General features: G+C 33.8%; 4 protein-coding genes and 3 pseudogenes across 4 annotated transcripts; 3 read left to right on the forward strand and 4 right to left on the reverse strand.

Moving 5' to 3' along the window:
• Nucleotides 1-17,143: 17,143 nt before the first annotated feature.
• LOC149061765 (uncharacterized) lies at nt 17,144-18,595 on the forward strand. The gene is made up of 5 exons (XM_089215107.1): nt 17,144-17,851; nt 17,918-17,968; nt 18,014-18,055; nt 18,116-18,205; nt 18,326-18,595. The coding sequence occupies exons 1-5, from the start codon at nt 17,144-17,146 to the stop codon at nt 18,593-18,595; spliced, it is 1,161 nt and encodes a 386-aa protein (XP_089071233.1).
• Nucleotides 18,596-18,761: 166 nt separating this feature from the next.
• LOC107170793 (uncharacterized) lies at nt 18,762-20,006 on the reverse strand. Its single transcript, XM_015520986.2, has one exon. The coding sequence runs from the start codon at nt 20,004-20,006 to the stop codon at nt 18,762-18,764; it is 1,245 nt and encodes a 414-aa protein (XP_015376472.2).
• A 4,100-nt stretch (nt 20,007-24,106) lies between these two features.
• LOC149061766 (uncharacterized) lies at nt 24,107-24,502 on the forward strand. The gene has a single exon (XM_089215108.1). It carries the CDS (start codon nt 24,107-24,109, stop codon nt 24,500-24,502), a length of 396 nt encoding a protein of 131 aa, XP_089071234.1.
• Nucleotides 24,503-25,927: 1,425 nt separating this feature from the next.
• On the reverse strand, nt 25,928-27,400 carry LOC107172854 (uncharacterized; annotated as a pseudogene).
• Nucleotides 27,400-32,885, reverse strand: LOC149061767 (uncharacterized; annotated as a pseudogene).
• Nucleotides 32,886-37,019: 4,134 nt separating this feature from the next.
• LOC149061768 (uncharacterized) lies at nt 37,020-40,296 on the forward strand. Its single transcript, XM_089217927.1, has 6 exons — nt 37,020-37,083; nt 37,159-37,598; nt 37,663-37,828; nt 38,170-38,360; nt 38,456-38,618; nt 39,833-40,296. The coding sequence occupies exons 1-6, from the start codon at nt 37,020-37,022 to the stop codon at nt 40,294-40,296; spliced, it is 1,488 nt and encodes a 495-aa protein (XP_089074053.1).
• A 6,553-nt stretch (nt 40,297-46,849) lies between these two features.
• On the reverse strand, nt 46,850-49,376 carry LOC149061769 (uncharacterized; annotated as a pseudogene).
• Nucleotides 49,377-56,248: the final 6,872 nt, after the last annotated feature.

Raw genomic sequence — 56,248 nt, forward strand, 5'->3', positions numbered from 1 at the left:
AGGCGGCCTTCGGTTTTTAATTTTTTTTTAAATGTTACGGGAGGTTGCGAAGCGATTCGATAGTATATTCGGAAAGCCAGAAAAATTTTCTACAAGTTAAATATGATTCTAGAGTGCACACGGGTTTAGATTACACAGTAAGTAGCGCGGGAACGGCCAGTGGACCGTATTTCAGACGATCGATCGGTACAGGCGACCTTCGGTTTTTAATTTTTTTGAAAATGTTTCGGGAGATAGCGAAGTGATTCGATAGTATATTCGGAAAGCCAGGAAAATTCATGCACACGGGTTTAGGTTACACAGCAAGAAGCGCGGGAACGGAAAGGGGACCGTATTTCAGACGATCGATCGGTACAGGCGGCCTTCGGTTTTTAATTTTTTTGACAATGTTCCGGGAGGTGGCCTAGAGATTCGATAGTATATTCGAAAGCCAGGAAAATTCTCTACAAGTTAAATATGAATCTAGAGTGCACACGGGTTTAGGTTACACAGCAAGTAGCGCGGGAACGGCCAGGGGACCGTATTTCAGACGATCAATCGGTACAGGTGGGCGTTCGGTTTAAAATTTTTTTTTAAATGTTCCGGGAGATAGCGAAGCGATTCGATAGTATATTCGGAAAGCCAGGAAAATTTTCTACAAGTTAAATATGATTCTAGAGTGCACACGGGTTTAGATTACACAGTAAGTAGCGCGGGAACGGCCAGTGGACCGTATTTCAGACGATCGATCGGTACAGGCGGCCTTCGGTTTTTAATTTTTTTGAAAATGTTTCGGGAGATAGCGAAGTGATTCGATAGTATATTCGGAAAGCCAGGAAAATTATCTACAAGTTAAATATGAATCTAGAGTGCACACGGTTTTAGGTTACACAGCAAGAAGCGCGGGAACGGACAGGGGACCGTATTTCAGACGATCGATCGGTACAGGCGACCTTCAATTTTTAATTTTTTTTAAAATGTTCCGGGAGGTGGCGAAGCGATTCGATAGTAATTTCGGAAAGCCAGGAAAATTCTCTACAAGTTAAATATGAATCTAGAGTGCACACGGGTTTAGGTTACACAGCAAGTAGCGCGGGAACGGCCAGGGGACCGTATTTCAGACGATCAATCGGTACAGGTGGGCGTTCGGTTTAAAAATTTTTTTTAAATGTTCCGGGAGATAGCGAAGCGATTCGATAATATATTCGGAAAGCCAGGAAAATTTTCTACAAGTTAAATATGATTCTAGAGTGCACACGGGTTTAGATTACACAGTAAGTAGCGCGGGAACGGCCAGTGGACCGTATTTCAGATGATCGATCGGTACAGGCGGCCTTCGGTTTTTAATTTTTTTGAAAATGTTTCGGGAGATAGTGAAGTGATTCGATAGTATATTCGGAAAGCCAGGAAAATTCTCTACAAGTTAAATATGAATCTAGAGTGCACACGAGTTTAGATTGAACAGCAAAAAGCTTGGGAACGGCCAGTGGACCGTATTTCAGACGATCATTCGGTACAGGCGGCCTTCGGTTTTTAATTATTTTTTAAATGTTCCGGGAGATAGCGAAGTGATTCAAAAGTATATTCGGAAAGCCAGGAAAATTCTCTACAAGTTAAATATGAATCTAGAGTGCACACGGTTTTAGGTTACACAGCAAGAAGCGCGGGCACGGACAGGGGACCGTATTTCAGACGATCGATCGGTACAGGCGGCCTTCAATTTTTAATTTTCTTTAAAATGTTCCGGAAGATAGCGAAGCGATTCGATAAGATATTCGGAAAGCCAGGAAAATTTTCTACAATTTAAATATGAATCTAGAGTGCACACGGGTTTAGGTTACACAGCAAGTAACGCGGGAACGGCCAGTGGACCGTATTTCAGACGATCGATCGGTACAGGCGGCCTTCGGTTTTTAATTTTTTTGAAAATGTTTCGGGAGATAGCGAAGTGATTCGATAGTATATTCGGAAAGCCAGGAAAATTATCTACAAGTTAAATATGAATCTAGAGTGCACACGGTTTTAGGTTACACAGCAAGAAGCGCGGGAACGGACAGGGGACCGTATATCAGACGATCGATCGGTACAGGCGACCTTCAATTTTTAATTTTTTTTAAAATGTTCCGGGAGGTGGCGAAGCGATTCGATAGTAATTTCGGAAAGCCAGGAAAATTCTCTACAAGTTAAATATGAATCTAGAGTGCACACGGGTTTAGGTTACACAGCAAGTAGCGCGGGAACGGCCAGTGGACCGTATTTCAGAAGATCGATCGGTACAGGCGGCCATCAGTTTATAATTTTTTTGACAATGTTCCGGGAGGTGGTCTAGCGATTCGATAGTATATTCGGAAAGCCAGGAAAATTCTCTACCAGATAAATATGAATCTAGAGTGCACACGGTTTAGGTTACACAGCAAGTAGCGCGGGAACGGCCAGTGGACCGTATTTCAGACGATCGATCGGTACAGGCGGCCTTCGGTTTTTAATTTTTTGTAAAATGTTCCGGGAGGTGGCGAAGCGATTCGATAGTATATTCAGAAAGCCAGGAAAATTCTCTACAAGTTAAATATGAATCTAGAGTGCACACGGGTTTAGGTTAAACAGCAAGTTGCGCGGGAACGGCCAGTGGACCGTATTTCAGACGATCGATCGGTACAGGCGGCCTTCGGTTTTTAATTTTTTGTAAAATGTTCCGGAAGGTGGTCTAGCAATTCGATAGTATATTCGGAAAGCCAGGAAAATTTTCTACAAGATAAATATGATTCTAGAGTGCACACGGGTTTAGGTTACACAGCAAGAAGCGCGGGAACGGACAGGGGACCGTATTTCAGACGATCAATCGGTACAGGCGGCCTTCGGTTTTTAATTTTTTTTTAAATGTTACGGGAGGTTGCGAAGCGATTCGATAGTATATTCGGAAAGCCAGAAAAATTTTCTACAAGTTAAATATGATTCTAGAGTGCACACGGGTTTAGATTACACAGTAAGTAGCGCGGGAACGGCCAGTGGACCGTATTTCAGACGATCGATCGGTACAGGCGACCTTCGGTTTTTAATTTTTTTGAAAATGTTTCGGGAGATAGCGAAGTGATTCGATAGTATATTCGGAAAGCCAGGAAAATTCATGCACACGGGTTTAGGTTACACAGCAAGAAGCGCGGGAACGGAAAGGGGACCGTATTTCAGACGATCGATCGGTACAGGCGGCCTTCGGTTTTTAATTTTTTTGACAATGTTCCGGGAGGTGGCCTAGAGATTCGATAGTATATTCGAAAGCCAGGAAAATTCTCTACAAGTTAAATATGAATCTAGAGTGCACACGGGTTTAGGTTACACAGCAAGTAGCGCGGGAACGGCCAGGGGACCGTATTTCAGACGATCAATCGGTACAGGTGGGCGTTCGGTTTAAAATTTTTTTTTAAATGTTCCGGGAGATAGCGAAGCGATTCGATAGTATATTCGGAAAGCCAGGAAAATTATCTACAAGTTAAATATGAATCTAGAGTGCACACGGTTTTAGGTTACACAGCAAGAAGCGCGGGAACGGACAGGGGACCGTATTTCAGACGATCGATCGGTACAGGCGACCTTCAATTTTTAATTTTTTTTAAAATGTTCCGGGAGGTGGCGAAGCGATTCGATAGTAATTTCGGAAAGCCAGGAAAATTCTCTACAAGTTAAATATGAATCTAGAGTGCACACGGGTTTAGGTTACACAGCAAGTAGCGCGGGAACGGCCAGGGGACCGTATTTCAGACGATCAATCGGTACAGGTGGGCGTTCGGTTTAAAAATTTTTTTTTAATGTTCCGGGAGATAGCGAAGCGATTCGATAATATATTCGGAAAGCCAGGAAAATTTTCTACAAGTTAAATATGATTCTAGAGTGCACACGGGTTTAGATTACACAGTAAGTAGCGCGGGAACGGCCAGTGGACCGTATTTCAGATGATCGATCGGTACAGGCGGCCTTCGGTTTTTAATTTTTTTGAAAATGTTTCGGGAGATAGTGAAGTGATTCGATAGTATATTCGGAAAGCCAGGAAAATTCTCTACAAGTTAAATATGAATCTAGAGTGCACACGAGTTTAGGTTACACAGCAAGTAGCGCGGGAACGGCCAGGGGACCGTATTTCAGACGATCAATCGGTACAGGCGGCCTTCGGTTTTTAATTTTTTTGACAATGTTCCGGGAGGTGGCCTAGAGATTCGATAGTATATTCGGAAAGCCAGGAAAATTTTCTACAAGTTAAATATGATTCTAGAGTGCACACGGGTTTAGGTTACACAGCAAGAAGCGCGGGAACGGACAGGGGACCGTATTTCAGACGATCAATCGGTACAGGCGGCCTTCGGTTTTTAATTTTTTTTTAAATGTTACGGGAGGTTGCGAAGCGATTCGATAGTATATTCGGAAAGCCAGAAAAATTTTCTACAAGTTAAATATGATTCTAGAGTGCACACGGGTTTAGATTACACAGTAAGTAGCGCGGGAACGGCCAGTGGACCGTATTTCAGACGATCGATCGGTACAGGCGACCTTCGGTTTTTAATTTTTTTGAAAATGTTTCGGGAGATAGCGAAGTGATTCGATAGTATATTCGGAAAGCCAGGAAAATTCATGCACACGGGTTTAGGTTACACAGCAAGAAGCGCGGGAACGGAAAGGGGACCGTATTTCAGACGATCGATCGGTACAGGCGGCCTTCGGTTTTTAATTTTTTGCAAAATGTTCCGGAAGGTGGTCTAGCGATTCGATAGTATATTCGGAAAGCCAGGAAAATTTTCTACAAGTTAAATATGATTCTAGAGTGCACACGGGTTTAGGTTACACAGCAAGAAGCGCGGGAACGGACAGGGGACCGTATTTCAGACGATCAATCGGTACAGGCGGCCTTCGGTTTTTAATTTTTTTTTAAATGTTACGGGAGGTTGCGAAGCGATTCGATAGTATATTCGGAAAGCCAGAAAAATTTTCTACAAGTTAAATATGATTCTAGAGTGCACACGGGTTTAGATTACACAGTAAGTAGCGCGGGAACGGCCAGTGGACCGTATTTCAGACGATCGATCGGTACAGGCGACCTTCGGTTTTTAATTTTTTTGAAAATGTTTCGGGAGATAGCGAAGTGATTCGATAGTATATTCGGAAAGCCAGGAAAATTCATGCACACGGGTTTAGGTTACACAGCAAGAAGCGCGGGAACGGAAAGGGGACCGTATTTCAGACGATCGATCGGTACAGGCGGCCTTCGGTTTTTAATTTTTTTGACAATGTTCCGGGAGGTGGCCTAGAGATTCGATAGTATATTCGAAAGCCAGGAAAATTCTCTACAAGTTAAATATGAATCTAGAGTGCACACGGGTTTAGGTTACACAGCAAGTAGCGCGGGAACGGCCAGGGGACCGTATTTCAGACGATCAATCGGTACAGGTGGGCGTTCGGTTTAAAATTTTTTTTTAAATGTTCCGGGAGATAGCGAAGCGATTCGATAGTATATTCGGAAAGCCAGGAAAATTTTCTACAAGTTAAATATGATTCTAGAGTGCACACGGGTTTAGATTACACAGTAAGTAGCGCGGGAACGGCCAGTGGACCGTATTTCAGACGATCGATCGGTACAGGCGGCCTTCGGTTTTTAATTTTTTTGAAAATGTTTCGGGAGATAGCGAAGTGATTCGATAGTATATTCGGAAAGCCAGGAAAATTATCTACAAGTTAAATATGAATCTAGAGTGCACACGGTTTTAGGTTACACAGCAAGAAGCGCGGGAACGGACAGGGGACCGTATTTCAGACGATCGATCGGTACAGGCGACCTTCAATTTTTAATTTTTTTTAAAATGTTCCGGGAGGTGGCGAAGCGATTCGATAGTAATTTCGGAAAGCCAGGAAAATTCTCTACAAGTTAAATATGAATCTAGAGTGCACACGGGTTTAGGTTACACAGCAAGTAGCGCGGGAACGGCCAGGGGACCGTATTTCAGACGATCAATCGGTACAGGTGGGCGTTCGGTTTAAAAATTTTTTTTAAATGTTCCGGGAGATAGCGAAGCGATTCGATAATATATTCGGAAAGCCAGGAAAATTTTCTACAAGTTAAATATGATTCTAGAGTGCACACGGGTTTAGATTACACAGTAAGTAGCGCGGGAACGGCCAGTGGACCGTATTTCAGATGATCGATCGGTACAGGCGGCCTTCGGTTTTTAATTTTTTTGAAAATGTTTCGGGAGATAGTGAAGTGATTCGATAGTATATTCGGAAAGCCAGGAAAATTCTCTACAAGTTAAATATGAATCTAGAGTGCACACGAGTTTAGATTGAACAGCAAAAAGCTTGGGAACGGCCAGTGGACCGTATTTCAGACGATCATTCGGTACAGGCGGCCTTCGGTTTTTAATTATTTTTTAAATGTTCCGGGAGATAGCGAAGTGATTCAAAAGTATATTCGGAAAGCCAGGAAGATTCTCTACAAGTTAAATATGAATCTAGAGTGCACACGGTTTTAGGTTACACAGCAAGAAGCGCGGGCACGGACAGGGGACCGTATTTCAGACGATCGATCGGTACAGGCGGCCTTCAATTTTTAATTTTCTTTAAAATGTTCCGGAAGATAGCGAAGCGATTCGATAAGATATTCGGAAAGCCAGGAAAATTTTCTACAATTTAAATATGAATCTAGAGTGCACACGGGTTTAGGTTACACAGCAAGTAACGCGGGAACGGCCAGTGGACCGTATTTCAGACGATCGATCGGTACAGGCGGCCTTCGGTTTTTAATTTTTTTGAAAATGTTTCGGGAGATAGCGAAGTGATTCGATAGTATATTCGGAAAGCCAGGAAAATTATCTACAAGTTAAATATGAATCTAGAGTGCACACGGTTTTAGGTTACACAGCAAGAAGCGCGGGAACGGACAGGGGACCGTATATCAGACGATCGATCGGTACAGGCGACCTTCAATTTTTAATTTTTTTTAAAATGTTCCGGGAGGTGGCGAAGCGATTCGATAGTAATTTCGGAAAGCCAGGAAAATTCTCTACAAGTTAAATATGAATCTAGAGTGCACACGGGTTTAGGTTACACAGCAAGTAGCGCGGGAACGGCCAGTGGACCGTATTTCAGAAGATCGATCGGTACAGGCGGCCATCAGTTTATAATTTTTTTGACAATGTTCCGGGAGGTGGTCTAGCGATTCGATAGTATATTCGGAAAGCCAGGAAAATTCTCTACCAGATAAATATGAATCTAGAGTGCACACGGTTTAGGTTACACAGCAAGTAGCGCGGGAACGGCCAGTGGACCGTATTTCAGACGATCGATCGGTACAGGCGGCCTTCGGTTTTTAATTTTTTGTAAAATGTTCCGGGAGGTGGCGAAGCGATTCGATAGTATATTCAGAAAGCCAGGAAAATTCTCTACAAGTTAAATATGAATCTAGAGTGCACACGGGTTTAGGTTAAACAGCAAGTTGCGCGGGAACGGCCAGTGGACCGTATTTCAGACGATCGATCGGTACAGGCGGCCTTCGGTTTTTAATTTTTTGTAAAATGTTCCGGAAGGTGGTCTAGCAATTCGATAGTATATTCGGAAAGCCAGGAAAATTTTCTACAAGATAAATATGATTCTAGAGTGCACACGGGTTTAGGTTACACAGCAAGAAGCGCGGGAACGGACAGGGGACCGTATTTCAGACGATCAATCGGTACAGGCGGCCTTCGGTTTTTAATTTTTTTTTAAATGTTACGGGAGGTTGCGAAGCGATTCGATAGTATATTCGGAAAGCCAGAAAAATTTTCTACAAGTTAAATATGATTCTAGAGTGCACACGGGTTTAGATTACACAGTAAGTAGCGCGGGAACGGCCAGTGGACCGTATTTCAGACGATCGATCGGTACAGGCGACCTTCGGTTTTTAATTTTTTTGAAAATGTTTCGGGAGATAGCGAAGTGATTCGATAGTATATTCGGAAAGCCAGGAAAATTCATGCACACGGGTTTAGGTTACACAGCAAGAAGCGCGGGAACGGAAAGGGGACCGTATTTCAGACGATCGATCGGTACAGGCGGCCTTCGGTTTTTAATTTTTTTGACAATGTTCCGGGAGGTGGCCTAGAGATTCGATAGTATATTCGAAAGCCAGGAAAATTCTCTACAAGTTAAATATGAATCTAGAGTGCACACGGGTTTAGGTTACACAGCAAGTAGCGCGGGAACGGCCAGGGGACCGTATTTCAGACGATCAATCGGTACAGGTGGGCGTTCGGTTTAAAATTTTTTTTTAAATGTTCCGGGAGATAGCGAAGCGATTCGATAGTATATTCGGAAAGCCAGGAAAATTTTCTACAAGTTAAATATGATTCTAGAGTGCACACGGGTTTAGGTTACACAGCAAGAAGCGCGGGAACGGACAGGGGACCGTATTTCAGACGATCAATCGGTACAGGCGGCCTTCGGTTTTTAATTTTTTTTTAAATGTTACGGGAGGTTGCGAAGCGATTCGATAGTATATTCGGAAAGCCAGAAAAATTTTCTACAAGTTAAATATGATTCTAGAGTGCACACGGGTTTAGATTACACAGTAAGTAGCGCGGGAACGGCCAGTGGACCGTATTTCAGACGATCGATCGGTACAGGCGACCTTCGGTTTTTAATTTTTTTGAAAATGTTTCGGGAGATAGCGAAGTGATTCGATAGTATATTCGGAAAGCCAGGAAAATTCATGCACACGGGTTTAGGTTACACAGCAAGAAGCGCGGGAACGGAAAGGGGACCGTATTTCAGACGATCGATCGGTACAGGCGGCCTTCGGTTTTTAATTTTTTTGACAATGTTCCGGGAGGTGGCCTAGAGATTCGATAGTATATTCGAAAGCCAGGAAAATTCTCTACAAGTTAAATATGAATCTAGAGTGCACACGGGTTTAGGTTACACAGCAAGTAGCGCGGGAACGGCCAGGGGACCTTATTTCAGACGATCAATCGGTACAGGTGGGCGTTCGGTTTAAAATTTTTTTTTAAATGTTCCGGGAGATAGCGAAGCGATTCGATAGTATATTCGGAAAGCCAGGAAAATTTTCTACAAGTTAAATATGATTCTAGAGTGCACACGGGTTTAGATTACACAGTAAGTAGCGCGGGAACGGCCAGTGGACCGTATTTCAGACGATCGATCGGTACAGGCGGCCTTCGGTTTTTAATTTTTTTGAAAATGTTTCGGGAGATAGCGAAGTGATTCGATAGTATATTCGGAAAGCCAGGAAAATTATCTACAAGTTAAATATGAATCTAGAGTGCACACGGTTTTAGGTTACACAGCAAGAAGCGCGGGAACGGACAGGGGACCGTATTTCAGACGATCGATCGGTACAGGCGACCTTCAATTTTTAATTTTTTTTAAAATGTTCCGGGAGGTGGCGAAGCGATTCGATAGTAATTTCGGAAAGCCAGGAAAATTCTCTACAAGTTAAATATGAATCTAGAGTGCACACGGGTTTAGGTTACACAGCAAGTAGCGCGGGAACGGCCAGGGGACCGTATTTCAGACGATCAATCGGTACAGGTGGGCGTTCGGTTTAAAAATTTTTTTTAAATGTTCCGGGAGATAGCGAAGCGATTCGATAATATATTCGGAAAGCCAGGAAAATTTTCTACAAGTTAAATATGATTCTAGAGTGCACACGGGTTTAGATTACACAGTAAGTAGCGCGGGAACGGCCAGTGGACCGTATTTCAGATGATCGATCGGTACAGGCGGCCTTCGGTTTTTAATTTTTTTGAAAATGTTTCGGGAGATAGTGAAGTGATTCGATAGTATATTCGGAAAGCCAGGAAAATTCTCTACAAGTTAAATATGAATCTAGAGTGCACACGAGTTTAGATTGAACAGCAAAAAGCTTGGGAACGGCCAGTGGACCGTATTTCAGACGATCATTCGGTACAGGCGGCCTTCGGTTTTTAATTATTTTTTAAATGTTCCGGGAGATAGCGAAGTGATTCAAAAGTATATTCGGAAAGCCAGGAAAATTCTCTACAAGTTAAATATGAATCTAGAGTGCACACGGTTTTAGGTTACACAGCAAGAAGCGCGGGCACGGACAGGGGACCGTATTTCAGACGATCGATCGGTACAGGCGGCCTTCAATTTTTAATTTTCTTTAAAATGTTCCGGAAGATAGCGAAGCGATTCGATAAGATATTCGGAAAGCCAGGAAAATTTTCTACAATTTAAATATGAATCTAGAGTGCACACGGGTTTAGGTTACACAGCAAGTAACGCGGGAACGGCCAGTGGACCGTATTTCAGACGATCGATCGGTACAGGCGGCCTTCGGTTTTTAATTTTTTTGAAAATGTTTCGGGAGATAGCGAAGTGATTCGATAGTATATTCGGAAAGCCAGGAAAATTATCTACAAGTTAAATATGAATCTAGAGTGCACACGGTTTTAGGTTACACAGCAAGAAGCGCGGGAACGGACAGGGGACCGTATATCAGACGATCGATCGGTACAGGCGACCTTCAATTTTTAATTTTTTTTAAAATGTTCCGGGAGGTGGCGAAGCGATTCGATAGTAATTTCGGAAAGCCAGGAAAATTCTCTACAAGTTAAATATGAATCTAGAGTGCACACGGGTTTAGGTTACACAGCAAGTAGCGCGGGAACGGCCAGTGGACCGTATTTCAGAAGATCGATCGGTACAGGCGGCCATCAGTTTATAATTTTTTTGACAATGTTCCGGGAGGTGGTCTAGCGATTCGATAGTATATTCGGAAAGCCAGGAAAATTCTCTACCAGATAAATATGAATCTAGAGTGCACACGGTTTAGGTTACACAGCAAGTAGCGCGGGAACGGCCAGTGGACCGTATTTCAGACGATCGATCGGTACAGGCGGCCTTCGGTTTTTAATTTTTTGTAAAATGTTCCGGGAGGTGGCGAAGCGATTCGATAGTATATTCAGAAAGCCAGGAAAATTCTCTACAAGTTAAATATGAATCTAGAGTGCACACGGGTTTAGGTTAAACAGCAAGTTGCGCGGGAACGGCCAGTGGACCGTATTTCAGACGATCGATCGGTACAGGCGGCCTTCGGTTTTTAATTTTTTGTAAAATGTTCCGGAAGGTGGTCTAGCAATTCGATAGTATATTCGGAAAGCCAGGAAAATTTTCTACAAGATAAATATGATTCTAGAGTGCACACGGGTTTAGGTTACACAGCAAGAAGCGCGGGAACGGACAGGGGACCGTATTTCAGACGATCAATCGGTACAGGCGGCCTTCGGTTTTTAATTTTTTTTTAAATGTTACGGGAGGTTGCGAAGCGATTCGATTGTATATTCGGAAAGCCAGAAAAATTTTCTACAAGTTAAATATGATTCTAGAGTGCACACGGGTTTAGATTACACAGTAAGTAGCGCGGGAACGGCCAGTGGACCGTATTTCAGACGATCGATCGGTACAGGCGACCTTCGGTTTTTAATTTTTTTGAAAATGTTTCGGGAGATAGCGAAGTGATTCGATAGTATATTCGGAAAGCCAGGAAAATTCATGCACACGGGTTTAGGTTACACAGCAAGAAGCGCGGGAACGGAAAGGGGACCGTATTTCAGACGATCGATCGGTACAGGCGGCCTTCGGTTTTTAATTTTTTTGACAATGTTCCGGGAGGTGGCCTAGAGATTCGATAGTATATTCGAAAGCCAGGAAAATTCTCTACAAGTTAAATATGAATCTAGAGTGCACACGGGTTTAGGTTACACAGCAAGTAGCGCGGGAACGGCCAGGGGACCGTATTTCAGACGATCAATCGGTACAGGTGGGCGTTCGGTTTAAAATTTTTTTTTAAATGTTCCGGGAGATAGCGAAGCGATTCGATAGTATATTCGGAAAGCCAGGAAAATTATCTACAAGTTAAATATGAATCTAGAGTGCACACGGTTTTAGGTTACACAGCAAGAAGCGCGGGAACGGACAGGGGACCGTATTTCAGACGATCGATCGGTACAGGCGACCTTCAATTTTTAATTTTTTTTAAAATGTTCCGGGAGGTGGCGAAGCGATTCGATAGTAATTTCGGAAAGCCAGGAAAATTCTCTACAAGTTAAATATGAATCTAGAGTGCACACGGGTTTAGGTTACACAGCAAGTAGCGCGGGAACGGCCAGGGGACCGTATTTCAGACGATCAATCGGTACAGGTGGGCGTTCGGTTTAAAAATTTTTTTTTAATGTTCCGGGAGATAGCGAAGCGATTCGATAATATATTCGGAAAGCCAGGAAAATTTTCTACAAGTTAAATATGATTCTAGAGTGCACACGGGTTTAGATTACACAGTAAGTAGCGCGGGAACGGCCAGTGGACCGTATTTCAGATGATCGATCGGTACAGGCGGCCTTCGGTTTTTAATTTTTTTGAAAATGTTTCGGGAGATAGTGAAGTGATTCGATAGTATATTCGGAAAGCCAGGAAAATTCTCTACAAGTTAAATATGAATCTAGAGTGCACACGAGTTTAGATTGAACAGCAAAAAGCTTGGGAACGGCCAGTGGACCGTATTTCAGACGATCATTCGGTACAGGCGGCCTTCGGTTTTTAATTATTTTTTAAATGTTCCGGGAGATAGCGAAGTGATTCAAAAGTATATTCGGAAAGCCAGGAAAATTCTCTACAAGTTAAATATGAATCTAGAGTGCACACGGTTTTAGGTTACACAGCAAGAAGCGCGGGAACGGACAGGGGACCGTATTTCAGACGATCGATCGGTACAGGCGGCCTTCAATTTTTAATTTTCTTTAAAATGTTCCGGAAGATAGCGAAGCGATTCGATAAGATATTCGGAAAGCCAGGAAAATTTTCTACAATTTAAATATGAATCTAGAGTGCACACGGGTTTAGGTTACACAGCAAGTAACGCGGGAACGGCCAGTGGACCGTATTTCAGACGATCGATCGGTACAGGCGGCCTTCAGTTTTTAATTTTTTTGAAAATGTTTCGGGAGGTGGCGAAGCGATTCGATAGTAATTTCGGAAAGCCAGGAAAATTCTCTACAAGTTAAATATGAATCTAGAGTGCACACGGGTTTAGGTTACACAGCAAGAAGCGCGGGCACGGACAGGGGACCGTATTTCAGACGATCGATCGGTACAGGCGGCCTTCAATTTTTAATTTTCTTTAAAATGTTCCGGAAGATAGCGAAGCGATTCGATAAGATATTCGGAAAGCCAGGAAAATTTTCTACAATTTAAATATGAATCTAGAGTGCACACGGGTTTAGGTTACACAGCAAGTAACGCGGGAACGGCCAGTGGACCGTATTTCAGACGATCGATCGGTACAGGCGGCCTTCGGTTTTTAATTTTTTGTAAAATGTTCCGGGAGGTGGCGAAGCGATTCGATAGTATATTCAGAAAGCCAGGAAAATTCTCTACAAGTTAAATATGAATCTAGAGTGCACACGGGTTTAGGTTAAACAGCAAGTTGCGCGGGAACGGCCAGTGGACCGTATTTCAGACGATCGATCGGTACAGGCGGCCTTCGGTTTTTAATTTTTTGTAAAATGTTCCGGAAGGTGGTCTAGCGATTCGATAGTATATTCGGAAAGCCAGGAAAATTTTCTACAAGTTAAATATGATTCTAGAGTGCACACGGGTTTAGGTAACACAGCAAGTAGCGCGGGAACGGCCAGTGGACCGTATTTCAGACGATCGATCGGTACAGGCGGCCTTCGGTTTTTAATTTTTTTGAAAATGTTCCGGGAGGTGGCGAAGCGATTCGATAGTAATTTCGGAAAGCCAGGAAAATTCTCTACAAGTTAAATATGAATCTAGAGTGCACACGGGTTTAGGTTACACAGTAAGTAGCGCGGGAACGGCCAGTGGACCGTATTTCAGAAGATCGATCGGTACAGGCGGCCATCGGTTTATAATTTTTTTGACAATGTTCCGGGAGGTGGCGAAGCGATTCGATAGTAATTTCGGAAAGCCAGGAAAATTCTCTACAAGTTAAATATGAATCTAGAGTGCACACGGGTTTAGGTTACACAGTAAGTAGCGCGGGAACGGCCAGTGGACCGTATTTCAGAAGATCGATCGGTACAGGCGGCCATCGGTTTATAATTTTTTTGACAATGTTCCGGGAAGTGGTCTAGCGATTCGATAGTATATTCGGAAAGCCAGGAAAATTCTCTACCAGTTTAATATGAATCTAGAGTGCACACGGGTTTAGGTTACACAGCAAGTAGCGCGGGAACGGCCAGTGGACCGTATTTCAGACGATCGATCGGTACAGGCGGCCTTCGGTTTATAATTTTTTTGACAATGTTCCGGGAGGTGGTCTAGCGATTCGATAGTATATTCGGAAAGCCAGGAAAATTCTCTACCAGATAAATATGAATCTAGAGTGCACACGGGTTTAGGTTACACAGCAAGTAGCGCGGGAACGGCCAGTGGACCGTATTTCAGACGATCGATCGGTACAGGCAGCCTTCGGTTTATAATTTTTTTGACAATTTTCCGGGAGGTGGTCTAGCGATTCGATAGTATATTCGGAAAGCCAGGAAAATTTTCTACAAGTTAAATATGATTCTAGAGTGCACACGGGTTTAGATTACACAGTAAGTAGCGCGGGAACGGCCAGTGGACCGTATTTCAGATGATCGATCGGTACAGGCGGCCTTCGGTTTTTAATTTTTTTGAAAATGTTTCGGGAGATAGTGAAGTGATTCGATAGTATATTCGGAAAGCCAGGAAAATTCTCTACAAGTTAAATATGAATCTAGAGTGCACACGAGTTTAGATTGAACAGCAAAAAGCTTGGGAACGGCCAGTGGACCGTATTTCAGACGATCATTCGGTACAGGCGGCCTTTGGTTTTTAATTATTTTTTAAATGTTCCGGGAGATAGCGAAGTGATTCAAAAGTATATTCGGAAAGCCAGGAAAATTCTCTACAAGTTAAATATGAATCTAGAGTGCACACGGTTTTAGGTTACACAGCAAGAAGCGCGGGAACGGACAGGGGACCGTATTTCAGACGATCGATCGGTACAGGCGGCCTTCAATTTTTAATTTTTTTTTAAATGTTCCGGAAGATAGCGAAGTGATTCGATAAGATATTCGGAAAGCCAGGAAAATTTTCTACAATTTAAATATGAATCTAGAGTGCACACGGGTTTAGGTTACACAGCAAGTAGCGCGGGAACGTCCAGTGGACCGTATTTCAGACGATCGATCGGTACAGGCGGCCTTCGGTTTATAATTTTTTTGACAATGTTCCGGGAGGTGGTCTAGCGATTCGATAGTATATTCGGAAAGCCAGGAAAATTCTCTACCAGATAAATATGAATCTAGAGTGCACACGGGTTTAGGTTACACAGCAAGTAGCGCGGGAACGGCCAGTGGACCGTATTTCAGACGATCGATCGGTACAGGCGGCCTTCGGTTTTTAATTTTTTTGACAAAGTTCCGGGAGGTGGCAAAGCGATTCGATAGTATATTCGGAAAGCCAGGAAAATTCTCTACAAGTTAAATATGAATCTAGAGTGCACACGGGTTTAGGTTGAACAGCAATAAGCGCGGGAAAGGCCAGTGGACCGTATTTCAGACGATCGATCGGTACAGGCGGCCTTCGGTTTTTAATTTTTTTGACAAAGTTCCGGGAGGTGGCAAAGCGATTCGATAGTATATTCGGTAAGCCAGGAAAATTCTCTACAAGTTAAATATGAATCTAGAGTGCACACGTGTTTAGGTTACACAGCAAGTAGCGCGGGAACGGCCAGTGGACCGTATTTCAGACGATCAATCGGTACAGGCGGCCTTCGGTTTTTAATTTTTTTTTAAATGTTCCGGGAGATAGCGAAGCGATTCGATAGTATATTCGGAAAGCCAGGAAAATTTTCTACAAGTTAAATATGAATCTAGAGTGCACACGGGTTTAGGTTAGTAGTATAAAATAGAGAGTTCTGATGGCAATCCTTACGATCCTAACGATCCTAACGATCCTTGCAATCTTAACGATCCTTACAATCTTTACGATCCTTACAATCTTTACGATCCTTACAATCTTAACGATCCTTTCCATCTTATCACATACCGCTGATCACACACGTACGCCTCCTGACCTCCCCACCCACCATCTGATCATACACGTCCGTGATACCCCCCCCTCCCTCCCTGACCTCACCGCCTACCGATCTCACAAGTACGCGATTTACCTCCCTCCCTGACCTTCCAGCTCGATCATCACGTGACCAATACATGTATTATTATATTTACCTCCGTCACACCCACTACCGTTCAAAATATATTTTATTCACTTATATTTTTATATCATTTCAATTACACATGTAGTCTCTTAGACTTATAGATATACTTATCAACAACAATTTTTAAAAACATATATTTGTGAATAACATATTAATAACTGATATACATAAGTATAATAAATGATATACATAATGAAATTTGTACCTTCCCACGAAATTGTATCATACTTAAAAAACATTACCGTTTAATGAACAATCTAAAAAAAATACCTATTAGTGAAAATGTATAAGTCGCGAGTGAACTCTTGTCCCTTAGATACTATACTTAACAACAACAACAAATTAATATATATTAGTGAATAACATAATAATTACCATTCTGTTTATAACATTATATATATTATTATTATAAGCAAATGTCATTAGTACTAAAAAATATCTTAATCGCTTATACGTTGGACTCATAGATATACGCGACAACAACAACAAATTAATATATATTAGTGAATATCACATTTATAACCAATATATACTAAAAAATACCTTAATCACTTACACGATAGACTCTTAGATAGCTTAATATTATATCTCCTACCAATTAATGGACTCATCCACACCCGTCTTAGCTCTACAAGAGCCGCCATTCATTCAGTCTGTTCTCAGTCGTACACAATTGTAATTCTCCTCTCCGTTTTTTCACAGTCTTCATAATTCGTTCTGAGCTTATAATTTTTCAAGTCATAATATATTATTCTACTGTGTTTATTATTTTTCTAAGTCTTTGTAAATTTAAAGTGTTCTAAGTCTTTATAAATTCAAAGTGTTCTAAGTCTTTGTAAATTTAAAGTGTTCTAAATTTTTCTAAATCTATAAATTTTCGTGTTTATTATTTTTAAACACATGGCTGGATCAATCGCTGACAACGCTACCTTATACAATGAGAAGAAGAAGGCTTTCACTTATGTACCACCATCACCTCCGGCTGAACTCATCGAGTCTACATCCTACACGATAGACTTTACAGCTAGAAAATTTATAATTGCCGGTATCGATCCAACAGATCAACTTCAAACAGTTGTTATTTTATTAACATCGTCACGTTATGTGAAAATTAGTATAGATTTTCTAAGACGGATATTCTCGCTTATGGGTAACGTACTATCTTTTATATTAGACACACCACAAAACTATAAGCGAACCACATTTCTCGAAACCGATGCTTATAAAATATCGAGTATGGTGTATAACGGTTCAAACGTTCTGGTAATTGAATCCAAGACTGAAGACGGGTGTAGAGTTTTATTAAGTCGTTCAGATTTAATAAAACTCCAGGAATTAGAATGGTGTATTACTGCTAGTATTAAAGAAAAAGAAGAAAAAATAAAACCCGAAATTATTAAGCAAATTAGTGATTATTGCGAGTATTTGATGGAAAAATGCTTGCAATCGGATTCACCGCCCAACAATTTGAGGGAAATGGAAATTTTCATTCGGAACGTTGAAGTCAGACAGAGTATGACTGCACCTCACCTCAGCCAAATTAAAATGTTTGCGGCTGCTCAAATAGCTAAACAATGTATGGAATACCGGAACACACTAAATCCTAAAGTAATAATTTAATTATATATATTATTTCGTATAATAAATATTAAATAACATTTATTTTTATTTTAGTTGTATAAGGATTTCCATGGACTGTCATCTCTATCACCTAGCTATTCAGTAGTAATGAAAGGAATGGATAGATTGGTAGAAGAAATGAATGCAGAGGATGAAATCAATCCGTTGGAGAATGACAATAATTTAGTTAAGGTAATACATAAATGTTATATTATATACAATCATATATATTTAAACACAAACTTTTTTCAGTGCGGGTATTCACCGATATCATCAAATTATTCTCCAGACAAAGAAATATCAAGTATACAGAAAAATTATGATATATCTACTCTAGCTAAGGTAATTTATAAAATATTTGTCTTCATATAAAAATAATATTGTTTCTATTAACAATGATATAATACGCCGCCTTCATCTCATATAATATATTATATTTATATAAATTATTATTTTGTTTAGCCTATCGATGAGAACAATGGATCTATCAGTCTACCACCTCCAACATTCGATGGGTACGATTCGGATAATTTTACGCAGTACCCTCCGTGGTTTATTACACCTAGATATATACAACCTTCGTCAACGAGTGATGCAGTTGACGAGAACGATGGTCCAACTGTTTTCGTTCAATCACCTCCACCCTCACCATCATTCTTTAACAAGTCGGCAAAAAAACGGAGCGCTCAACACCCAACACCATCCCGTAACGTAAAGCGCAGATTATTATAATAAAATTAAATAATTTAGATATGTAGAATAAAAATAAACATGATATATAAAAAAGTATTTTTATTTATTAATATTAAGATTTACAATAAATATTTACAAGGTTCTTACTTCACCATTAAATGGATTATAAGTTATAATTATTAATATTAAGATCTACAATAAATATTTACAAGGTTCTTACTTCTCCATTAAATGGATTATAAGTTATAATTTGATCGTGTAATATTAAGCAATATGCAGAAGTTGAAGCTGGGAACGCTTCGTCTGCTTCTAGTTCAATCCTAAGGTCTACGGTTGACATTTTCACGTTGTCGTTCTGGCGGCTCATGTCAACAACAATAATTGGACACAGATTTTTGAAATCTGAACGGTTCAATAGAGGTGTTACTTCGTTATAACCATAGTAAGATTTCTGGAACTCGGCATATGCGCGATATAATGTAGCCATCTTATTCTTGGTGAAGTCGCATTGAAAATCTTCATAGGGAAATACTTCTGAGTTTAAATAGACCTTTACGTTTTTAATTTTACAATGGTCGAAAAATGACATTGCTTTATTCGAGCTATTTTTCCTGTCGGTTTGAAATCCGATTATAACATATCGAGGCTTTTCTAATTTGTTGGATGTCTTTACTTTCCACGAATGCGAAGTGTTTTGAGGTAAAAATGGATATTCACACAGTTCCCACGATCTAAACGTACATGTTAGAGGTTTCTGATTGTTGATTACTTTCAACAGTCGAATTTTTTCTTTATCACTCACTTTCACTATAGGCATTCTCCACAATATTTTTGTTATGTTTATTTTAACGTCTTTTAGTTTAGGAGTGTCTACTATCTCATTATTTTTAAACTGTTTAACAGCATTAATATCGATCGAAGCTCTATTTAAGATAAGTTGTTGGTTACAATTTATTAAAATACGTTTATAATCTTCGCAAAAACCAAACAAATCTTTAAGATTAATACATCCATTAAAATTTCCGTTATCGATAAAGTCTTTATTACCATTTTTAATTTCACTATCCCAGACAGCATTATGATGCGATATAATATTTGTTTTATTATACGAGCAATATCCTTTTAATGTAGTCGAAATACCTGGGTTAACAAGTTTTTGAATTTGAGTACCATTTATTTCATATTTCATTTCAGAGAAAAGAAATGCCAGTCCATTGTTTATAAATCGAATTTCGTCAGTTATATCTGTAGGTTTATTTATTGTTCCCTCAATGTAAATATAACTCTCACATGGTAAAGTATAAGACTCTGTGTTATGTAAAGCAATACGGACCTCATCATTATTAGAAAGAGCGGACGTCGAATAAGGTAAAAAAGAATGATATTCAATTTGAGTTATCTTACAATCATCGATGTATCCAGCCGTGACATTTAAATACATATCATCCATATTAAATTGCGTTTAGCGAACGTAGAAAAGCCAAATTATCAGCAGTTAAACTATGTTTGACATACAATTTACGTTTAGAATATTTTTTTTTCTTTAGAGATGTTACCTTGTTAGTGTTATTAACACGACTAACATGTTTTATATTTGCATACGTATTTATATTATGAAATTGCAGCCCCATAATATTATCATGAGTCTTGAATTAATAACCGTATTGATACTGGCTCGCCTCGCAGATCGATCAACTCGTTGTTCTGATTTTTTAAAATTATACTTGCGTGCGTTATAGATGTAGAATTAAGAGGGTAAAATACCAAATGTGATGGTACCTCTATTATTTTATAGCCTGGAGGTACATTTGGATAAAACTCATGTATTGTATGACACTGTTTACCGTTGACAAATGAACCCATAACTAGGTTTGAATCAATATATATACAGTTTGTTGTGGTAATATTGACTAACGAATCTGATTCGTGATTGACATTAGCAGCATATTTACGATTTTTAAACCCTAACAACTGCCCTATACTATTTGCCATGGAAAAATCGATAGTTTCGCTACAAAACATTGTACATTTTAATGTATTATTATCTGCTCTCAACTCGAATAAAGTATCAGTGTTATGTAATATACGTTTTATAGCCGTCTCAATTTCCATCAATTCATAAGAGCCAGTAGGTATTGTATAGCTATCGCTATTATTATTATTATTATTATTATTATATATGAAACCAATTTTATTACACTTTTCGTTTACATTAGGAATAGAATTATTCGTTTGAAAACCCAACAGTCCGATTTTTGCATTTTTACTAACTTCTATAGGCGGGAAAAAGTCACATGATAATTCGCTTGAGTTCCCCGTTAAAGTTATAGTGTACATGATAAAAATTTTAAACACAAGTGTCCACAGTTTGTTGTATTATATTTCTGTTGTTTCTCGTAATTATATTCGATACTACAACCGTTGAAATATTTCAGTAATTCTAGCGGAGGGGTTAAGTTTCCGTAGCTATCAAAATATTTAACTTGATTTCCGATTTTCTTATACGCTACCCAATGAGTACCTGTACCTTTGTCGATGTCTAAATTAACTATAGCCGACTCTTTATATTTTGGTCGTAAAGGCAACCTGTCTCTATAAAATACTCCAATGAAATGAGGAATTTTCAACATGTCGACATATTTTATAATCTCATAATCGTACAACGCTCTATCGGGTAACGTGGAAATTAGTTTTTTGATATAGATTTCTTAACTGATCCGCCCTTGTATGGTGCTAGGTATAAACCTTTTCCTTTTACGATTTTATAAGAACCGCCCTTGTGAGGTGTTAGATATAAACCTTTACCTAAATGAATAGGAGTGCTTTTACCAGAATTTAATTCGTTCACTACTTTTACTATATTGCCGACACCTCCGGTAAGCGCGCCTAATGCTGATAAACCAGCAAAAATAGGTATTAAAGGTAAAACACCACCCTTTTTTGGTACTGGTATAATTCTTGGAGTTTTAGTCTTCTTATTTATAGATTTTTTAAATTTTTTCGCAGATGACAGACATGTTCTTACTAATTTAGTTATATTATTTTCATTCATTTTATTTTTGATCGAATTTTTAGCAGCCGAAACAATTTGTTTAAATCCGCAACCAGCACCCATCTTACGTTTGACTTTCATGGCTGTAGTAACCAGCCAAGACGCCGCTTTTTCCTTAATACCTGTGTTTTTAGATTTAAACACCTCCCACGCCTGATTTTCCAATATTTCGTCCGCTCTATGTCTATCGGTGAGAGAATTACTTTCTTCGTATGCGATATCGTGAGCTCTGGCCAACTCGTCAAGACTGTTTATTCCACGTTCTCCACGTGCTAATCTTTCTTTTAATTTGGTTCCAGGGCCAGCAAATCTATAACAAATATATATGTATATATATTTGATTTAGATCAGATTTTAATAATAATATATCATAATGACTTACCTATAACCAGGTAAATGTAATTCCACGGGTAAATGATTTATAACAGAGTTAATAAGACCAGAGCCCTTATTGTTGTTCCGCTTACGAACGTGAGACATCGTGTGACGCTTTCACTGACAATACATCTGTATTTATAGCTAAAAGTTTAAAAATGCGATTTATCGAACAAGAGAAAAAAATTCGAATTTATAACATTGATACCCCTGATACAATTCAGCTTAGACATGGTGTGCTTTTTCCAAATACAATTAGATCGTTAGTGCTTGGGAGCTCGGGATGTGGAAAAACAAATTTGATATATTTTTTACTCGTTGACGAAAACGGGTTACGTTTTGAGAATGTTTATATATACTCTAAAACGCTGGAACAACCAAAATATAAATTACTAAAACGTATAATTGACAGTATTGATGGTATTAACATGTACACATTTTTTGAGAATGATAAAGTGATTCCACCCGAGAAAGTCTTACCAAATTCTATTTTTATCTTGGACGATGTTATAGGCGAACAACAAAACGTCATAAGAGAATATTTTTCTCGAGGTCGTCACAATAAAATAGATATATTTTATCTGGCTCAGAGTTATTCAAAAGTGCCTAAACAGTTGATACGTGATAATGCTAATTTATTAGTATTATTCAAACAAGATGAAACCAATTTAAAACATATTTACAACGAACACTGTTCAGGCGATATGACATATATACAATTTAAACATTTTTGTGTGACGTGCTGGAACCGTGACAGGTTTGCATTTATTGTTGTTTGTAAAGATAGCGAACGTGATAACGGATGTTATAGATTTGGATTTGATACATATGTGGTTATATAAGACGGTATACAATAGTAAATATTATCATTTAAAACTTAATCATGACGGAAGCAACTACTGTATTAGATGAAGTCGTTAAAGCTAAGGAAAGTATAAAACGTAAATATATAGCATTAAAAACCGGTTCATATAATGTTCAGCAATTAATGTCTGAGACATTAAAACCTATTATTGAACCTTTAAGTAAAATATCAAATAAGCCTCAACTCATACCGAATAAAGAAAATATTAATTCGAAAAACTCAATTGACTATCAGCAAGAAGTTGAAAATTGGTTTCAGTCTACAGACTTGGATAAAACCTACGGTCCAAAAAAACTTCCAAGCGGTATTATTATTTTGGGTGGAAAAGAAGTAAAATTCCTTGAAAACACTATACTTATTGATGGTGTTGTTTACCCATCAACCTCGGGACTTATTCAGTTATTATTTTTGAAAAATCCATTAATTTATACTGATAACGATTTAGAGGTATATAAATCTATATTAATTCAAACATCGGCACATTTATCATCAGATGGTAAAAAAATAAAAAAGACTGGCTCTAAATATTCAACGGTTATTAATAAATTATTTACCTCGTCTGGTGGTGGATTATCAATGAAATTACAAAAAAATAACTTAGTGTATTGGGATAATCCAAATGAGTTAGTCGATCGATTACGTCTACTTCTCGCGTCCAAAGCAGCTGGTAATACAGGTGTTTCAAACGAAATAATATCGATTTTCGAAGAATTACGTGAAGTCGGTCTTATAAAACGAATACCAAATGTCTAAACGGGAAATCGCTATCGAACTTCACAAGCCAGCAAGGAAAAATTTTAGTAGACGTAGAGTTAACGTTTATGGAAAAAATGATTTATGGCAAGCTGACTTGGTTGAAATGATTCCATATTCAAAGAAAAATAAAAGTTACAAATACATTCTAACAGTTATTGACTGTTTTACAAAATTTGCGTGGGCTCTACCTCTGAAATCAAAAACTGGTAGAGAAGTCACTAGTGCGATGTCAAAAATATTACTTGATCGTTCACCAAAACTTTTACAACTCGATAATGGAAAAGAATTTTATAACACCACTTTCAACGCATTTATGAATTAGTATAACATACACAAATATTCTACATTCAGCGTTATGAAAGCATGTATTGTAGAACGATTTAATCGTACATTAAAAGAAAAAATGTTTAGAGAGTTTACGGCGCGTGGCTCACACGAATGGATTTCAATTTTACCGTTGCTGCTTAACGAATACAATAATTCACGACATAGAACTATAGGAATGACGCCAATACAAGCAGATTTCGACCCCGCCTCAGTGGTAATAAAACAATGTAAAATTAATAACGAAAAAATTAAATTCAAAGTCGGTGATAACGTTCGTATCAGTACACAAAAAGGCGTGTTTACAAAAGGTTATTTACCAAACTGGTCCACGGAAATATTTGAGATTACAAAAATAAATAAAACATTACCCATTACTTATCAATTACAAGATTATATGGGTAAACCCATATCAGGTTGTTTTTACTCTGAAGAAATATGCAAGACCAATTTTCCAAACGAATATTTAATCGAAAAAATGATTCGTAAGAAGGGCGATAAAATGTTTGTAAAATGGTTAGGATTCGATAATACACATAATAGCTGGATAAGTACATTTGATGTTAAAAAATAGTGTCAGTCGTTTTATAACTATGAACGTGTTTGGTAGTTCTCAGGCTAGTGATACTAAGAAAATTATTTCCGATATTCAATCAAGTAACAAAACAATCCTAAATGATGTGAAACTTCATCAGAAAGAAATTGATACTTTGAAAAGTAATATTGTTGATCTAAATTTAAAAATACATTCGATGGAAAATAATATACAAACAAGTAATAAGTCTTTATTAAATTGCGAAAATCGTATGTCAGAGCTATTTAATAACTATGCTGCCACCAGCACAGCGATAGGTATCTTCGGAGGAGACTTGAGTCAATTAAAATCTGAAATAAATCGAATAACTGGGATATTTGATGAAAATTCACTACCGAATCATGGGGCATATATTACAGATTTAAATTCACGTTTGGAGATCATCGAAAGAAAAAATATTAATAAAACTTAATAATATACAATATATAATACAATTATAATATACAATTAGTTGGTTTTAAATATATGAGATAATGCCTAGATAATGTCAGTCGTGCTGTATACATCAACGTGTTTAGTAGTCCACAGACCTTGTTATAAATACTACAAGTCATTTATATATATATCTATAATTATGGCAGTAGCTATCATAGACATGCAATGCATACTTGGAGCAAACAATAAATATTTTATTAAAGAAATGTCTATAGTCGACACAGAAACATGGGCAACTCAACATTGGATTTTTAAAAATTCGAAATCAATACAGGACAACAAGAGTCGTAAAACTAATAAGTGGTTGGAACGCAACTATCATAACCTATCTATAGAATATGGTGATATCGAATATGAAGAACTAAGTAGAATATTAAACTCATTAAAATTCACCTGCATTTACGTCAAAGGTGAACAGAAAAAACAACTGCTCACAGAATTTATACCTCATGTCAAACTCATCAACATCGAAGATCTCGGATGTCCACGTTTAGATCAAATATGTAATGAAGAAACTTTACCTTGTTGTATTTTTCATATGGAATTTAATCCAAAACAGTGTACATTCTATAAAGTATTTGCTATAAGGAAATGGTATATAAATAATTCTTAAAAAAAAATGTATTCAATTTTTATATTAATAAACATAATAATAATATTAGAACATTGTTTTTTTCTATTTCTATACTAACATATACATACATTTTATATATTATGATAACATTTATATACGATATAAAAATATGTATGGACTTTCACATATCCGCAACAGAAAAACATGATAACAAATTATACATTAGTAAATACAAGATAACTTAAATCTATTCAATACATAAATATATATGAAATATTTACAAATTATACATTTATAAAAATATTTACAGAATATTAATAGATTATTCGAGTGACATTTATAAGTTATTTACAATAATCAATTTATAACAAAAATATAAACAAACTAGATTATAATTATTTATTTGTGTGATGGAGAAGCTGTATCATTACATCTTTTTCAATATCACTCCATTTACGACCATCTGCATCTACCTCAAAATCGAGTTCTGACCATTCGTTATCGGGTTCATATCTAAAAAAAAAAAATAAATAAATAAATAAAAATATATATTTATTATATTATATACATAATTATTTAAATACTTATTCTATACTATAATGCCCGTGGGCTAATGTGTTTATTTTGTCGTCTAACACCACCCTCTTATCGTCATAACTGTTGTATGTCAACTTCTTTGTTCTAAGTGTCACTAGTTGATGTTTAAATGACCTGATTGACACATTCTCTTTATACGCCTCCACTCCAGCTTCCCCAAACAAACACTTCCTGTGGTCTTCAAACGTCATGTGGTTTTTAACTACATGAGACCGTATCCCCTTCGCCTTAATTTTCTCTCCTCCTACTCTGTCCTCTTTATCTTTCTTCTCATCCTCTTCTCCGGCATAAATTTTAAAAGCATAAGACTTAGCCCTCAACCCACAGAACTCTGTAATTATATTTCCATTCACTTCATCGGAAAAGAATCCAGGGACCTTCTTCCTCACTGTGGTATAGCACGGATGACTAGGAGACAAGTCAGACGTGTCCACTCTATTTAACATGCTAGAGTTGTCAAGTAAGTCTTTGTAAAAGTCATCGGTATTAATACGGTATATCAATGAATCTGTAATAACGATATTAAATTAATATATTTATATACAAGAGATTAGTTTTAATATATTTACCTGTGACAGTATACAAAAGCTTAATCCTATCCTTATAATGCCTCTTCATGACATTATAATGGTATTCATACATTAAAGTTTTACTAATATCAAGTACTGCAAATCCTATAGATAACAACGTGTTAATAATTGTATGATATAATTGTATATTATAAAATTAAAAAAGTATATTTACCAATATAGATAGGTTTGTCAAAAGTAATGATCTTGTTCTCAAGCGCTACAGCGTTGAGATTTTCATTATACCTAGTACAGTGCTTGAATGTAGACTTATTGATTAATTTCTGTAGCCTCTGTTCGTCTGACACCAATTCCATTTTCATTTCTTTCCGTTTCGACTGCATTGTTTTACCTAGAAAAACAAAATGTTTGTAAAAATGTTTAAATAAACTATAGTGATAAAAATAGTATAAAGTGACATACCAAATACTGCGTTGTTCATTAATTTAAAAAAATCTTTTTCAAACGCATTCCTCGCCTTCTTCCTCATTTATGTATTCAGATTAATATATTTTGACAACCAATTAGACTGACTGAACTCTAAAACTCTGTGTACCTATATAAGAAAAATAAATAAAAAATCTGATTTAAATCTTATAAAATAAAAATATTTACTTTTTCAACTATTAAACCGTTTTCTATCGCCTGCTGTAGGTTTCTGTAATGAATAATGTAATTCCTCTTCTTCTCAAATGTCGTCATTAATTTCCGTACTTTAGATCCACGCGGTGTGCTATTTTGCGGCAGGAAGGGAAGATCATTATGATAATCATGCAGATGTTGTGGGTATGAAAAAGTTTGAAAAATAAATAAATATATATATATATATATATTCTTGCTGTGTAACCTAAACCCGTGTGCACTCTAGATTCATATTTAACTTGTAGAGAATTTTCCTGGCTTTCCGAATATACTTTTGAATCACATCGCTATCTCCGGAACATTTAAAAAATAATTAAAAACCGAAGGCCGCCTGTACCGAATGATCGTCTGAAATACGGTCCACTGGCCGTTCCCGCGCTACTTACTGTGTAATCTAAACCCGTGTGCACTCTAGAATCATATTTAACTTGTAGAAAACTTTCCTGGCTTTCCGAATATACTATCGAATCGCTTCGCTATCTCCCGGAATATTTAAAAAAAAATTTTAAACCGAACGCCCACCTGTACCGATTGATCGTCTGATATACGGTCCCCTGGCCGTTCCCGCGCTACTTGCTGTGTAACCTAAACCCGTGTGCACTCTAGATTCATATTTAACTTGTAGAAAATTTTCCTGGCTTTCCGAATATACTATCGAATCTCTAGGCCACCTCCCGGAACATTGTCAAAAAAATTAAAAACCGAAGGCCGCCTGTACCGATTGATCGTCTGAAATACGGTCCCCTGGCCGTTCCCGCGCTACTTGCTGTGTAACCTAAACCCGTGTGCACTCTAGATTCATATTTAACTTGTAGAGAATTTTCCTGGCTTTCCGAAATTACTATCGAATCGCTTCGCCACCTCCCGGAACATTTTAAAAAAAATTAAAAATTGAAGGCCGCCTGTACCGATCGATCGTCTGAAATACGGTCCCCTGTCCGTTCCCGCGCTTCTTGCTGTGTAACCTAAACCCGTGTGCACTCTAGATTCATATTTAACTTGTAGAGAATTTTCCTGGCTTTCCGAATATACTATCGAATCGCTTCGCAACCTCCCGGAACATTTTCAAAAAAATTAAAAACCGAAGGCTGCCTGTACCGATCGATCGTCTGAAATACGGTCCACTGGCCGTTCCCGCGCTTCTTGCTATGTAACCTAAACCCGTGTGCATGAATTTTCCTGGCTTTCCGAATATACTATCGAATCGCTTCGCAACCTCCCGGAACATTTTCAAAAAAATTAAAAACCGAAGGCTGCCTGTACCGATTGATCGTCTGAAATACGGTCCCCTGTCCGTTCCCGCGCTTCTTGCTGTGTAACCTAAACCCGTGTGCACTCTAGATTCATATTTAACTTGTAGAGAATTTTCCTGGCTTTCCGAATATACTATCGAATCGCTTCGCAACCTCCCGGAACATTTTCAAAAAAATTAAAAACCGAAGGCTGCCTGTACCGATTGATCGTCTGAAATACGGTCCCCTGGCCGTTCCCGCGCTATTTGCTGTGTAACCTAAACCCGTGTGCACTCTAGATTCATATTTAACTTGTAGAGAATTTTCCTGGCTTTCCGAATATACTATCGAATCTCTAGGCCACCTCCCGGAACATTGTCAAAAAAATTAAAAACCGAAGGCCGCCTGTACCGATTGATTGTCTGAAATACGGTCCCCTGGCCGTTCCCGCGCTACTTGCTGTGTAACCTAAACCCGTGTGCACTCTAGATTCATATTTAACTTGTAGAAAACTTTCCTGGCTTTCCGAATATACTATCGAATCGCTTCGCTATCTCCCGGAACATTTAAAAAAAAATTTTAAACCGAACGCCCACCTGTACCGATTGATCGTCTGAAATACGGTCTCCTGGCCGTTCCCGCGCTACTTGCTGTGTAACCTAAACCCGTGTGCACTCTAGATTCATATTTAACTTGTAGAGGATTTTCCTGGCTTTCCGAATTTACTATCGAATCTCTAGGCCACCTCCCGGAACATTGTCAAAAAAATTAAAAACCGAAGGCCGCCTGTACCGATTGATCGTCTGAAATACGGTCCCCTGGCCGTTCCCGCGCTACTTGCTGTGTAACCTAAACCCGTGTGCACTCTAGATTCATATTTAACTTGTAGAGAATTTTCCTGGCTTTCCGAAATTACTATCGAATCGCTTCGCCACCTCCCGGAACATTTTAAAAAAAATTAAAAATTGAAGGCCGCCTGTACCGATCGATCGTCTGAAATACGGTCCCCTGTCCGTTCCCGCGCTTCTTGCTGTGTAACCTAAACCCGTGTGCACTCTAGATTCATATTTAACTTGTAGAGAATTTTCCTGGCTTTCCGAATATACTATCGAATCGCTTCGCAACCTCCCGGAACATTTTCAAAAAAATTAAAAACCGAAGGCTGCCTGTACCGATCGATCGTCTGAAATACGGTCCACTGGCCGTTCCCGCGCTTCTTGCTATGTAACCTAAACCCGTGTGCATGAATTTTCCTGGCTTTCCGAATATACTATCGAATCACTTTGCCATCTCCCGAAACATTTTCAAAAAAATTAAAAACCGAAGGCCGCCTGTACCGATCGATCGTCTGAAATACGGTCCACTGGCCGTTCCCGCGCTTCTTGCTATGTAACCTAAACCCGTGTGCATGAATTTTCCTGGCTTTCCGAATATACTATCGAATCACTTTGCCATCTCCCGAAACATTTTCAAAAAAATTAAAAACCGAAGGCCGCCTGTACCGATCGATCGTCTGAAATACGGTCCACTGGCCGTTCTCGCGCTACTTACTGTGTAATCTAAACCCGTGTGCACTCTAGAATCATATTTAACTTGTAGAAAATTTTCCTGGCTTTCTGAATATACTATCGAATCGCTTCGCAACCTCCCGTAACATTTAAAAAAAAATTAAAAACCGAAGGCCGCCTGTACCGATTGATCGTCTGAAATACGGTCCCCTGTCCGTTCCCGCGCTTCTTGCTGTGTAACCTAAACCCGTGTGCACTCTAGATTCATATTTAACTTGTAGAGAATTTTCCTGGCTTTCCGAATATACTATCGAATCGCTTCGCAACCTCCCGGAACATTTTCAAAAAAATTAAAAACCGAAGGCTGCCTGTACCGATTGATCGTCTGAAATACGGTCCCCTGGCCGTTCCCGCGCTATTTGCTGTGTAACCTAAACCCGTGTGCACTCTAGATTCATATTTAACTTGTAGAGAATTTTCCTGGCTTTCCGAATATACTATCGAATCTCTAGGCCACCTCCCGGAACATTGTCAAAAAAATTAAAAACCGAAGGCCGCCTGTACCGATTGATTGTCTGAAATACGGTCCCCTGGCCGTTCCCGCGCTACTTGCTGTGTAACCTAAACCCGTGTGCACTCTAGATTCATATTTAACTTGTAGAAAACTTTCCTGGCTTTCCGAATATACTATCGAATCGCTTCGCTATCTCCCGGAACATTTAAAAAAAAATTTTAAACCGAACGCCCACCTGTACCGATTGATCGTCTGAAATACGGTCTCCTGGCCGTTCCCGCGCTACTTGCTGTGTAACCTAAACCCGTGTGCACTCTAGATTCATATTTAACTTGTAGAGGATTTTCCTGGCTTTCCGAATTTACTATCGAATCTCTAGGCCACCTCCCGGAACATTGTCAAAAAAATTAAAAACCGAAGGCCGCCTGTACCGATTGATCGTCTGAAATACGGTCCCCTGGCCGTTCCCGCGCTACTTGCTGTGTAACCTAAACCCGTGTGCACTCTAGATTCATATTTAACTTGTAGAGAATTTTCCTGGCTTTCCGAAATTACTATCGAATCGCTTCGCCACCTCCCGGAACATTTTAAAAAAAATTAAAAATTGAAGGCCGCCTGTACCGATCGATCGTCTGAAATACGGTCCCCTGTCCGTTCCCGCGCTTCTTGCTGTGTAACCTAAACCCGTGTGCACTCTAGATTCATATTTAACTTGTAGAGAATTTTCCTGGCTTTCCGAATATACTATCGAATCGCTTCGCAACCTCCCGGAACATTTTCAAAAAAATTTAAAACCGAAGGCCGCCTGTACCGATCGATCGTCTGAAATACAGTCCACTGGCCGTTCCCGTGCTACTTGCTGTGTAACCTAAACCCGTGTGCACTCTATATTCATATTTAACTTGTAGAGAATTTTCCTGGCTTTCCGAATATACTATCGAATCTCTAGGCCACCTCCCGGAACATTGTCAAAAAAATTAAAAACCGAAGGCCGCCTGTACCGATTGATCGTCTGAAATACGGTTCACTGGCCGTTCCCGCGCTACTTAGTGTGTAATCTAAACCCGTGTGCACTCTAGATTCATATTTAACTTGTAGAGAATTTTCCTGGCTTTCCGAATATCTTATCGAATCTCTAGGCCACCTCCCGGAACATTGTCAAAAAAATTAAAAACCGAAGGCCGCCTGTACCGATTGATCGTCTGAAATACGGTTCACTGGCCGTTCCCGCGCTACTTAGTGTGTAACCTAAACCCGTGTGCACTCTAGATTCATATTTAACTTGTAGAGAATTTTCCTGGCTTTCCGAATATACTATCGAATCGCTTCGCAACCTCCCGGAACATTTTCAAAAAAATTTAAAACCGAAGGCCGCCTGTACCGATCGATCGTCTGAAATACAGTCCACTGTCCGTTCCCGCGCTTCTTGCTGTGTAACCTAAACCCGTGTCCACTCTATTTAACATGCTAGAGTTGTCAAGTAAGTCTTTGTAAAAGTCATCGGTATTAATACGGTATATCAATGAATCTGTAATAACGATATTAAATTAATATATTTATATACAAGAGATTAGTTTTAATATATTTACCTGTGACAGTATACAAAAGCTTAATCCTATCCTTATAATGCCTCTTCATGACATTATAATGGTATTCATACATTAAAGTTTTACTAATATCAAGTACTGCAAATCCTATAGATAACAACGTGTTAATAATTGTATGATATAATTGTATATTATAAAATTAAAAAAGTATATTTACCAATATAGATAGGTTTGTCAAAAGTAATGATCTTGTTCTCAAGCGCTACAGCGTTGAGATTTTCATTATACCTAGTACAGTGCTTGAATGTAGACTTATTGATTAATTTCTGTAGCCTCTGTTCGTCTGACACCAATTCCATTTTCATTTCTTTCCGTTTCGACTGCATTGTTTTACCTAGAAAAACAAAATGTTTGTAAAAATGTTTAAATAAACTATAGTGATAAAAATAGTATAAAGTGACATACCAAATACTGCGTTGTTCATTAATTTAAAAAAATCTTTTTCAAACGCATTCCTCGCCTTCTTCCTCATTTATGTATTCAGATTAATATATTTTGACAACCAATTAGACTGACTGAACTCTAAAACTCTGTGTACCTATATAAGAAAAATAAATAAAAAATCTGATTTAAATCTTATAAAATAAAAATATTTACTTTTTCAACTATTAAACCGTTTTCTATCGCCTGCTGTAGGTTTCTGTAATGAATAATGTAATTCCTCTTCTTCTCAAATGTCGTCATTAATTTCCGTACTTTAGATCCACGCGGTGTGCTATTTTGCGGCAGGAAGGGAAGATCATTATGATAATCATGCAGATGTTGTGGGTATGAAAAAGTTTGAAAAATAAATAAATATATATATATACTTACAGTCCTGATATATTATCCATGATTTCTCCTTTGTCTCATCATAACCCGGTGTCTTCACATTGTTTGCTTTCGCGTACCGCATACATGCTTGCACCAAACCACCACGAATACCTAACAAAAATATATAAGATTATTATTATTAATATATATACATTTTCATTTCGTTTTCATAGATTTTCGTTAAGTCCAGGCTGCTTACACATAGCTGTGAATACGTTGTTTTTTAACTTTGCGCACCAAATGTAGTATAAAAAACTGTATTTCTCAACTAAACTATATAAATTTATATTTTTCTGATAGATTATATCACGCTGAATCTTTATATCTACTAAACTTACCTTAACTTCAAATATTTTCGCAGAAATCACATTTTGAACATAAATATTTGGCATATTTTCATCGTTTTAGAGAGTTATTTTTTGTTTGAACATAAGCCTATAAAACTTTTATTTCTTACCTAATCTTTATGAAATTTTATTTTTCTGATAGACCAGGTCATGACGATTAAGAAAATATAACTTTTGTCATAGTAAAATAGATATTTTTTTCCTAAATTACTTCGAAAAAATGTATATTGTGATAATCCAAAATATCGTGATTACAGCACCCAAAGAAAAACCATTAGTAATATTGATCATGCAAAATTGTTGACTGCTAACAAAGCAAAAACTGTGAATTTGACAAAATCTTTTTTAAATTAACTTAGATAATTGTTGAATTAATTATATTTTTGTCACTTCGATAAAAATGTATTATCAAGAAAAGAATAATGTATAATATTATTATTGAATCGACAATACTATTTATAGATTATTATATTATATTTATAAACAGTATACACACAGTATATATAACCAATATGAAAGGGACAACAATATTTTTTTTAGATTGAAAAGATTATTGTTATATTAATAATATGACTTATAAATCAACCGCGACTGTTATATTGTTCTATTCATCAGCTACACATGCTTTATTTAATCGTTTAAAGTGCTTTAAGTGTTTAAACACAATTATTTTGAAGTTGCGAGAATTCTTTTTTGTTATTTGAAAATCGATCATCGGTATCAGGCGATAGGTAAGTATAACTTAATTTAAACAATAAGTATGATTTGTTATATTTTTAAGTCATATATTAAAGGATGGTTACCAGCATTAGTGGCTCACTATAAAGTGTTCCACATGCTTAAGCCTGACAGTAATTACACTTGTTGTGAAGACTCGTGCAATCAATCGTTCGGTAACTTGTCATCTTTTAAAAGGCACGTGAATAAAAAACATATGGAAATGGTACCTAGCAATATCTCAATTGTGCCAGAAAATCAAAAAAATGTTACAAATAATGCAATTTTAAGTAGTGATATGATGATTTCTGAGGACCAAGGTGTTAATGTTTTCAATAGTGTTACTATAATTAATGAATTTAATTTCGAAAATTCTGTCAAACAACTTTATGAATCTACCGTGCAGTTTATTTTGAGTCTTTACAATAATAATAATTTTAATAATAGTGATGTCATTAATATACAGACTGGAATAAAGGATAATATTTTAAAACCAATGGCATCAATTTTAAATAATGTAGTAAAAATTGAAATCCAAGATCCTATTAAACTTTCTAAATTTAATAATCTTGAATCAGTAATTAAAGACCCTTTTCTGTATTGTAGCACTGAGTATTGCTTGATACGTTGGTTAAATGCAGAAAAAAAACTGCTCACAAGTATACAACAATTTACAATTAATAATGAGATGTGTGCTGTTAATATTGGGGGTACTCTTAATTATAGTGAACATTCAACTAAAGGTGTTCTAATGCCTTTAAAATTTCAATTTAAAAATTTTTTTGAACATGGTGACAATTTAAAAAATATGAAAAATAGAGTAGAGAGTCTCAGAACAGATAATAGTACTATTTCTAATTTTGTACAAGGTAAATTATGGCAAAGTAAAATAAGGCAGTTTGAAGGAAGGTTAGTTTTTCCATACTTCTTATATATTGATGATGTAGAAATTAACAATCCACTATCATCACATGCTGGTTTTCAATCAATCTCTGCTATTTATTATAGCTTTCCCCTTGTTGAAAATAACTCTAAACTATCAAACATTTTTTTAGCAGCATTAATTAAAGCAACTGATATAAAAGAGTTTGGTAATGATGCTTGTTTACTAGAGTTAATAAATGAGATGAACAGTATAGAAAAAGAAGGTGTTAGTATTTCTACTGAATTTGGTAATATACAAATTCATTTTGTGCTTGGTTTAGTATTAGGAGATAACTTGGGCCTAAATAGTTTACTAGAGTTTAGTAAATCATTTTCTGCTAATTACTATTGTAGGTTTTGCAAATCACACAAGTTAGTTTCCCATAATCTATGTGAAGAGAATAGTGCATCTATGCGTACTATGGAAAATTATGCAGAAGATGTAGCTTTAAATAATTTTAGCGAAACTGGTATTTATAAAGAATCAATACTAAATAAGTTAAATAGTTTTCATGTGACACAAAATTATGTTGTTGATATCATGCATGACATTTTTGAGGGTGTTTGTCATTATAATTTGTGTCATATAATTAAGTACTATATTGACTTACAGATATTCTCTTTGGAAACATTAAACCTGAGAAAAAAAAATTTCAACTATGGACCACTTGAAAGTGGAAATTTGTCTCCCGAAATCACAGAGCTACACTTAAGTAAATTTCGTTTAAAAATGACAGCAAGGGAGATGATGACATTTGTTCATTATTTTTCACTTATGATAGGGGATTTAATACCCATATATGATGAAGTTTGGAATTTTTACTTGGTTTTTATTAAAATAATTGATATTCTTTTATCATACAAGTATACTGAAAGTACAATATCATATTTAAAACAATTAATAAGCCAACATAATTCTATGTATACACATTTTTTTAATGATACGTTAAAACCAAAACATCATTTTCTAATTCACTATCCTTCTATTATTGAACAATCTGGACCACCTAGGCATTACTGGTGTTTTAGATTTGAGGGTAAACATAAAGAATTGAAGATGTATGCTCGTACAACATCTTCTAGAAAAAATATAACTTTAACTCTTGCAAAAAAATTTCAATTTAAGTTTGCTCACATTATTTTACAGCCCACTACACCAAATGTTTCATTAAAACACAAACATTTGACAAATAGCATACCTACCCATACCCTTGATAGACAAATGATTTATAATAGTTATTTTTCTGGTAATTCTCAATTTTCATGCTACAATCAAATAGAATATATTGGAACTTTGTACAAAAAAGGATATTATCTTACCAAGTTTACAGACCAGGTCTGTTTATTTGAAATTGATGAAATTATAGTTGTGCATGAATCTATTGATAAAGTATATTTATGTACTAAACAAATTGAATTAGAAGGTTTTAATTCACACCTTGAGGCATTTGAGGTTAATATAAACAAAAATATATTAAATAACTGCTTGATCTTAGGTATCGATGAATTTAGTGGCCCTCCTATAAATATTAATGAAGTATCATCAGGCAAATTGATGATTCGCCTTAAAGAATTTTATTAAACTTAAATTATTATACCTAATTTAGTAATTTGTACATATGTATATATATATTTTTTTTTTATTTATTAAGAAACAAAATGAATAATAATACTGCAATTGGTAATGATTCAGATTTAGCCTTAGTTAATGATTTTTGGAACTGCAGTAATTCAAATGTAAGTATATGTTTACTTTTTGTATGTAAATTTTAACAAACTTACATGATTATGTACCATTAAAGGAATTTTAAATATTACTACTGTAATATTATTATTATAATTTTTCTGTTTTAATATCTTATGTTCATAATATAATTATATACAAATATCAAATACTAATATAAAATTGACGGTGCATGTGTAGGATAGTTTTAGGGACGAAAATGTTCAGGAATCGACCAATCCTCAATTTTTAAATGTACCTACACTGGAGGGATATCAATATCCAGTTGATGACATGGTACCCCTTCATGATTTACTCACTAATTGGGGCTTAGGGTTTCTTTTTCAAACTTTACTAGGTGAGTACCTGTTACATTTTTATTTATTACATGATTAAACTAAAAAATATAAAATTAAAATATCTTTTTGTTTAGATGAACTTATCTGTATGAAAGGTATAATAATTATGGAAGCTGATCAAGCTTATGAACTTCTAAAACATTTTCCGTTAGGGATAAGACTGTTGTTTGTATATAATTTTAAAAAATGGCAAAAAACTCAAGAAAATGATATAAAGTCTACCAACACACCACAGTTGAATTTAAAAGCCTCTACTAATCAACCTATTCAATATCATCATCAAAATAATATTAATAATATAAGTATAAATTTAAGAGAAGTATTAAATTCATCAAACACTGGTTTAATGATACTTCAATATTATAAGTCAAACCAAAAATTGAATGACGGTATAAGATCAATGTTAGTAGATACTGTAATTAACTGGGTCATCACTAAAAAGATAAACATGTCTGTGAACCTGGCAGAACAGTTGGCAAATCAATTAGTGTCTATATTTCCTACAGAAGTGAAAGTAAATAACTATTATTTAATATTACCTAAAATTTTTAAGTACAATCTGTTTTGGCTATTTACAGGATTTGTATTTTATGAAGCACGATTCAAATAAAAACCCTAAGGGAAAATTATACGCTAAATATTATAATTCTATAAGGCTTCTTAAGACAACAGGTTTAGTGGCAACAAAGTTGACTTCTAGAAATCAAGAAAAACATAGTGGCCGTAAGCATTGCACAGAGTTTGGTAAGATTATATAGAACATTTTAAATTGTTAGTTGAATTGGTATTACAAATATGTTGCAAAAGTATATATAATTATTCAAAAACACTACCTTTATTAATTTAACTACAAAATCAAACCTCTACAGTTAGTCGTTCAAAAATGTTTCTTTAGCTTATTTAAGTGCAGTGCCTTTTCAATTTTGTACCTAATTTGATGCATTTGTATTACACTTTTCAACTTACTGATTTATTATATTTTGCAATAATATTATAAACTACTCAAATGTAAAGAAACTAGAAACCTTATTCTTGACCTTACCCTAAGTTTTAAATACTGATTTTTTTTCTTTTACTGTTATTAGAGCCGGAACAGAGTGTTCAATATGCAGTTGATGAAATAAAAAACAATAATAATTTTTCAAATTTTAATGATTTGGAAAAGTTGTGGAAGGAAACTGTTAATTACCGACTCAATTCCATTCAAAACACTAATTCTACAAAAGAAATAATGGGAATGTGGAAGCCTTACACATTGCCTTATGGGTTTAGATTAGTAAGTTCAATCAAATTTTTTACCAATTTCACTTATATAATATATACAAACCCATTAATTACAAATAAAAATGTTATATGATATACTTATTATAGGTTGACATTGATTTTAAAAAATTGTATCCAGAATGCCCAGACTTTATTAATTCTTATGAACAAAAACACATCAAGGTTAAGGAACTCTTCGAAATAAAAATAAAAGATAGTTCTAGTAGAAAATTATTTGAAGAATACAAAAATTCTTCCTGCATCACAGAAAGTAATTATATTTATTGTTACTACTGTACAAAATTACTACACTATTTACATCAAATTATAAGTTAATCGTGAATTACTATAATTAATCCCATAGGCGGAGATTCTATATGAAATATTGAAGGGGGCTCAAATATTAGATGCCAAACAGACCCGTAGGGACAATTTTTACATTAAATCATTCATCAAAATCGTGGGAGATTTTCGTTATCACAATATCTTAAATGCTTACAAAAAAAAAAATGGCTTCATTACTTAAAACTTTAGTCTTACCTTTTTCAATACATAATACTGAAAGTTCTTTAAATTCTTTTTGTTGTATAGATGTTCTTAGCCATGTTTTTATTTCCCTCATACTAGAAAAACTTCTTTCACATATAGCAGAACTAATAGATTATGTTAAAGCAAGTTGTATCATTTTATAAAAATTAGGAAATACTTGAGGTGAAATATTTTTTTTAGTATATAAATTCACTACCTAACCTTAGTTATAGTCTTTAAGGACCAGACTCTAAATCACCCATGTCTAAATCCGAATCGTCGACAACTTATACTTCAAGTTGATCACTGATCAGTAGTATCTCTCGGTATCTCTTCAGTTGTTTTTGATTTAAATTTAAATATTTCAAACATATTTGAACTAAATTATTTATTAAAAATCTAAATCACAATCTCAAAAGAAATGTATTCCCAAGAACATCAAACAATAAGTAAAATAAAATTAAGTACAAAATAGTCAATACGGTTACGCACAAAGGTTACGGAATTACTGTACGAATAGGTACATTTCATTCAATCATGATAAACGTTACAACAGGTCATTAATTATTATCGCTTCTCGATAAATAACAAATATTAGAAATGAAATGATATTTCCCCCATCTATAAATAGAACAGTACCTGTAATAATATGTTATTATATATTAATGGCCAATTGGTACAAAATATGTACAATATAAACACAATATAATTAATAATTATTTATTATTACAATAATTACATTAATATTATTTTTACAATATTTTATGTTGTGAATTGTAACTTAATTGTTCGGTATATTACCGTAAAAAAATAAATTGGTATTGGGTCTTACCCCCCTGATCTCCGCCTATGATTAATCCTAATTCCATTGGACCCTATCCACGCTTACCTCTAAAGATAATTGTTATTATTGATTTAAATTATATAAAATTCTACAAATTACATTTTTGTTTATAGGTGGAAAAAATACAGTTTTTTTTTATTTACTACATTCCATATTTGTACCTACTTCTAAGAAAGTAACAAGGGATGGTAATGGGAAAAAAAATCAAATTAAATACTCAATTAGAGATTCCCAAGATACATTTTTTGTATTCAAAAATACAATTGGCGAAATTGAAGAATATATTTTGCATCTTGGAAATGAAAATATGCCTATTCAACCATTCATTCTTCTCGTTGGTACTCCATTAAACCATAAAGAAATTATTGTTTATTTTGATTCCATAAAGTATAGAATGTTTAATATTTTATCTGCAATTGACATATGTTTTAAGATTTTTCATCTTTTTAACTTGGAATATCCACCTGCCAGCAGTATTGTATGGACATTTATACAAAAATATTTTTACTGTTTTAATACAAAATATGACAAACCTTACCATACTTTGAGCCAATTTTTGTCAGATATAAACAATTAAATTAAATACTTTTATTTTCTTTCTTTTATTCGACCATTAAAATCATACTGGCATACATAATTCTTGCCACTATTCTCTGTATATTGACAAAATATGTCAACCAGGATCTAACTAGATTCTTTCTACATTATTATAAATTATCATATTATCTTTATTAACTATTACTCTTAGAGTTATATTTTAAGCTGTATGTATTTTTTTTAAATATAGATTTATAGATTACACATACGTTTTATTGCTTAAATATAATAATATATACAAATGTTGTTACTTCGTTAGCTAAAAATTTGCGTTACTTTTATATTACAATTTGAATTTTTTTTTTAATTATTAATTTATACAACATAAGTGATTTGTAGATATTGTTTTGATTTAATTAAGTTTCATATGTTACACATGCATTTTTTTTATTTGAATTAAATAATATAAATGTTAGTTAAAAATTTGTTACTTTTATATTATTATTTGAATTTTTTTTAATTACTTTTATTTCAGATGTAAATTTTTACATCATAAATTATTTAAAAATATTGTTTTGAATTAATTTTATACATTAATTTTTTTGTTTGAACTATAAATATTGTGTTACTTTTATACTACAATTTGAATTTTTTTTAATTACTTTTATTTCAGATGTAAATTTTTACATTATAAATTATTTAAAGATATTGTTTTGAATTAATTTTATACATTATACATTAATTTTTTTGTTTGAACTATAAATATTATGTTACTTTTATACTACAATTTGATATTTTTTTTTTTTTAATTACTTTTATTTTAAATGTAAATTTTTACAACACAAATTATATAATTATATTGTTTTGTTTTTTAGTTATGTTTTTAATTAAGTGATTCAATGAGATTGTTTTGTATTAATTTATATGAATTTAATAAAATACATTTTACATTAACTTAAGTCTAATCATTTTGAAAATTTACAAATCAATAAATTGAAGATTAACAATTAAAATTATTGAAACAATAATAATTTTGTTGATTCAACAATGATATTTGTGGTATTAAAAAAGATTTTTGTCTTGACAAGAATATATATAATTTTTATTATAAGATGTGTATGTTAAATTAACAATTAAAATTGCTAGAAAAATTATAATTTTGTTGGTTCAACAATGTTATTTGTAGTATTTAAAAACGTTATTGTATTGGCAACAAAACATAATTGTCACTATGACTATCATTATGATTATGATAAGAAATATATTATTATTTCAACCATAAATATTGTTGAATTGACAATTTGACTCATTGGTATTATAAATTCAAGACTGTTATTTTCAACAACATGGTTTATTAATTTCACAATAAAACTTTGTTGGCTCTATACTGACAATGTTATTATCAAATCTACGTACATTATTATCAATATGATTCCAGTTTTTTTTTCAGTGAGTGGTTTCTTTTTTGAACATAAGTCTATTTATCCTTTAATTTTTACCCAAATTTTATGAAATTATATTTTTCTGATAGACCATTTTATGACGAATAAATACATATGATTTTTGTCATAGTACTATAGTTATTTTATTTTTTTAATTACTACGAACCATAATAATTTGTGACGATCCAAATTAACGTCATTTTCACCCCATAATTTCGGTCTTAGGGTTGATAAAAATTTTCCAACGGTAAAATATGAGTAAGAATACCATTCCGAACATTTAAAAAAAAAAATCAAGTCGATATGTGCAATATTAAAGAAAATAGGTTTTCATAGATTTTCGTTAAGTCCAGGCTGCTTACACATAGCTGTGAATACGTTGTTTTTTAACTTTGCGCACCAAATGTAGTATAAAAAACTGTATTTCTCAACTAAACTATATAAATTTATATTTTTCTGATAGATTATATCACGCTGAATCTTTATATCTACTAAACTTACCTTAACTTCAAATATTTTCGCAGAAATCACATTTTGAACGTAAATATTTGGCATATTTTCATCGTTTTAGAGTTATTTTTTGTTTGAACATAAGCCTATAAAACTTTTATTTCTTACCTAAACTTTATGAAGTTGTAATTTTCTGATAGACCAGGTCATGACGGTTAAGAAAATATATCATTTGTCATAGTACGATTACTTCAAAAATATTTTAAGTACATAAGCACATTGCACATAATAATTTTTATTATAACTCTACCTATCAGGAAAAAATAACATCATAGACTTGTGAAAAATATTTAAGTTTTTAGAGCGTTATGTTTAAAAAGTAGATGGTAAAATTACCGTTTATGAGTAAAATCAAAGGTTTTTTTATGTTCAAAAAATGATTTCTTCCAAAATATTCTAAGTACAAATTGCAAATAATTATTTTTATAATATTACCTTCTATCTGGTTAGGTTATCGAGGTAATTAAAAATATTAAGAGGATTTGATTTGAGTTGACTTGTTTCCTGTTACATTATAAAAAAACTGTCCGAAGCCTTACAATTACAGACGAATTTTTTTATAATGCTACAGGATTAGGTTTTAATTAATTTATGTATTTTATTATAAATGTATTGTATATATTAGATTATTACATTTTTTGCATTTCGTTACATTTATGTCAGGCAACTGTTTAATCTTTATTTGTTGTAAAAAATTAGTGATCATTTTTCTTCGATGCATTACTTCTCTTGATACTTCAAATGTATTATAATATACTGCTGAAATAAGCAAACAATTAATATTGATATTCAATAAATTTTAATGCACAACATTATTTAAAAGTAATATTTATATTATATATTTTCTCCAAACCCTTTATAAAATGTAAAAATTAAGCTAAGATTTACAGAAAAAAATTAAATATAATTATTACCTTGGTTTTGCTTCATCTTTTCCTCCGTTGTATAATTACTATAAACTGGAATTGGTGGAGGTGGTATGTCATAACACTCTAATGAAAAAACCAAATAAGTTATATTAATATTCATTAAATTGTATTGCCCAATATTGGTTAAAAGAATATTTATATTATATATTTCTCTGAACCCTAAATAAAATGTAAAAAATTAAGCTAAGATTTACAGAAAAAAAATTAAATATAATAAATAATTGAGTTTTTCGAATTAATATTTTCTTTATTCGGTATGAGTTGAGGCTTATTTGATATTTTACTTAAAGGTTCAATAATAGGTTTTAATGTCTCAGACATTAATTGCTGAACATTATATGAACCGGTTTTTAATGCTATATATTTACGTTTTATACTTTCCTTAGCTTTAACGACTTCATCTAATACAGTAGTTGCTTCCGTCATGATTAAGTTTTAAATGATAATATTTATTATTGTATACCGCCTTATATAACCACATATGTATCAAATCCAAATCTATAACGTCCGTTATCACGTTCGCTATCTTTACAAACAACAACAAATGCGAATCTGTCACGATTCCAGCACGTCACACAAAAATGTTTAAATTGTATATATGACATATCACCTGAACAGTGTTCGTTGTAAATATGTTTTAAATTGGTTTCATCTTGTTTGAATAATACTAATAAATTAGCATTATCACGTATCAACTGTTTAGGTACTTTTGAATAACTCTGAGCCAGATAAAATATATCTATTTTATTGTGACGACCTCGAGAAAAGTATTCCCTTATTACGTTTTGTTGTTCGCCTATAACATCGTCCAAGATAAAAATAGAATTTGGTAAGACTTGCTCGGGTGGAATCACTTTATCATTCTCAAAAAATGTATACATGTTAATACCATCAATACTGTCAATTATACGTTTTAGTAATTTATATTTAGGTTGTTCCAGCGTCTTGGAGTATATGTAAACGTTTTCAAAACGTAACCCGTTTTCGTCAACGAGTAGAAAATACATCAGATTGGTTTTTCCACATCCCGAGCTCCCAAGCACTAACGACCTTATCGTATTTGGAAAAAGCATACCATGTCTAAGCTGAATGGTATCAGGGGTATCAATGTTATAAATTCGAATTTTTTTCTCTTGTTCGATAAATCGCATTTTTTAACTTTTAGCTATAAATATAGATGTATTGTCAGTGAAAGCGTCACACGATGTCTCACGTTCGTAAGCGGAACAACAATAAGGGCTCTGGTCTTATTAACTCTGTTATTAATCATTTACCTGTGGAATTACATTTACCAGGCTATAGGTAAGTCAATATGATATATTATTATTATTATTATTATTATTATTAAAATCTGATCTAAATCATATATATACATATATATTTGTTATAGATTTGCTGGCCCTGGAACCAAATTAAAAGAAAGATTAGCACGTGGAGAACGTGGGATAAACAGTCTTGATGAGTTGGCCAGAGCTCACGATATAGCATACGAAGAAAGTAATTCTCTCGCCGATAGACATAGAGCGGACGAAATATTGGAAAATCAGGCGTGGGAGGTGTTTAAATCTAAAAACACAGGTATTAAGGAAAAAGCGGCGTCTTGGTTGGTTACTACAGCCATGAAAGTCAAACGTAAGATGGGTGCTGGTTGCGGATTTAAACAAATTGTTTCGGCTGCTAAAAATTCGATCAAAAATAAAATGAATGAAAATAATATAACTAAATTAGTAAGAACATGTCTGTCATCTGCGAAAAAATTTAAAAAATCTATAAATAAGAAGACTAAAACTCCAAGAATTATACCAGTACCAAAAAAGGGTGGTGTTTTACCTTTAATACCTATTTTTGCTGGTTTATCAGCATTAGGCGCGCTTACCGGAGGTGTCGGCAATATAGTAAAAGTAGTGAACGAATTAAATTCTGGTAAAAGCACTCCTATTCATTTAGGTAAAGGTTTATATCTAACACCTCACAAGGGCGGTTCTTATAAAATCGTAAAAGGAAAAGGTTTATACCTAGCACCATACAAGGGCGGATCAGTTAAGAAATCTATATCAAAAAACTAATTTCCACGTTACCCGATAGAGCGTTGTACGATTATGAGATTATAAAATATGTCGACATGTTGAAAATTCCTCATTTCATTGGAGTATTTTCTAGAGACAGGTTGCCTTTACGACCAAAATATAAAGAGTCGGCTATAGTTAATTTAGACATCGACAAAGGTACAGGTACTCATTGGGTAGCGTATAAGAAAATCGGAAATCATGTTAAATATTTTGATAGCTACGGAAACTTAACCCCTCCGCTAGAATTACTGAAATATTTCAACGGTTGTAGTATCGAATATAATTACGAGAAACAACAGAAATATAATACAACACTGTGAAAAAAACACTTAGCGGTAAATGTAAAATAATAGCGGTAAATGTAAACGGTAAAATAATTGTTTGGAGACTTTAAAAACATAGAGCGAATATTATAAAACGTTGTAGGTACATGTGATGTCTAGAACACACTGATTCTAAATCATTGCCCGATACAGTATCTTGAGATTTTTTTAAGGTCTGATACCATTTCTTAATGGATTCTGATATCATTATGAATATCTGTTATTCACTAATAAGCAAATTAAATTATTGGTTATTAATGTGTTATTCAATAAGAGGTATGATAACATTTCGTGGGAAGGTTCTGATTTCGTTGTATTTTATTCACTAATAGGTATTTTAATTTGTTGTTGTTAAATATAATATCTAAGAATCTACAGGATAAATGTGTAATTGATAACTGATAATATTGATAATAATATTAAATAATATATGTTGCTCACATAACGGATCGGATGGTGGTGGGGAGGTGGGGGTTAATACACAAAATATGTATCAGTCGCGTGATGAGTAGACGGGTTCAGGTGGAGGGGTAAATATACAAAATATGTATCGGTCACGTGATGAGTAGTCGGGTTCAGGTGGAGGGGTAAATATACAAAATATGTATCGGTCACGTGATGAGTAGACGGGTTCAGGTGGTGTATGAGGTGGGGTGGGGTAAATATACGTCGCGTACGTGTGTGATCGGGCGGCGGCGAGGACGAGGATGAGTAAAGACTAGGATGAGGGGCAGCAGGGCAGCAAGGGCAGCGGGGCAGCAAGGGCAGCAAGGGCAGCCATCAGAACATACCTTTTCATACTACTGATATCACTACCTTACTGTTTAGACTTTCAATCCTCAACGACCATAAATTAACCTGTTACAGATCAGATTTGAAAGAATACAATTAACGTAGGACTATACCTTCACCGTTTAAGCCTTAAATCGTCAACGACCATAAATTAACCGGTTACAGATCGGATTCAAGGAGTAAGGTAGAATTGTGTGACTACTCAAACAAAACATATAATCTTACAGGTCGGAAACACTTTTATTAAAACAAAACAAACATAAAATAATAATAAAACACTGACAAGTCCAGATGGGTAGCCCGATCGTTTCACATATAAACGTACGATCGTAGTACTAGCGTTCTCGCCTAAACACTCAGCGACCCCCGGACTCTCCTGTGCCTGCGCGTACGGCGGTGTTATATATAGAATATAATTGTCGCCTCAGCACATTTTGCTTCCTCGGCCCGACCTATGCTAGCAATTTATAATAAAAATATTCCCACTTATATTACATATGTATTAAATAATTTTATTCCGATGACTGTCTACAATATACGACAACGACGGACAACTATTTTAATACCATCGTCATGTGTATAATCATAAGCTAATCCCAAACTTTGAACTTTACGCCAAATAGATTGCCCAAAGTGAAATAAACACCCTTTTATGGGTTTATCAGAACCAAATCACTGCTGAATAGAGACGATCATTCCAATTTCAAAATCTATTTGGAAACTCTAATCCATTTTTTAATGCCACTTCTTTTATTATTTCAAACATTCTTGAATAATTTGATGTACTTTTATTGGGCAATAATGCGTAAGCCTAAAAAATGTATTCTATTTTCAGATTTATTCGTTATTTTAAATAAAATTTTAAAATAAAATAATAATTACGAGAGGTATCATCAATCCTACAACAAAGCAGTGTAAGGTATAAATTTGTGTAGATAATTTCGGCGCTGATTTAAAGTGCCATCCATAAAAACTATATTACTAGAACAAAGACGACGTAAAAATCCTTTTGTACCAAATATAACGATTTTATTATCCGTGCCATCACATCCTGTGATAATATTATTATGTATTAGTAATAGTATATAAATAAATAATTTAAATAATTTAGTATAAATACCTAAACGAAAATCTTTTCCGTCGTTCGTTGATCGCCAGTGACCTTCAACATTTAATTCAGACAGCTTTTTGGGTAACGTTGGCATTAATTTCATACGTTTTCTGTATGCCGAACTTTTTACACTAGTATAAATTAGTATAGCGTCATTTACTTCGGCATCCGTAGAACCTTCTGTCCTGAAGCCATAATTAATCTTCGGATTTCATTAAATTTCTGTTATAGTTTTTGTGGGATTTATTACCACTTCGTCCTATATTGTTAAGTTATAACAGGTTAAAACTCGAACTTTAAATGGTTATAAAAAAATGTGACTATAATATGTATTTTTAATATTTTTCAACTGTGTATAAAAATTCGTGAAAAAAATTTTATAAATTAAAACAAACTCACTTTAAACTTATTCCGAAAACCGCGTTCAGCCAATTGGATGTCGGCGAATCGGATCTGAATCGTCACTACGCCGATGTATTAAATGTTAATAACACAATATCACATTATTCTCAAGCTGCCTTGAAGATGCCAACATAGGGTTGTCGATAAGAATTCGTTTGTAAAACGGAACAATCAATTTTGAATACCTCCGGGAAAATATGTTCGGGTGTGTTTATAAAATAAAATATCGCGTCAGCTGCTATATGATACCTACTAGTTAAGATTTAACTAAATTTATTGGAATCATAAAAATAGATTTCACTTTTAAATACAACGGAAAAACTACTGGCCACTGCTCTCCCTCACCTATCTTCTGTCATAACACGTAAGTAACAAGTACCTAAATAAAATAAATTTCTAATACCTAAAACTCGATGAATAGTTTAATTCCTTATTATTTTTTTATACAAATCAAAATAAAATTCAAAGTGAAAACAAAATCCAAATTGAAAAATATTTTCTATAGATTTTATGTTCCAACTGATTAGGTAAAGGTAGTGTTCAGTTTTGAAGAGAAAAAAAATAAGATTAATATCAACATTTTTATTTAGCTTTTTATGATTCGCTTTTATACCTACTGAGTGAAAAATTATTTATCCAGAATAACTTAATTTTTTTTACAAACTTCAAATAATTTATCAAGGCTATAAATAGCTCAAAAATAGTCAAAATATTTTGAAAATATCATCGTACGTCATGAGACTTAATAAAATAAATATTTGGTGAAAATATCAAGTGTCTACGGTCGTTTGGTTTTTAGTTGTAGGTTACATAAAAAAAATCGATTCTTTTAAAAATCGTATATGCGTAAAAATTACCATTTTTTTCACTTTTTTTATTATTCAAGATGCTTTCAAAATTTAATTAATACTTTATTATTTAATTTATTTAATTTATTATGTCATAATGGGAAATTTTCTGCCGGAACCCTTTTTAAGTACGAGTATGTAACTAATTTCGGACTAATTTCTAACTGTACTAAAATTTGGTCGTCTGTTTCTAAAATGTTTACCCCCTCACTGATCTTAAAAAACAAAATCCATTCCCTAGTTTCTCATAAATCTGGTTGCTAAAGTAAAATCTAGTGAAAATCAATTATTGCAGTTTCAAGTGTTTCAACTGTTAAAAAGTTATTTAATTTTTAAATTTCTCATTTTGTATTTAATTTGAATTACATATCCAAAAGGAAAATTATGAACGTCAAAATATTATGTGAACTTTTCGTATATAAATATAAATATATACGACACATAGCCATATTATCAAGACCAAATACAGACAAAGATCGTTCAGTTTCGTGGAGGCGGCCAATATGACAGCGGGTGGCCATATATTGTTGTGAAAACGTATAGGCATGCATTGCTGTAAAACTTAGTTTTGGGTGGTCTCCGGTTCTTGGTAACAACAATCATTTGAAATACACAATTGAGCCCACGGGGCACAAAATTATACAATGAATGTATTGTCTGTTGAACGGAGACTTACTGGTCGACCAGCTGTCATTCCAGGAGGTTATTTTTAAGAGCCTCAATCAATATTTAATACTGTTTACAATAAAAATAAAAATGATATATAGTATACAAATTTGGCACAGGTTTTTATTTTGCACCTTCGTTGAAATGCGTTTTATTTTTGATATTATTGAATATTTTTTTATTTTTAAACCATGCATATTTGCACCATATAAACCGTTCTTTTAACGATTCTCAATTACCTATATTATAGTATATAGTTCCACCGAGGCACTAAATCATATAGATATAATAACAGTTAATAGGTAGGTAATTTTTAATATTTTGTATTTGATAAAACACCTATTATTATTTTACGGCTATATAACATTTAATAGGTAGTAGTAACACTGCATTAAATATTAATATTTACACAAAATAGGTTCAATGTATTCAAATAAATATATATTTTAATACATAATATATTTGGTATATATTTATGTATGAACCAATTTTAAATTTTTTTTTTACTTTTGTCCACTTTTTTAACATCTTGATTTTATTTGAAACTGTCTCATCTTTATAGTGATGTATGTAACAAAAATATCAGTCAACATATCTGTTTTATGTAGGTATTATATATTTCTACCAGCAGTATTTATTAATAACTACAATATTATATCCACCTATTTTATTAAGTCAAAATAATTATTACTGTGTTATAGAAAAGTGTATATGTGTCACCATAGTGGATTTAATAAAGTTAGTATTGAGAAGAACAAAAAAGGGAGATAAAAAAACACAGAATGCAAAGCTCAAATTGATATAAAAATTAAATTAAGTACTAGGGACACAAAAAAAAAGGATAAATATATTAGAGTGAGTTATATAAGTTTCACTCATCTAATTTGCCCAGTTATTAAAAAATAACTACATAATTAAGTTATTAGAATTTGGAAAAAATATTTATTTATTTTGTATATACTATTACTATATAGTATATACTACATAATCAACTTTTATTTATTTAATTTGTTAATTGTAGTATAATTTGCAATTATAGGATGGTTTACCAGCAATCATATTTGTGATTGAACATAACCATATAGCTTAGGTTCTGCTGAAGCTTTATATTTTTTAAGACCAACCAATGAAATTAGAATTAAATTTAAAAATTATTTCAATGACGGTTTAGGTGAGTATTTTTCTCTTCTATGAATTATGATAAATAATAGGTAATCAAAATATATTTATTTAACTGGAAGTTAATAATATAATATTTAACAGTTATATTTAGATACCGTATCCTCAGATATATGTTTATTGAAAACATTTAACTATTTAAATACCTATAAAAATAAATAATTAATCACAATGAATTAATAAAAATTGAAACTAACAGTTTTGCATGTTATAATACTATATTATTTTAGAGCTAATTAGTTAAATATTTTGAAAAATAAAAACAAGTACTTATGTGGCTATGTACAATTACTCTGTCTCATATTATAAAATAATTTAATATAAAATTAGTTTTAAACTGTAATTTTAACTAATTTTTCACAACTGAGTGTTTGAGTTGTAAACAAAGTAGGTAAACAGTGGTGCAATTTGTTTACCTATGTTATAACATTTTTGTACATGGATAACTATTACACAAAAAACTGTAGTGATGTTGAATATGGTGTGCAAATTCTTAAAAAAAAAAAGTATTGAATAAATTACATTTTTTCAATATACAAATTATATATTTATTACCTATAGGCATATCAGAGTCTATAAGTATACATGAAACTAAATTGGAATTAGAATATGGTATAAATTCTGAAGAACTAGCTGATGCAATTAGCCCTAAGTATAGGACTGTTCGTCATTGGCATGACACTTGGACATTAAATAACCTTGGATCTTCTACTGAATTTGGTGTATTACAGGTATGCATAATAATAACTATAAATTTCAGTTTAGTTTAATTTAACCTTAAAATAAAATATAGGTATAGGTATAACCTAATATATTAATGATTTAAATTAATCATTAATTATACTAAAAACATTAAAAATAACAATGTATGGTAAAGCATGTCAAAACTTCAGCTTATAGTTATAAAAATCAAGTAAAATTGAAAATATTAAAACAATTTTTTTTTAAATTTTGCCTTTGTTATAATATATTATTAAATAATATAATATAATATCATAACCATTATGATAGAGACCTCAGGACCACGGTTAAAGTTATGTTATATTTATATTTTCTTTTAAGGAATAAAGCAATATTGATATTTTTTTTAAGTATCATATTATTCAAATGTCAACATAGTATGTATATAATTTTATAATTTATTGAACTTAAATGGGTCGTCTATTACAGTTTTACCAATCAATGGGGCACAAAATTTCCTACAAAATCGACTATTTACATCAAAATGACCAAAAATGGACTTGAACCCTTCTCCAAAACACCGTCCAATTGTATTATTGACTCCACCAATTTTGATCAATTTAAGAAATTAATTAAAATTATTGTTATAGGTAGTTTTAATAAATTAAATAACAATTATTTTTATATAATTATATATAACAATAAGTTTTCTAAGTTTTCTTATATAGTTATATTCTTATTGTGTATACATTTTCATAAAAGTAAAATATGTAATTTTACTCAATTGTTACTTCATCAATTTATATTAATATTGTTTGAATATAAAAATAAGTTTTTATACTATTTTTAGTACATAATTTAAATCTGCTGATATTTTTAAATTTTTACAAAGACTAATATTAAAAATGTAAAATTCCCTGATCCCCATCACAAGTCTTACTTAAAGGGATCAGGAATCGAATAATATTAATAGATATGTCTCCATAACAATTTATGATGTAGTACCTATTCTATTAATTAAATCCAAAAATAATGTTAACCATAATATCACACCATGAAATTCCACACTAATTCTAATACCTACATATTTATTTTTTTTAATTATTACAAAGTAAAAATAATCTAAATAAATGGATACTAATTTTTTATTTATACATTTTAAAAATATTTCATTTTTAAAGTTACTAATGGGAGCAATGGTTTTATAATCTATACTCTACACTGTAAAACTGATTATACGTACATTGTATTATTTAATTCTTAAATAAACATTTTGCAGAAACTTGAAGATAAAAAAACAGATTATGAAAAAAATGGAATTATTGTAAGGTTTAATGAAAATCCATTTGCTATACTAGTGGTCACTCCTATTATGCAAAAGGCTCATAAATTAGCCTTTGCTAAAGATATTGCTTTTGCAGACAGTACAGCATCATGTGATACTCAAAGTCATACTGTTACATTCATGCTTACATCATGTGGTATTGGAGCTATTCCTCTGGGTATATTCATAACAAAAGGACAAACAGTTGATGAATATAAAACAGCATTTTCCCTGCTGAATGATTCAGTTCCTAACAGTTTTGATGGCCAAGGTTTTCCAAGACATTTTATAATTGATGATAGCGAGGCAGAAAGGCAAGCACTAAAATCAATTTGGCCACAATCAAATATTTTGCTTTGTAGGTTCCACGTTTTACAATCAGTATGGAGATGGTTATGGGACGCTAAACATAATATCAAAAACGAACACAGAAAATTGTTGTTTAATTTATTTCAAAGTATTTTAATTTCACCAGATTATAATAGTGCTCACAAAGCCTATATTACTGCTATTGGCAAGACAAAAACTATTAATAATAGCATAGGTGATGAAATTATACCACTTAAGTATGAAAAATGGGTGAAATATATTAATAATTATTGGACGAGAAAAGAGTTATGGTGTTTAGCTTTTAGAGATTCTACTGTACATGGTAATCAGACCAATAATTTTAGTGAAGTTAATGTACGGATTTTTAAAGACATAGTATTTTCTAGAAATAAGGCATATAACGCCATTGTACTGGTTGATTTTATTTGTACTGGCCTAGAAGATTACTACTTAAGACGCTTAAGGACTTTTGTGAATGGTAGAAATGACTCAGCTCGATTACTATTTGAAGATCAAATAAAAAGAGCTATTTATATTAATAAAGATTCGATAGAAAAATTATCTAACAATACATTTAAAGTACCATCAGGGTCCGATTGTGGTCATTATGAAGTAGATGTCACTCATGGATTTTTTACGTGTTCCAAAGGAAATTTAGGAGCTTATTGCAAGCATCAGGCAGCAGTATACCATTACTATAACGAAGCAATGCCTAATTTACCAGCTATTACTATTGATTCTCGCTATATGCTAGCTAAATTAGCATTTGGAGAAAATGTACCTGAAATATCATTTTATAAGACACTTCATATTGAAAAATTAAATAATCAGTTTAGTGAAGAAAAAATAGAAATTATTGAAAATAATGTATTATCATCTCCAATAACAAATACATTAGTCGAAACTGATGATTATCTGGATAATCATAATATTGATCATCAGTCTGATGAATGTGTTAACCAGATTCAAGAATTAATTAAAACAAATTTTGAAAAATTTAAAAAGAATACTTCAGGTTCAGTACTCACTAAAAGTTTAGATCGTTTGAAGAAAGTTAAGTCAGTTGCTACTTGGGAATCATTTTTGAGTACTGCTGGTAGTACTATATCACTAAGGCATCTATCTCGTTCAACTATTCATGTGCAGCCTACCAAAATAAGTAGAAGAAAGCCAGGTGTCACAAGAGGTAGTAAACGTTTATAAGTAGGGCGACCAGTGAAGACAGACAATAACAAAAGAAATGCAATAAAAATAAAAATAAATTTAGCCGAAAATATTAGGAAGAATGTCCCAAATGCCAAAAGTCATTAACTACAATGACTAGTATCTAACTATTATTTAATTACTATTTTCATCAAATCTTATACCACATATTTTTTATTATTATGATGTACATATTATATAATTATATAATAATAATAATAATAATACATAAATTTATTATTAAACATTCATAAATTTTCTCTAAAATATTATAATTACATAGAATGTAAAATTGTGCTAACTTGAATTTTTCATTAATTTATTGTTATTACTTATTTGGAGACCTAAGGTATTTTTTTTAAATATTGTATCCAACTACCTATTAAATATATTATGTTATTAACTTCCAGTTAAATAACTATTACAATTTAAAATATACTTTAGCATTTAATATGACTTTATTATTATTTATTAGTTATTATTTATTGCATAGGTAATAAAATTTCAACTACCTATGTTATGTGTATATTTCAAATTTTGAATTTCAATCTAACTGTATTGATAGGTTTCAAAAACAAATGACACTGGTAGAAGTCAGAATTTATTTATATTGCCAAATGCAACAAAATTAGTGGTAAACCATCCTAGAATTAAATTTAAGGTAGGCACCAACCTAAATGTGAACATGAAATACAAACAAAAATAACTATATTTGTAATTTTTAAGGAATGGGCACATTGGTTAAAGAGAACTTATCTACCCACTCTAATATATCCCTTTTTTATGCGTCTCTATCAGTTTTAGTTTGACTCTTGCTTTAGGTGTTGTTTAATAATTACATTTTTTTTCCTCTCAGTACTTACATTATTAAGACACTATGTTTGTTTAAATGAGTGATGTCAGGTACATAAACAATAAACATATTATATAAAATACAATTATATTATTATAAACTTAATACAATTTATCAAACAAATGTATCAATGTCAATGTATTAAAAATAAAAGACAAATGTAGATTTATAGTTTATAGATTTGGTTGTTTTTAATTGAGATGACATAATTTCTATTGATTATAGTGTTATTAGGTATAATACTACTGGTATAAAACTATATACTAATATCGATGCATAATGGTTTTTTACCGTCATACCAATTTAGAAGTTGAAGCAATTAGATAATAGAATAAAGTTTAAATTTTCAAAAAGCGCGGTAAAGCCAATCAGAAGGCTAAAATTATAAAAGGTGCCGAGACCGAACCCAGAATGCTAATATGCTGTTCGGGCATCACATACTCACATCGAAAATGTAAGCTGACAGTTTGTCAACAAAAATTCGAATCAAACAGATTAACTCGTAAACAAGTCAACAACTCCGATTTATGGCTAATTCATCATTATTGTACGCCGTTCTGTGCTAATTTTTTTTTTCATTGTTTATACAGTTGAACATCTTGAAATTATATTAAATAAGATATTTTTTCAAGTTGAGGTACATCATTTGGGTATTGATTTCACTTTTTTATTAAGCTCCAAATTCTATTTTTTCAACCATGGCCCTTATTAGCACAGAACTTTGAGATTGATTTCACATTTTAACACCAAAGTTCTATCTTTTCTCCCAGTCTCTTCAACTTAAGCACAGAAAGCCTTTTTTACTTCTACGAAGTAGTTTTTTTGAAGATAATATATACGATAAACAATATACATATACGATATACAATATACATATACGATTTGATAATAATAATATATTATAATTTATAACATAAATATTGATAATATTGATCAATATAATCATTGTTTGTATTGGGTTTAAAGGAATGATTGCCGACAGAATTCTGCCGGTCGGACACTTTACGAAGACATATCACTTAACCGGGGTTGGTAAGAACCGACTGTCGATTAAACTTAACACTAACCGACACTTAACTGGACATTGTAAGAATGGCCCTAGTATTTTTGAACAATCTGATACAGTAACATCTTCAAAAGCTTACAATCTTTTAAAATCTTTGATATGCTGCGAATTTATAAAATCATTATATTTTATCGTTGATATATATTCTATAATTTCATAAAAATTTGTTACAGACCTAAAAACAAGACACTTTCTGCAAATAATATTGTAAGGATTGTGTTGTCAAGCTTAATGTCAGGGAGAATAATGATTATTTTTCTTGAT

This window comes from Diuraphis noxia, unplaced genomic scaffold (genome assembly GCF_037042655.1).
Source record: "Diuraphis noxia isolate RWA-SAM2 unplaced genomic scaffold, SU_Dnox_SAM2 contig0001, whole genome shotgun sequence".
Taxonomy (NCBI): domain Eukaryota; kingdom Metazoa; phylum Arthropoda; class Insecta; order Hemiptera; family Aphididae; genus Diuraphis; species Diuraphis noxia.

What these genes read in the sequence shown, in the direction of transcription:
- LOC149061766 (XM_089215108.1), top strand. Translation starts at nt 24,107, where the DNA reads ATGACGCCAATACAAGCAGATTTCGACCCCGCCTCAGTGGTAATAAAA.
- LOC149061765 (XM_089215107.1), top strand. Translation starts at nt 17,144, where the DNA reads ATGGCTGGATCAATCGCTGACAACGCTACCTTATACAATGAGAAGAAG. An exon ending in TATCACCTAGCTATTCAGTA is followed by an intron (nt 17,969 to 18,013) that starts GTAATGAAAGGA and finishes ATGAATGCAGAG; the next exon opens with GATGAAATCAATCCGTTGGA. An exon ending in ATGACAATAATTTAGTTAAG is followed by an intron (nt 18,056 to 18,115) that starts GTAATACATAAA and finishes AACTTTTTTCAG; the next exon opens with TGCGGGTATTCACCGATATC.
- LOC149061768 (XM_089217927.1), top strand. Translation starts at nt 37,020, where the DNA reads ATGGTACCCCTTCATGATTTACTCACTAATTGGGGCTTAGGGTTTCTT. An exon ending in TCTTTTTCAAACTTTACTAG is followed by an intron (nt 37,084 to 37,158) that starts GTGAGTACCTGT and finishes CTTTTTGTTTAG; the next exon opens with ATGAACTTATCTGTATGAAA. An exon ending in TATTTCCTACAGAAGTGAAA is followed by an intron (nt 37,599 to 37,662) that starts GTAAATAACTAT and finishes GGCTATTTACAG; the next exon opens with GATTTGTATTTTATGAAGCA.
- LOC107170793 (XM_015520986.2), bottom strand. Translation starts at nt 20,006, where the DNA reads ATGGATGATATGTATTTAAATGTCACGGCTGGATACATCGATGATTGT.